Below are 71,307 nucleotides of genomic sequence, written 5' to 3'. Positions count from 1 at the left end.
GGGCGGGGACGGCGCCCGGCCCGGCGGGCGCGGGGGCCGAAGGGCGGCTGCCGCTCTCGTGCTGCTGTTGTTGTTGTCCTTATTGTCTTAATCAAATCGCCTTCGGGTCCCTGCAGGGGAGCCTCAGAAGGCATAGAGGAGACCTGGGAAAATAATACCGGTTGGCTTCCCTGAACTATGTGGAAATAGTACACGTAGATTTATTTATTTTTTTCCAGTCCTATTAGTGGTGTGGCGTTACAGCTCTGTTTCGATATATATCATGGTTTCTTTTCTCTCTCTTTTTTTTTTTTTTCCTGAGCAGTATAATCAGCATATTGTCAACCCTTAAATTACAGACTCTTTGGCGGCTCCTTTATGTATTAACGCAATTACCCCGTTCCTTCTGTTTGACTGTAATCTCTATTTTTTGTTCCTGTGGCCAGCTGAACATAGGAGAAGGACGTATCACGGTCACTTATTGTATATCCTGAATTTCGTCCCCTACTTTTAAGCAGTGCTGGGCTGCTTTCCAGGCGGCCCCGCTGCGGCGCAGAGGCCGGGCCCCGCGCGGATCCCGGCTGCGCGGCCCTGGTCCTTGTCGGGGAGAAAACCGCGTGACGAGGAGCGTGCCTCACGCTGTCCCTGTAACCTCTGATTCATAGCGGTTCGGCGTGTTTAGCCCCTGCCGCTTTTAAGGTACTTTCGACGTGCGAACATATTCCGGAGCACTTTGTCTTTTCTTGGGTATCTTTTTCTCCTTGCTTTGGGGATTGAGTTGCGTGTGAGGGATGAGGGGGAAAACAAACAAACTTCCTGTGCAGGAGGAAAAGATGAAGATTTTTCAATTTGAGGTAAAACATCTTCAGCCTAGGAAAATATAGAAGAATGACTATAATCATTTTGATCAGGATGCAAAGTCTCCTCTTACTGAGAAGCCTAGGAAAAGTCCAAGACTGATCAGATTTGTCCCAAAGAAAGTGGTCTCTAAATCTCTTTCAAAAAGCCTTGAAAAACAAACCGACTTACCAACGTCTGCCAGCATTACAGGTTTGCAACTATTGAAAGTCCCTAATGAGAAATATTTTTCCTTGGTTATATTTGGAAGCCTTTTGGGATCTTTTGTGTTATTATTTGGGTTTGTAATTTGAGCACATCAAGATAAGTCTTGTTCACATTTGTGCTTGTAGCTTTTCCCATGTAGATATCTGCAAACACATTTCTCTATTGCTTTCCCTTGCTTAACAATATTTATGTAAAATAAAATAAATTTATATGTATTTTGTACTATATGATGAATCTTTTTCCCTTTCTCTGTTCTGGTGGTTTTCTAAATGAGAAATCCTGAAAAAAATATATATATATTTTTAAGTGCTTAAAGCTTTTTTTTTTTTTTTTTTTAAATTCTGGCTTCCGTTTTCCTTATAGTTCTTCCTTAAAAACACAGAAAACTTTAATTTTAAAACTTTAATTGAAGGGATAGCCACTGAGAGCTTTTCTTTCAGCCTTCTTGCCAGGTAATTGTTAGAGAGACATCAACTCCTGCTTAAATGTTTTATAGGTAGATGACCAGGATTTTTTGAAACTTTGTGGCAATGGTGCTTCATAGTTCCTTTGTTGTCATTTTTTGGATAAAGCAGTGTACAAACATTTAAGCTATAAAAGATTTGATAAGAGTACAGAAATTGACTCAAAAGGAGGAATAACAGGAAAACAGGCAACTTCGACTGTGAAAATTAGTAGTTAAAAAGTTAATCTTCTTCTATAGCTGGTTTAGAGGTGGGGAGAAAGACAAAATCAGTTTTAAGTGATCTGAAGAAAAATAATTTCCTCTGAACTGATTAGGTGGGCCACTTTAATATCCGATTACATAAACCTACTTTTCTGATTATATACAGTTTTCTGGAAGAAAACAGGAAAATACTAAATGGTTCTCTGTGTGCACAGTTTGAGACCAAAGAGTAAGGTTTACTTTACCCTTCATTAAACAGATCCAGCTCCCTATTGCTTAGGGATAATTCTGGAAGGAATCTTCACTTTGAACTTATGYGTACTGGTAGACATCTATTTTCATTTTCCCCAGGTGTTCAGTGTAAAGAAAGATGAGATATTTCCCTTTTTAATTATAGTGGTGCTGTGTGCATGCTTATGAATTTAATACTTAAAATATCTAACGTTAGTGAGGAGGAGTTTTTTAAAAATAATTTTAATTACAAAACTTCAAATTAAATGCTGTGTTTTTTTGATAAGCTTGTTACTCTCTTTACAGAGCTCTCTGTTCTGCTGGCTGTGTGCCAAAATTCGGGCAAGGCTCACAGTTGATATAGAGGCTTTTTATAAATAGTTATGTTGGTCTGTTGTGTGCACTGTGCTTCCTGTTCAAGGAGTTCATCTGTTTCGCTGTTAACATCCTTCATGCAAGACATAATATTGGCAGCATGCAGGTCCTACAGGTGGATCTTTTGTGTGATGATTGTCTTGGGTTGGTTTCTTTGTTTTTAAATCTGTAGCCCTATCTTGCCCTTTTGGGGCAAAACATACATAATAAAAGCTGTTATTCAAATATCAGCAATTGAGTCCTATAACTGGCATAAGCAGCAAGTATAGATACTTTGCTCCTGCTAGGATGAGATTTAATATTGCACTTAATTTTATATAGCTGTGGGCTGCTGCTGAATCAGGCTGGTCTGCTTTCTTGTTCCTGGGAATGCGCTCCCACGGTATCGGGCAAGTGATTGTGCATTTGCAAGGTGTGTCAGCTCAGCCCCTTGATCTGACTTAAAACCATTCTGCCCCAGTAGTTTTCCAGCTTGTGCCTCTCTGGTTGCTTGAAGTGTTGTAAAGGAGAATTGCTGGTGGAGATGAAGTGAGGCCTACCATTTCAGAGCAGCCTGTATTTACATTGAATTAGGTGTTAGTTGGATATTTTCATGTTATGTTTTTATTTTTATTAGAACTGTGCTAGAGCATAGACCAAAAAATAATCCTGTATTTGTTGTCTAAGTGTGCCATTCTGCAAGCTGTTGAGTTCAGTGGGATTCAGTAGAACTATTTGCAGAAATGAAGCTTAAAAGTGCATGTGTTGAAATCTATAAATAGTACTGCTGTGTTYCTAATGAAAGGAAAGGTTTATTTTTTGAAGGCTTCAGAATTCTGATACTCTTTGCTTATTATAGATGGTTTGATACAGTAGTTTGACTGTCAGATCATCTAGAAGTGATGGAAATGGTTAAAAATTAAGTCACTGCTTAAGATTTTAAAGCAGATCAGTGAGGCATCTTCTCCTCTGGATGATATAAATGGGATCTTGCCAGGACACCGGTCCCTGCACATTCATTTCTGTGTCAGATTCTGACAAGTCTGGTGCTTCAGTTGGTAGGTGCCATCGGTATATAAAATAGGGTGTGGGTTTTTCCTTGTGGGTTTTTTTTTTCCCCTCTTTGTGTCGGTGGATCTTAGATGAATTCTTTGCTAACTGAAGTATGGAGGGATGTACGCATTAAGCACAAAGTGAAGTTCTGAAGTAAACTAAGCCTGAAACTCTTATTTGGGGGATATTTGATAGTATTTTGGCAGGACTTCTAAACCTCAGTTTGTACTTTGTAAAATAATTGGCTTCTCTTCTTTATGCTTTGAGCAATGCCTGGAATGTTTGGGTGCCATTTGGGTTCCCAAACCTTATATACAGCAGATGACATCATATGAGGTTAAGCTTTGCAAGTGTTTTCTTGCTGCTTGGTATCTTGCCTGGTTTTCATATGCGTCTTGGGTGTGTTCTTGGCTCATGTTCCCTAGCCCTTCTCTGAGTGGCAATTATACAAGAGCTTTTTTTAAAAAGGCAAAAATAAATGAATCACTAACATCTTTGTTTTTGAGACAAAGCCTGGAAAAGAGCAGCCAGAGTTCTTGACTGCTTTGTTCACTTGCTACACTTGTGTGGTACCCATCTTTTTCTGCTGCTATAGATTAACTTCTGTTTTCCTTGGCAAGGCACTTTTTTCTGAAGCTGCTTGTCTATGCTGATTCCCTTTGCAAGGGAATACCTTTGACATCATTTGCATGTGACTTTTCCAGATTTTATTAATCAATACAATTTTTCTGGGATAATACAAAATTAAGAATATGTAAAATAAGTCTTCAAGCAAAATTATATTAGCAAGACTTAATTTACCTCTTCCTTAAGTATAGCTACTTACCTTTTCATCTCAAATAGGTCTGTCATATTATTAAAAGATTAGCTCCTAACTCCACAGGTTCTGTGTACTTCTAACGCCGATTGATGTGGGTGAGAACTGAAGATGCTCCAACACAGAAGGTGTTACGGCCTCCAACAAGGCTTTCTATGGAAAAAATAACACAATGTAGTGCTATATAATTATCCACTGCCTTTCCCCCTGCCCCAAGCCCTCAGACTGATACAACTGTGACTGGATTCTGAGCAATTATTTAACTTATATTTGACTTTGAAATATCTTACTTCAGTGTCAGACCTGAGAAAGTCCTTGTGTTCTTTTAAGTTGTCTGTTTTTTTTCCCAACTATGCAAATTCTTATAATAGATGTTACCTCACCTAACGTGTCCGCACTCCATAATAGCATGTCCCCACTGCCACCAAGCTTCTGCCATTGACTTCAGATGTGGGGCGCTCATTAAATCTGAGCTATAACAGCTGAAATGCCCTTCCAACCCTTCTGAAGTTCAAGACTTTCCCCTAATTGGTGGCTCTCACTTCCTCTCATCCTAGAAAGTGAAACTGCAGCTTCTCGCTTTCCCTAGCAGCAGAGCTGCTGCAAAGACTCACTGCGTCAAAGGGGGCAGGTCTTACTTCTGGCCGTGTTGGGCAGGTTGGCTTCTGGCCCCAGCCCCGTCACACAGTACTATCTCTGGTACTTGCTGGTCCCTTCCAAGAACTGATTCAGATTACTACACCCATAGAAAAATGCCCTGGGAAAACTATTGAGTTCTAAACTGAAGCTTTTATTCTTGTATATGTGCTAATTTGATAGTGTCTTCAACTGGAAGTAGCTTGTCTTCACAACTGTAAGTGGCAATTGTTGAGGTCTTAAAAGTTGGTAGGCTAGGTTGGACAGGGGAAGCTACTGAAGCTTCTTTTGAGTTCAGTTCTTCAAATGATCAAATATATTAAGCAAATAATCCTTTTCTGAAAAGTTTCCTGAAAGCTTGTTTGTTATTGGTGAGACTTTTAGCATGAAGACCAAACTGTTAAGAAGCTAAAATGTAGGGCACTGAACATCTTTGAAACTCTGTCCCCTTACAGGTGCTTTCATGGGCTTTGAGCTTTCTTTGAAAATCTTGTCTAATTTTTCTAGGTCTTTGTCTTCTACAGAATAATATATTGCCTTTGGAAATAGTCTAGTATGTCAAGTTCGATATACAAGATAAGTGATCCCTGAAGAGATGATTGTGGCTCACTGACTTCATCAGTATGTTGTGAGCAATTAAATAGCACGGGGACTACAAAATTTATGAATGTAAGCATGTAAAATGTGTCTTGGTTATTAGGAAGCTAGCACAAATATATCCTACAGTACACTAAGATTTTACTGCTTGATTTTGATCTTGTGTCAACAGATATTTCAGTTGGTTTCCATGCGCTTTCCAGGAGAGGATGTCTAGTTAGAGGAAGATAATGCTATTGTTAGTAAATGCTAATTAAATGATTTATTCTTAGAAAGTTTCAAGTATCAGTTGGGTTATACATTGTGAAAATGGTTTAAAATGAGCTACTTGCTGATGAAGAAAGTAGATAAGAAAAATATCTCAAACTTGATCCTGTTATGTTTGCCTGAAACAGAATAATTTCTATTCATTTTATTATGGTATTGTAGGAATACAAGGTTTGGGAGCAGTAGGCACAAACAGAATGTCCATCTTAAAAAAAAAAAAAAAAAAAAAAAAAAAGTCAAGTGTTTGCATTAGAACCATGAGCTTTCTCCAGATGCTACTTCTTGCTGATAATTTAAAAGAGGAAAAAAAGTGGTTTTTTGTTTTTGGTCTAATAATGTAGTCATGCATTTCCCAGTTGATCCTTTTGGTCTGCTTTTAGGAAAAAGCATAGATGTTATTAAAAAAAAAAGGGGGGGGGGCAGGGACAGGACAGTTTGGTAGCTTTATTGAAGTTGTCCAGTGATTCTAACTGGAAGATCTTGTTTATATGTTTGTCCAGCTTTAATTGCTCAGACTGATTTTTTTAATGCCTTAGAGTCAGCCTTAAGGGAAAGGGAAGGTAGTCTGGGAACAGATGTACTTAGCTTTACATGTCCTCACATTGGCTTTGTGATCCCGGCTGTTCTTCTGGGGCAGTATAGTAAGTCAAAGGCTTAATACTGTACACTGGTTAATTAAGCAGCATACAGAATAGTACTGCTGCTCAGTGGATTGAGACCAAGATACAGTTCCACACTGTTATACGATTAATCAGTTTCTTAAGCAAAGTATCATATATTTTTGTTACCATTTTTTTCCCTGTCTTGCACAGAAGAATTAGATTATTATAGACCTTTATCAAACATGCTTACAAATTCCGGTCATAGGATTATTTAGCAGTTGGTAGTATATAAATTTAAATGTCAGTCATCTTTATCACGAGTGTCTTTGGAATTCCTTTGTTACTTCTTTGGAGAACAGTCATCGTGCTGACTAGTCTGAAGTCTGACTGCTTAGCTGCACGTTGAAGACTGCTTCAACTGTACAGCTGTAGTAATTTTCTTATTTTTTCAGGCCTTCACAATACTGTTAGCCACAGATGCAACACACCAGAGATTGATCTCCCTTGCTATCTAGAAACATTTGTTTAGCCTGCTGGCAAGCCTGAAGTATCATTCTGTGTGTAGYGATGGTTCTCGAGAGGGACCCTGTTGATACAGTGGCTCTATTTAAATGGCAGAAGTCTGTTTTGTGAAGATAAAAGCTCTGTTTTCTATTAATATCTGATTTTTTTTTTTTTGGCAGCCCTATGAATCATTAACAAACACAGGCAAATGAATGAAATTTAAATGCTTAGGCAGCAAGGTTTGAGTTGAGTTGGGAAATCCCAGAAGGTTATTCCTGAGATCATGTCTCATGATTCCTGAGGTTGCTTGTTAGCAGTAACTTGCTGTGTTTGGCTAACAAACCTAGATCACTTCCTCTGGTTGTGATGTAGGTTTGAACATTTATGTCCCACTTCTTGTATTGTAACTAAACTTAGAAATGTATTCACAGAAATGAAGATGAACAGGGATTATTGCTGGGGGCAACTGAGAGAGAACAGCAAAAGAGAGGGAAATCCTAAAAGCTCCAGGGAGTTAAAACACACACTGGTAATGGCCTGAAAAAGAATGAAACACAGGTTTGATCTGTGTATGCAAGCAGTTGAACTCTAGTAGAAAGAATAACAATATTTTTCTTAGCTTGTGATGTCTTTAATAATACATCCTTTTGTCCTGGTGTAGAAGCGTACAGAGAAATCTTTTTTGGTTTGAGCAATACTGCATATCCAAGATAGGTAGAACTTTTGAGGTGCAATTTTTCTGATAGAATCTTTGGATTAAGCTTTAATTTATTTAAATAAATAAGCAAGGGCTTGAGAAAGCTGTCAGGCTGGACAAGCGACTCTTAGCAGCCTGAAAATATTGCAAGAAAATGCAGTTAGAATAAACAGACTTGCAAGAAGGAGAGTAGAAACAAACACACAGATGCCTGGAAGAGACTGCAGAACCAGCTGAAAGGTTTCAGTGATGATGGGGAGAAGATGTGAAAACATGTATTTGGCCATATGACTTTTAGTGTTTGGGGGAAAAATGCTGCAACAGCAGCAAGAAATACAACCCATTTTCAAGACAGCAAGAAATGAGGTCACAAAGTGAACATGTTACGCTGTAGGAGGTTGCTGGTCTACATCTAGAAGAAATTCTACAGAGATGCTACCTGTAAGAACTGAATAGTGAGTGGTCTTACGGAAGAGAGGCCAAGAGAATAGCAGTGAAATAGTAAATTGGATGCTGCAGTAACTATTTTATTTAAAAAGGAAGAAACCTAGAGTTTCCCAAAGTACCTAGTTAAAGACCAGTTAAAACAGCCTATATGAAGAGTTTATCTTGAATTTTCATGCATGCCTTGTGGGTTGTTTTTTCCACAAAGTCATCTGATTCAGCAGGAGTGAAGATAATGCAAAGGGCAGTATACCTCAAATCTTTTCTGGTAGCCCACTGTTTCTTGTTTTGGGAAGGCTATTTGGCACATAAGCTATGAGTATAGAGATATGACCATTTCTAAGGGATTGTTCCCTAAAAAATTTGAAAAAACTATTTTCATTTATGAAATTTGGTTTATGTAAGTGTCTTGTAGTTACTATGAATAAACTTCTGCTACTTGAGTAGCCTTAATGGGCTTGAACAGTGCTGACGTGTTCCTCAGTTTCTTTCAAATAGTATTTTTTAGTTTCTAGATTTTTTTTTTTACCTATGGCTATTTTCTGTTGAATATTATCCAACGTTCTGCATTGAAGGTGATACATGGCTTCTTCCCAGTTATTTGTATCCTTCACAATGGATGTGTGATCTTTCCTAGAAGAGTGCCGRCTATCTAGTTGTTCCTAATCTTCTGTGCAGCAACTGTTCTTGGCTGTATGCTGTCTTGCTCTTGTGCAATATGTTTTTTCCATACTATGTTTTGGCAAGATCATTTTGATTGTTCCTGCCCTCCAGTGCCTTGGTATCTGTTTCAGTTTGGTGTCATATGAGAATTTTAATAAGCATGTTTTTTGCCATTTTCTAGTTCATGTAAGGAAAATACTGATCCTCTGGAAGGTCACTTAGTCTTATTTCTTTATGGTGAAACACTAATAACAAGCTTGGTTTTGAAGAAGCTTTGCCCCCGCCTTTGAATAGCTTCTATAGACCGTATTTCACCAGTTTGCTTGGAAAAATACTCTGTGGGACCATTAACAGCATTGCTGTGAAGTTGATTGTTTCCCTACGTCCATAGTGCCTATTCCCTGAAGAGGGAGAGGAGGTTGGTTTTCCAGACAAATCTGGGTGTTAGCTTTGTGTAGAGGTAGGAGTGTGTGTGTGTGTGTGTGTGTGGTTTTTATATACTTTGGTCTGTGAATAATAAGTTGAGTATGCTTATATTTGCTAGAAATAACATTTTATTGGTGGATCATCTTTCATATATCCTGATACAGCCTTACTGAAGAGCTTTAAATCCAAATATGATAGCACTTGCTAGATCTGTGTTTGCAAGGTGCAGAATTCCAGAAATTTTAAAATGAAGATGACTTCAGCTGGATGATCTGTTGAAAAATKAGGTTTAATGGTAACTGTGGGACATGCTACAGATTCTTACTCTTCTCTGCCTGTTTAGTATGTAGACTGTTTCTCCTGAAGCTTTTTTCTCAAAATGCAGAGCTAGACCTTCTGTTAGCTTCCTGAAGGTGAGTGATCAAAATAAGTAAGAGAAGAATAACTAAACTGCTTCAAAGGCACTAAAGCCTCTAAAACTTGGATGTCTACTTTACATCTGATAGATATGTCATGGTTTCGTAGGTTGCAGTAAGCAAAGGGACTCCATAGTCATTTGAAGGACAGACTTCAATGAGAAACAGAAGGCAACTGATACTATGTCTCTTGAGAAAGGAGATGTGAAGGCAAAACCCATAGAACTAAATTGGAAACCAGAGATAATAGAGACCCATACATTAGCAGCAGTTGGGATAGAGGCTAAAGGGACTTTTGGAGCTTTGTGCTGAATTTTCTTTAAGAACTTTTTGAATGGCATATTCTGTTCTAACTTGTATGTTTTTAACATTGTACTATTAGCCTTTTCTCAGCCTATCATAAAATACATGATYTGAAAATAGGAGAGGTAAAGATAGTGCACTGACCTTTCCAAGAAAGCAGCATAGCATTAGGGCAAACAGTCTTGGATATAGAGGCTCTGAAGAGAAGGAGTTTTGAGCATATGCGTACACTCTTATTTGTAGTTACAGCAAACCATTGTTACTATGTTCTGCTTAGTGTAAGACAAACACGACAAAACTTATGTGAACAAAATACGTTTTCCAAGAATACTGTGTTTTCTATGTGAAATGTATTTCCTTAATGAGCAGACAGTTCAGTATGTAGTTCATCTCGTGAGCTCTGGACATGTTCACTCCACGCCATTTAAATACTGCTGTGGGGATACCTGGTGTGTATCATTAGCATTGTCCTGGGCATTTCGTGTAAAGCTCATCACTGGTGTGGTACAGAACTCAGGCTCAAAGCCTGGATGTGAATAAAAGTGAAGTACTTCTGCAAATCAGGCCAGTGTTGCATTTCCAACAGAAGTGATTTAAGATGTTTCTGCTCCTCCTGCTGTGGCAATACTCATGCTGCTCTCTGCAGCTGAAACTCACAGGTTCACCCTGTTATAAAGTTAATGAGCCCTGATCACTTACAGTGGTTAGTTAAAATAAGTTGTTATATAATGTAGTTTCATGTTTTATCTAATCAGCGTATTTGGGTTTACCTTGTACCAGCACTGGCCCTACTCTGATCCTGCAGTGAGCTACTTTAGAAAACTTTTTCAAAACTCATTCTCTGAGGTTTGGTTTCTGTTGGATTAGTTCGTAAATAGGCTTGTTGTGGGTTTGAACAAGTGCCATCACTGGCACAAAGGCAGTGAAGTGTGGCTGGAGAGGAAGATAATGCCTCCTTAGAGCCACAGAGTGGCTCAGCTGTGATGTGAAAACTATGCCCATGTGTATGTTATCACTTTAAACCAATATAACCTGGTTTTGCTTCAGAAAGATCTAATCTTGTTCATTCCAAGCTGTTAGTTCCTGCCCCTCCTTTTGTGTCATCGTGTGTCTTGGCTGGGCTAAGCTGATCAGGTTAAACAAATATAAAAATAAATAAATAAATAAAAGCTGGGCATATTAGGATGGTTCTCACCCGAGATGTATGAAACAGACTCGTACCTAACCTGGAGAGATCGTGTATCTTTATGTGTACACACATTTCCACATAAGTATGTTCTTTTAGAAAGTCAGGTTAAATGAATTCATGCTAAGGAGGGGGAGAGGGCCAAATCGCTGAAGAATTCCAAACATATGACGCTATACGCTACCTGTTCTATGATGTTTTCTTCTTGAAGAAATTATTTATTTATTGTTTTGTAGGTTTTCACTGCTTCTTCTTAATCTGGAAGAACATTACTTTGAACATCACACAGCTAATCATATTATGAATAAAGGTTGCAGAGATGAAAGGTACAAAGCTCTTTCATACATTCATTTAGTGGAATCATTCTAGTCTTATCTGTTTTTAAAATATGTACAACTACTTTTTGTTCCTTTCAGAAAAATCAGAGGTTCTCTAAAGATCTGCTCAAAATCGATTATTTTTGAACCTGATGAAAAAATCCAACCCATTATCAAGGTAAACAGTGCAATCTTACAACTTTTTGGTAACTTCAGTTTGCTTTTAAAAAGCTTTTTAAAAGGAGTATGTGTTTTTATAACTTGCTACAGATATCCCTGAGAGACTGCATTAGTATAAAAGCCCCAGAACACAATGAAGGAAATAACCCTTTCACATGGTACGTGAATTTGATTTACTGTGTATTTGCATTTAACTCTTTGTAAAGCCCAAATCCCCATGTCTTCAGATATCTTATTTTCATTTTAGGGATACATCTGGAGGGATTTCTGTTGTATGTAATCAGGTAAGAACTGCATAAAACGGTTCCTTGATGTATAAATGAGAGAAGTTGTGTTCTGTAATGGTGTTGCTCTTGGAGTTTGGAGTGTTTTGTTCTCTCTCTCTTTTTTTTTTTTCCTTCTAACTGGAAACAAAATTAATTAGTGTCACAAACCTAGCATTACTGTGAAGCTATTGATGCTGCAAATGTCAAATTATTTATGACTTCATTAAAGGATTAATTTGAAAAGATGAACTTTTTGTACTGTGCAGTTTGCGAAGGAGCTTGGGGCAATTTTACAATTGCATGGAAAAGGGGAATAGACAGTTTACTTAAATTTGTTATTACTCATCTCTATTATTTGTTTTGGTCTTGCTACAGTTTTCTGTAGTTTTCTCCTACTTTCTGCAGCATGTATAACGGTATAACAGTGATAACGGTAAAACCATCTTGATCCTTTGAGTTCAGCTTTGTGAAAACATTGGACTCTGCTGTACATGCACCAGATAATTTTCAGTAACTGCCCTGAAACATGGGTTCAGGTTTCAGTTATGAATTGTGATTAACTTGAGTATGTTTGTACTTAATGTTAACCAACAGAATATACTTTAAGCTTTGTAAAATTGGAGCTGATAGGCATTTGAAGGCTATAAAAGCTTCAACAAAATGTTCATGTTTTCATTTCAGGAAAGAACAGAGATAAGGTGGGAAACTAAAAGATGCTAACATCTTTGTAAAATCCATTCCTTTAACAATAATGAAAACTGATGGCCTTGCTCAGTTGAGTATTGCTGCAGTCAAAAATGAATTCAAGCACTTAATTTTGTCTACTTTGGAAATGTTTGTGGATTTTGTTAAAGTAATCAGTATATTTAATTTCATCTTTGAAACTACTTCTGTGAAGAGTATAGTTTAGTTACAGTTCCTTGCATTGGCAATTTTTATTGTGTATTGAGGAATTTTTTTGTTTAAGGCATTTCTTATTATGTGCCCTGCAAACCTGAGGATGATCCAAAAAAAAAAAGAAAAGTTGAAGTGTTGCCTTTTATTTCATTGCCCTGGTTTTTGCCTCCACCGTACTTCATCAGTATGTGTTCTGAAAAATAGAATGAGTATAAAAACATCTTGGAGGAAAGGAGAATTAACTTGTGAAGTGGCAAGTGTTGGTTTAGCTATGTTTAGCTTGCCAGCCATTCTTACATCAGTGGGGAAAATTTCTGGAATATCTTGATGGGATGAGACATTAGTATTTTTTATATATATATATATTTTTTTTTTATAAAAGGGATAGGGACTTCTGAATGTGAAGTACACATTAGCTGTACTCTTGATAAATCACAATCTAATTACAAAGATTTTTTTTTTTCCTGTGTGGAATTTGTCTTGTAGGAAACTGCACTTAGTGAATAGTTGGAACATCTCAAACTTTTGCATTATCTGCAGGCTCAAAAACATTGTTAATGCATAGCTGGATAAAAAGTTTTGCTTTACATAATAGACTATGAAATAGAGCAAATAAAAATAGTTGTGTGTTAGATTAGCTTGTTTTCAATATATTTTTTCAAAGTAGAATGGGGGGAAATGCCTCCAAAAAAAGGAGTTGAATACTGTAGGCTAAAGCTTTTTGCTCTGCTTACATATGCTAGAGTATGCTTATATATACTCAAGTTTTTCCATGTAAATTTGGGTTTTGGAGGCTGTCAATGCAGAAGAATGTTTACTTATGTAGAAGTAAGACCTGAGTACAAAGCAGGGGTGTGTCTTAGTCTGGTGCCGATTTTCTTATGGCCTGATTCAGGTCTGTAAAAGTCCATGTCAGATCAAAGGAGTCGATTGCCATTATTATTTAATGTAGCACTTAGAGGCATCCTGAGTTAGTAAGCCTCTAAGCATACCACTCGGTTTCTTCTGATAACCTGTCATGTGGCAAAGGTCAGCTCTGTCAGCCCGTGTGATGTGGGAAGGACTGTAGGTGCTAGATGGCTGCCTTTTGGCTAAGAGACAGTATAGTGTTTGTTCTTATAAGGTTAGTATTTGTTCTTGATTGTGGATGTGACTTGAGACTGCTGCCATAATGCCTTTGGATGTGGAATTGTAGTACGCAAACTGTGGCGCTGGGCCTGGTGGAGCCACGTGTCAGGTGCAGCTAAGTCTGGGCCATGGAGTAGAAGAAAGCTGGTAGTGCAGTGTAGTATATTTTGAATAGTTCAGAACCACACTCAGGGCTGGGAGTTAGTGAGTCTGAGCCTTTCCTCTAGAGAGAGTAAAAACATGACTTATTTCTGACTTTTCAGTTCTTTCAGCTGGCAGGTAATAAGGGGATATCTACAAGCCAATGTGTTAAGGGTTAAGTCTTTCAGTAGGAGGATGTGAAGAGAAGCTTCTGAAGAAGGAGAGTAGTTTCATGTGTTTTCTGGGGAAGAGCCTTTCAAATCTGATAAAAGCACTAGAAAAACAAAGCTGTTCAAAAATGTGCTATTGAATGAGAGAGGAAGTGTGATGTTAGTGGCCGATTTGAAACTGGAAGCAAAATCTTTGATAGTGGAAAAAGAAAAAGAGTTCATTTGAAAAGGCTTATAAAGTAATTTACATTGTGAATTAACTTTATTTCAAGGCAGAACCTTAAAAGCATAAGCTGCAAAAGAAGAGACAGAGGAGCATTCTATTAAATGCAGTTAGACCTATTGTCTTTAATCTTGCAACTCTTTGAAGATCATATGATTAGAATGAAAGAAATAAACTGTTTAAATAGCTAAGCCTCTGAACTAAATTGGACACTTGTCCTTTTTTGCAGTTGGTAGTTAGCTGTTATAAAAGGTTATTGGTCTTTTTTGTAGTTCCACTAGGGTAGTCAATTAACGCAGGATATTACAACCCAGTTTTTTACTTGCTTAAATGGTATGGTTAGCTTTGCAGTCCTTATCGGTACTTCATATTTTAAGGTCTAAGTCTTTAACATTCTTTTATTCTTTCAGGTTTTTCTCATTAAAGAAAGAAACATTATTGGACCCTATAAAACAGTAAGAGTAAGTAGACATTTTTCACTATTCTTAGGGAACTAATAATTTGAAAAAAACTACGTTCTTGTTCCTGAAAGATCAAGATAATTAATTATCATTTGAGGAATACGACAATAAGGCATCAAGAAGTTAAATCATTCTGTGTATTAGATAAAACTAGTATCTGAATTCTTCCATAATTTGTTTATGATGTATTTGTTGGAGGACATACTGCTGACTCGACACTTGCTATTTACCTTGATGTGCAGCTCTGTAGGCTCAACAATCAGCCAGAACTGTCAGCTGGCCACCACTGTTTAGTGGAAACTGCATCCTGACTGAGGACTTTTCCTCAGTTCTCATTACATCTTAAAAAAAAAGATATTGCTAATTGATATTTCCCAGCTGAGTGCTCCACAGTTCAAAGAAACAGCAGAGAAGTCTTCTCACAGCAGAAACCAGAGCTTGCTTCTGTACGCTTGGTGTCTGCTCTGATTCTGAGCCTGAGGACTTCAAGGCCTAGAAGGAAGGGTTTTTCAGCTGGAATGGGATGGGGGTTAAGAAGCGAAACCAAAGTGAAAATGCAGAGTCATTAAAACACCTCAGAAAAATATAATCCAGATCAAGGAAAAGCAATGGAATTCTAAACTTGTGTACTTGCTTTTCAAAGAACATGAGCTCTTAAGCTATTAATAAACATCATTTTTGCCCAAGAATTCTTGCCCATGGCAAGAATTGCAACAGAATTGTATTGCTCAGTATGTTTGTACAAATAAAAGATCTCAAGAGTGATGGAATACATAAATTTTTAATACCATTATGAATAGCAAAGAGACTGGAGAAGATCTCTGATTTATTCTCTCAACTGTTTTGGGTTGTTTTTGATTAAATCTGACTCTGAACTGGGATCTTTGATTTTCATTTCCTTTATGCCATTAATTCTTCATTTGCTGAACCTGCTTTCTGCTCTAGTTGTTGTATTTTCTGTTTCATATCTGTGTGCAAGACTTATGTATTGCATAAATGGCCATCACACTGTCTGTGCAGTGGGGGGGGGGAGGGGGGAAGAGAGAGAGAAAGAGAAGGGCCATTTGGAAGGATTTTCATTTTACTCCTTTGTCCTAAGACAGAATTCATTCATTCATACTTAAAACATTCCTAACAGTAATTAGAAATTACAAATTTTTTGTTGCTGCTAAATGTCTTCAACTGGGATCATTACCAGTTCCAGATGCTTCACTGAGAACTTGAGTTTCGCTTTACATTTCAGGTGAACATGTCTTGTTAACATGTACATGAACATGTATAACACTGATAAGTTACAAAAATACTGAGCTATTGATTTTGCTTTGGCTAGAAAGCTAGATGAAGAACAGCTCACAAAAGCTTTTATATTGGCTGTAAGCAATCCTTATAAACTGCGCACTAGGAATTCTCAGATCCATGCTTCTCCTGTTGAAGGGCAAGGGTGCACTCAGTGAAGTGTTACAAAGCTTTCATCCAAATTAGTGCTACTGATATTTTTTATCTCTCTTTATCCCAGACCCACTTGTTTTCTGAAGCATGTTTTTCTCTTAGATTACTGTTAGTTCAGCTCAGATAGCTTACAGTTCTGTGAAAATAATCCATATTTCCATGTTTTCTTAAATTACAAGAGGATGTTTTGATAAATTAATTCTACTGTATCTGTAGATCAGTGTCTTGAAATAGTCTTATTGATCACTTTTTAAAAATCTAACCTGAGAAAGGAAAAAGTCCTACAGAAATATGTTGATATAGTTCTATGATATATTTGAGAGTTGTCAAGGGATCCTACCACCTTTGCTGAAGACAAGTTATATGTAATTTTGGTTGATTTGCACACATACTTTTAATATACTAAAATAAAAGTATGAAAAAAAATGTACTGTAAAACAGCACTTAAGAAAGCAGAAAATTTTGTGAAGGGGGAAAAAGGATTATGCCACATGTTCTGGGTGATGGAGATGATGTGTTAGTGAGTTAGAAATGACTGGTTAAAACAGGTTATGATTACATTTCTGGATCATTCCAGCTCAAAACAGTTGCTGTAGAGAATGATAATTTGTATAGCATAATCTTTCAAGATTTGATGGGTTAGAATTTTTTGTCTAAAAGGTAACTGCCTAAATGTATCATGTCACTTACTAGATGGAGCATGTACTAATTTTGTATTTTACAGACATTCAGCCTATGTTAATTTAAGCACTGCAAAGCTGTTACATTGCATTGTATTAAACAACTGACCAAATATTGTCCACAAAGAGCTTTACCTCAAGGAAGATACATTTGTGAAGAAGTTAAGATTTCACACCTATCTTCAGTATGTGTCAGGACTACTACAACCTCTGAAAAATGTACTTTGACCAGGTTTTATAGTGTTTTAATTTTAGTCTAATTGAGTTTTATTTTAGACCTATTTGTAGTAAGCATACTTTTTGTTTTAGGGTAGAACTGAATACTTATTCCAGCTGGATGTTGCTGGGAAACTGGGAGATGTTGTACAAACGCTACATCAGGTACGTGCTATTTGATATCGTTGCACGTTTTGTCACAGCTTCTTCTTTGATGTTTAAGGGAAGCTTTCTTTAATTAAGTATTTTGAGTAACTTCTCATTCTCAAGGTGAATTTTTGGAGTGTCTCTTTCTAAAATGCAGCAATTGAACATAAAACATCTAGTTCTGAGAGGGCTCTTAAGCTTCTTCCATCAGCTGTTTTCTATCACAGAATCACAGAATGGTTGAGTTTGGAAGGGACCTCTGGAGATCATCTAAGTTCAATTCCCCTGTTCAAACAGGGTCACCTAGTGCACGTTGCACAGGATTGTGTCCAGGCGGGTTTTGAATATCTCCAGAGAAGGAGACTCCACAACCTCTCTGGGCAACCTGTTCCAGTGCTCTGTCACCCTCACAGTGAAAAAGTTTTTCCTCRTGTTCAGATGGAAGTGTCTGTGTTTCAGTTTGTGCCCGTTGCCTCGCGTCCTGTCGCTGGGCACCACTGAAAAGAGTCTGGTCCCATCCTCTTGACACCCTCCCTTCAGATACTTGTACATGTTAATAAGATCTCCTCTCAGCCTTCTCTTCTCTAGGCTAAACAGGCCMAGCTCTCTCAGCCTTTCCTCATAAGAGAGATGCTCCAGTCCCCTAATCATCTTTGTAGCCCTTYGCTGGACTTGCTCCAGTAGTGCCACATCCCTCTTGTACTGGGGAGCCCAGAACTGGACACAGTGCTCCAGATGTGGCCTCACCAGAGCTGAGTGGAGGGGGAGGATCACCTTCCTTGACCTGCTGGCAACACTCTTCCTGATGCACCCCAGGATACCGTTGGCCTTCTTGGCCACAAGGGCACATTGCTGCCTCATGGTTAACTKSRTGTCCACCAGCACTCCCAGGTCCTTCTCAGTAGAGCTACTTTCCAGCAGGTCAGYCCCCAACCTGTACTGGTGCATGGGGTTATTCCTCCCCAGGTGCAGGACCCTGCACTTGCGTTTGTTGAACTTCAGGAGGTTCCTCTCCGCCCACCTCTCCAGCCTGTCCAGGTCTCTCTGAATGGCAGCACAGCCCTCTGGTGTATCAGCCGCTCCTCCCAGTTTTGTATCATCAGCAAACTTGCTGAGGGTGCACTCTGTCCCTTCATCCAGGTCATTGATGAATAAGCTGAACAAGACTGGAGCCAGTACTGACCCCTGGGGGACACCGCTAGCTACAGGCCTCCAGCTAGACTCTGCGCCGCTGATCACAACTCTCTGAGCTCTGCCATTCAGCCAGTTCTCAATCCACCTCACTGTCCACTCATCTAGCCCATGCTTCCTGAGCTTGCCTATGAGGATGTTATGGGAGACAGTGTTGAAAGCCTTGCTGAAGTCAAGGTAGACAACATCCGCTGCTCTCCCCTCATCTACCCAGCCAGTCATTCCATCAGAGAAGGCTATCAGATTGGTTAAGCATGATTTCCCCTTGGTGAAGCCATGCTGAGTACTCCTGATCACCTTCTTGTCCTCCACATGCTTAGAGATGGCATCCAGGTTGAGTTGTTCCATCATTTTTCCAGGGATGGAGGTGAGGCTGACTGGCCTGTAGTATCCCGGGTCCTCCTCCTTGCCCTTTTTGAAGACTGGGGTGACATTGGCTTTCTTCCAGTCCTCAGGCACTTCTCCTGTCTTCCATGACCTTTCAAAGATGATGGAGAGTGGCCTAGCAATAACATCCACCAGCTCCCTCAGCACTCGTGGGTGCATCCCATCGGGGCCCATGGATTTGTGGGTGTCAAGTTTGCCTAAATGATCTCTAACCTAATTCTCCTCGACCAAGGGAGAGAGTCTTCCTTTCTCCAGACTTTCTCTCTTGTCTCCAGCATCCGGGATTCCTGAGGGCTGGCCTGAGCAGTAAAGACTGAAGCAAAGAAGGCATTCAGTAACTCTGCCTTCTCTGCATCCTTCGTCACCAGGGCGCCCACCCCATTCAGCAAAGGGCCCACATTTTCCCTAGTCTTCCTTTTGCTACTGATGTATTTGAAAAAGCCCTTCTTGTTGTCCTTGACATCCCTTGCTGTATTTAATTCCAAATGGGCCTTAGCCTTCCTCGTCGCATCCCTGCATACTCTGACAGCGTTCCTATATTTCTCCCAAGTGGCCTGTCCCCCTTTCCACTTTCTGTATACTTCCTTCTTCTGGTTGAGTTTTGCCAGGAGCTCCTTGCTCATCCATGCAGGTCTCCTGCCCCCTTTGCTTGACTTCCTACTCATAGGGATGCACCRCTCTTGAGCCTGGAGGAAGTGATGTTTGAATATTAACCAGCTCTCTTGAACGCCCCTTCCTTCTAGGGCCCTAACCCATGGGATTCCTCCAAGTAGGTCCCTGAAGAGGCCAAAGTTTGCTCTTCTGAAGTCCAGGGTTGCAATCCTACTTAGTGCCCTGCTTCCTCCTTGCAGGATCCTGAACTCCACCACCTCATGGTCACTGTGGCCAAGGCTGCCCCTGACCTTCACATCTTCCACCAGTCCTTCTTTGTTTGTTAGTACGAGGTCCAGCAGCACACCTCTCCTCGTTGGATCCTCCACCACCTGTGTCAGAAAGATATCATCAGTGCTCTGCAGGAACCTCCTGGACTGTTTGAGCCTGGCTGTGTTGTCTTTCCAGCAGATATCAGGGTGGTTGAAGTCCCCCATGAGAACCAGGGCCTGGGATCGTGAGGCTACTTCCAGCTGTCTGTAGAAGGCCTCATYGACTTCCTCTTCCTGATCAGGTGGCCTGTAGTAAACACCCACAGCAGTGTCACCCATGTTAGCCTGCCCTTTAATCCTTACCCATAAGCTCTCGACTCRCTCTTCATCCACCCCTAGGCACAGCTCAATACATTCCAGTTGCTCTCTCACATAAAGAGCAACTCCTCCACCTTGCCTTCCTGGCCTGTCTTTCCTAAAAAGCATGTAGTCATCCACCAGTCATGCAAGCTATCCCACCATGTCTCTGTAATTGCAATGAGATCATGGCACTGTGACTGCACAAAGATCTCTAACTCTTCATGTTTATTCCCCAAGCTGCGTGCATTGGTGTACAGGCATTTCAGAGAGGTGATCAAGYATGCGGGTTTCCCAGGAGGGATACAAGAGGATCCTCCACAGTCATGTCCTGTGCACGCTTCCCCCGGCTGCATGCACCTGCTGGAGGCATCCCGATTTGAGCCATGTTTTGCCGACTGCCCTGTCTCTATAACTCTCCCCTTCCCCTATCTTTCCTAGTTTAAAGCCCTCCTTACCAGGCTGGCCAACCTGTTGGCAAAGACACGTGTGCCCCGCTTAGTGAGGTTTTCTATGTAGAGTGGTAGTATATAGATAAAATAATAACATGATAATGAACAAACAAAAAAGGCCAAGAAAGCGTGTGTTTTCTTTTAGTACTCTATCACCAAGAATGCTAAATCCTCCCTAGTTTCTATTGACTCTGAGCTGTGTGGGAGATGTCTGTGGTATTTCACTTAAAGTTTACTATTCTTTAGCTCTACAGGGCCTCTTGTCTAGATAAGCTGGGAGATCAAGCTGCCATGGTAAGTACCTGATGAATTCTATTGGAATATCACTGTTAGTAATGAAATGTTTGCATTTGGATCATGAACCATATTAACTATTTTCTCTTCTCTCCCCTCCCCCCCCCCCCCCAAGATAACCGCTATACTGCAGTCACGTTTGGCTAGAACTTCATTTGATAAAAACAGGTATCTTCCTAGTAGCTTTCTACTGGAAAATGAGTTTCAGCTTGAAGGGTTAGTCTATTGTTTCAGTGTTTAATAAGTGCATGTTTGGGACACCGTAAGCTCTCTAATTCAGAGAATTATGATCCATTTTAGAACAGAGAATGGGAAACTCTGTGTTGTGAAGATAAACCTAATACCTTTTTTGTCTCTCTCCAAGTTGTTAAGTTTATCCATGAATTTGTTGTAAATGAGGCATTAGTATATGCCAGAAAAGACTTTGTCAATGTATTTACTGCGCTGAGAATGGTGGAGAATGTAATAACTTTCCTTTCTGAAATGCCTGTTAAAGTACAGGTCTGAACAAACAGCTCTTTGTGCCTAAAATAGTCTCCCTTAGTAAGGTCCCAATCCAGATGTCCCAAGGTAATAAGTTAACCTAATACCTTTCTAAAGGATTTCAGAGAGTGACTTTCATTAAGTTAGATCCAGAGGTAAACTTACTCCCTTTCTTCACTTGTAGATTTCAGAGCATTTCTGAAACGCTGCATATGGAATGCAAGGCAGAAATGGTGACACCCTTGGTGACTAATCCAGGGCACGTATGCGTCACTGATGCAAACTTGTACTTTCAGCCTCTTAATGGATATCCTGTAAGTGTCCAGTGAACAGTCTCATGTAGATGTGTGCACTCTGCTCTCCTAGTGGACAGTTCTCTTTTTCTATATTATTCCTTTTAAATGCACATGGAACACAGCTCCTAAAAGACTCAACTTTCAATTAAGATCAAACCTTTTAGTTTTCTTCTAATTTAGGCGGCTCAACTGCGTTCAGTGTGTCACAATACACTGAGATGTTCTGTGTTTATTGCTTGAAGTTGACCTTTTGCTGAAAAAGCACAGAATGTCTTTTGCTAATTGTCTGTTAATCCAAAAAAAATGCAGAGTAGGTCACCTTTTTTAACGTTTCATTCAAGATAAATTCAAAATCTTACTCCGTGGTGCAGTTCCTACCTGTGAGAGCTTTACGTATGTTTAGTTCATGTCAGAAGATCTTAGCTATGTGCAGAAGAAGGCTTTCTAATTCTTGATTAAATTGACCATTCCTTCCTCTAGAGGAGAAATGAGTGTATATCATGGACTGATTACTGCTTTGAAGCTTTGTTCCAGAAGTGGCAACAAAAATCTCAGCAGACTGCTAATATGTTTAAAAACATGTCTGGACTAGTAAAATCTGATTCACTGCTGAACATGAAAAATTGCCATTCAATTTCTGGCCATAAGATGGCACTATTGGTGAATAGTTTGCCCAGCAGCCCCACGACTTCCTTATTTTAATATCCTATTTTTGACAACTTTTGCATGATTATTGTCATTGGCAGAAGACTGAAGTGGTAGTGCATTATTCGTGATTTTTTTTTTTTTTTGTAAACTGCTTTGTTATTTGGGAAAGAGCCAACTGTAAAATCATCTTTCCTCTTTTAAACTGCTTAAAATCACTTCTACTGCTAAAATGACAGGAGTGGATATTGCTATCATACTGGTGGTATCTCTAGTCTAGAAAAAGTCCGGATTGACTGGAAAGGATTAATATAGAAGAATGTATAGGCTAATATTTCCTTTTGGAATATCTTTATCTTTTCTCACAGAAACCTGTAGTACAGATAACACTGCAAAATGTGCGCCGCATCTATAAAAGAAGACATGGTTTAATGCCACTGGTAAGCTCAATTTATATGTTGCTTCATGCTGTATATGTGTTTTCTTAAACTGACCAGCTGAAATGGTGTGTATCTTTAGGTAAAAATTAGCTGGTTTTTAAGAACTATGGATTAAATACTGAACAGCACTCAAAGATCCAGTCTGGTTTTGAAGTGTTTCAGTTCCCTGTGTTGTCAAAAAGATGAAATGGGAAGCATGAACTGTGTCAAGGATGGAAAGTTTCTTTCATAAGCAGTCATTGTAGAGGAAGGGAGAAGGGAGTACCTCCAGGGGGCAATTCATCCCGCTTATCTCAAACACCTATTTTAGGATAGAATGAATTGTCCTCTCATGGTGCACTTTCTCTCGGAATTGATTCATGGATGGAGCCTGATCACTAGTTTAGACTGACACTAACATGGAGTGATGAGTCCTGCAGTAAGTGACTGAGGGATAAGGCCAGTGCTGCAGTGGAACCTTCAGCTGTGTTCTTTCAGTGATTATACTGAAATTTCAGTCTTGAACAAAAGTTTTGTCTCAAAACATACTTAAACTAAATGGACCTTTAACTGTTTGCTTCACTCCATTCATTTAGGACATAAAATGCATAACCTGTCCTTAAACAATTCAGATGGAGCCAATTTATGGACAGCTATAAAGCTATTTGCTCAGTTGGCTGTAAATTGAGTGCCTTTATGGTTGGGAACAGGGGAGATGAAAAGCAAAATGTTAGACTGTATGTGGGCAAAACTGTTGCCTGGTTTATTAGAGTCTTAAGTTCCAGATATTAGTAACTGGAACATTCTGTAAAAATATGAATATTATAGCTTGTCAGTAATTGCTTTCAATTTATTTCCCCCATCTTTAATTTCGAAGGGACTTGAAGTATTCTGCACAGAAAATGGTCTATGTTCTGACATCTACCTGAAATTCTACAACTATCAAGATCGAGATGAGCTCTATTTCCTTATTGCAACATATATAGGTTTGCAGCATTTTTTATTATTATTAATGTAATCCGCTTGTGAGGGGAAATATTCTAGGTTTTGCTGTCTTGATATGTGGAAAGAATTGGGAGGATAAACAGCTGAAGTTAGCACTATTATAGCAATGTTTGGTAAAAGTAAGCAAAGTTCAGAATGAACACTCCAAAGTTGCATATATTCTGTTTGTATTTGAAGACCTGAACATGAAAGCTGAGATAACACTATTAAAGTGAAACTGATTCTTTTGGTTATGCAACTTTATGTACTGTTCTAAAAAGAATAGTCTCTGTCTTCAAAGCAAGGGGTAAACAAGATCCACTAAGCCAAATCGTGTTTTGCTGAAAGAATGTAAAGACTGGCTTGGGTTTTGTTTTTTGTTGTTGGGGGTGGAGGATAGGGGGGATTTTTTTTTCCTTCTAGTTAATTCTAGCTTAACAGGTAAAAATCATATTGAGAAAATTCCTGTAATGAATGGCTTTCTGGCACACACAAATGTCTGAACTTTCCTCAGTCTTATCAATGTTTAAAAAGCAGCTTTCCAAACAGTTCAGTTCTCATTTCTATTGAATCTTGTATGCATCAGTTCCTGGGAATGATACATGTCTCTTGCAGACTATGAACAGAACCTTTCTAAAAGGCTAGTGTGTATGCTGAAAAAACAAATATTAGCTTTATCCCTCACTTTCTGTAATGCAACTACAACTGAAACATTGGAACTCGTGTTTACTGCCAATATTGAAAGTGTTTATGTAAACTTTATGATTTCTGGTTATTGTATCAGAAATCTAGGGGTTTTATGTAACAAACTTGCCTAAATATCAGTAGACATTTTCCTTGCTTCACCAGAGCTTGGAGTGTCCACTAAGGTCACAAAGAAACAGTCACTTACTCTGAGAATCCTTTTTAATTTTTCAGATTTTTCTTTTGAAAATGAAGTAGATTCTGAAATGATTTTCATTGTACTAAAATACATGCATGCTGTTACCCTATTTCAGACTTTGATTTCTGGATAACTTTTTTTCTGTACTCTTTCAAAGACAAAGTTTCCAGATGCACTGATTGAAGTAAAGCATCCAGTCYTGTGGAGATTTGAGTCCAGTTGTACTTCTCAGAGGTCACTCATTCCTGTCAAAAAATATGCCAAAGGGGATAAGTGGAAGCATTAAGATAGTCTTTTCTCATGGCATCCCATTCCAAAACAGCTCCTTATTCTGTCTTAAGGATTTCTTTTGTTAGTGATTAGAAATTAAAAAAAGGTAAACTCTTTCTCTAAAAGTGATTGTGGTAACCTCAGCAGCTGTTTCTAACAGCAGAAGATTCCCTCTTGGAAGGTGCTGACTTTTTTTTACTTATTTGTAGAATTTCAGGAAGTGAGATGAGGAGAGGGTTGGCGTATGTTTTTTCAGCTTGAACCCACCATATCCTAACCTTAAATCATCTTGTTCTATTTAGTAATTGCAGGGGCAGTCTGTAAGTAACTTGATGTTCCAGAAAAATTCTAGCTCTCTGGCATCTGAAAGAGTTGTAGCCCTCTAAGTGGTGGAGAAGGGTAATTTAAAGAGCTTGTACCCTTTAACTAGGATAAAAAGCAGCCCGTAACACACATGCAGTAAGTGTGCTGTATAATGCTTTGAGAAGCATAATACACAGAATGTAGTTTCACAGTGATTACTTGATGAGGAGGTTGACTGGAGGGGCTCCTGTCACCTTGACGTGGTTGCACTCCTTCAGTTTTGCTGTTTCAAGCATTTGGCAAGGTGCTCACTGGATCATTTCCTTAAATGGCTTAAAGAAAAACGTAAAACAAATGACTCATTTCTTATGATATACCTGCAACCCATACGACAGACTAAGAAGACGAAGAAACATCTCTAATTTCATCTTAAAATGGAGAAATAGCATGAAATCAATATGCTCACATCAGTTTATCCTCCACCAGTATATCTGCATATTGTAACTATTGATTATAGAATAGTGCAGTTTTGAATTTCTTGACTGCCTGCCTCGTGTTTCAGACAGAAGATCTTTGTGCATAGTTCTTCCTTTCTTGTGTGGTGGACAAGTTTTGTCTTCTAGTCTGTTTTAGTGGTTCTGAAATTGCATCTCATTTACATTTATGCATGGCTCTCTTTCACAAGCAGTTGTCAATGGGCATCCTTAGTTGTCCACTAGGAAAGTACATTTAACTGTTTTCTTGTCTCTTAGCAGAATTGCTTCTCGAACTTTGAAATCTTAAAGGTTGCCTTGCCTGATTGCCAAGCAAGGTTCATGGTTCATCGTCTGCAAATGTTTTTTTCATAACAGTTCAGGTTCTTTCCCATCCATTGCTTTCAAGTTCAGTTTCAACACTTTCTAGGTGATTTTGCTGTAGAATGCACTGTTTAAGTAGGTCTTCTAAAATGTATAGAGTGTAGCAGCCAGTAAGCATAAAGTTACTACTTAATTTTAACTTTTTCTTTTAAACAGCTGTGCTCTTAATTATTTTATAGTGCCTTGCATAGTGTTAGTTGCACTGTAATTTGGGGGGAGGACCCCAAAAGCTTTAATGTTTTGCTTTATTTTAGAAAACCATATTACAGAGCATACAGCTGAAAGTTATATGTTACAATGGCAGCGAGGGCATATTTCAAACTACCAGTATCTCCTTCATCTCAACAATCTGGCTGATAGGAGCTGCAACGATCTCTCACAGTATCCTGTATTTCCCTGGATCATAGCAGACTACTCCAGTTCAGTACTAGGTATGTGTGTGCAAAAGACGTGTTAATGCATCGTGTGCAGCCTGAAACACCGTGAGTTACAGGTGGGTTTGCTGCATGCACTACATCAACATGCACCTGGGGTTAGTGAACTGGATGTTATTTTGTGCGCGTAGCCTTACTCTGGAGTTTAGTGGACAGAATACATCACCCTTCTTTCCTTTTTTTTTTTTTTTTGTGTGTGTGTGTGTGAAAAGTAAAATACTTAAGAGTATTTAACATCTATTTAGACACCTTGAAAAATCAGCGGTATAGGGCATTCAAAGATTTTCTGTGGTTCAGGTAAATTCAAAAGATTCTAATAAATTGTAATAAATCCAAAAGAATAAGTAAACTAGCTTTTTATGGAACAAGCTAGATGCGTGTGTAGAATTCATGTGTTCTAGCCTGAGGTAGCTTTTACAATTTTTAATATTGCAAGTTGAAACAAAGAGGCTAAGTGCCAAGATTTGTGCCTAGATAGGCCTCTTGGTGAAGGGTCTCTGTGCAGTTTGTTCTTTCAGGGATGTGTCCCTCAACAAGGAGGAGAATGAGAGTAGGGGAATCTCACGGTGTTCATCAGCACCTGCTCAAGCACTCCAGTATGGTTGTTTGATGGGACTTAGCTGTAGCATGACAAAATAGTTAATGAGTAGAAGGAAGGCAATACCAATTGCTTGTGCCTCAGGTGGCAGGGTTCATACTGACTAGGAGYTGTTAGCTGCAATAGCTGTCAAGTCTACCTAACTGCTAACTCTGAAGCAAGAGGTTTGGCAGTAAATCTATGAGGAAGGAAGGACATGAGTAGCCATTTAGAGTAAGGCTTTTATTCTTTTACAGTGAGGAAGAGAATCCTGTCTAGTAGGAGCAATGCATAGAGTCCAACTTTTCTTTGGTGTGGGGGGTTTGTGTGGTGTGTGGGTTTTTTGATTGTTTTTTTTTGTTTGTTTTTTAGATCTGACAAAGCCTGAAACATTCCGTGACCTTAGTAAACCAATTGGTGCCCTGAATAAGGAAAGACTGGATAGATTATTGGTATGTATGGGTTGGATTTTGTATACTGCTTATTATGGGCTGTTATGTATATTGGCAATAAAAGGAGCTCTATTGAGCAACCTTTGCGAATTATGCAGATATCTAAAACAAACTCTAAACCTTGTCAGAAACAAGCTTACCTATAAAATTATCACACTTACTTTCACCCTGATTTCATCAATACTGATTTTGTCAGCACTAACTTAAAATCATATTTGAATCTGCTTCATCTCTCTCACTGCTGTTTTATTTTTATAGTCTTAAAATTTTTTGTTATTTTTAAAATCAAATCCCGAAAGCATTTAACTATTGTAACTGCATTTGTATGGCCAGCCTTGAGATATGGTGAAGATATTTGGAAGTATAAAACTTTAAGACCAGTGGATTCAAATGCATAAAGTAAAATAGGTATATGAATTAAATAAGATAAATTAGTAGAAATCTTAAGTCTTTCCACTTAAGAAAAATGCTGAATTTGAGGGAAGACATTTCAAAAGGAGGGAATATGGCAATCAGAGCACCCACTTGAAATTTTCCCATGCAGATAATGGTGCACAAACTTTTTCCAGTTCTCAAAATAGGCAGGCTTTCTTTTCATAACTGGTCTAATACATGGTTGCAGAGTTAGATCTTCAGCTTCTTTGGCTTTTAATTCTTTGTATAAATTTGCTGTCTCCTACTGGTAAGCTAATTATTCCAAAATCACTTACAGAACAAAAATATATTCCATGTTTGGAAACCATCATTAGTTCTTAATGAAGCATTGGAAAAGAAAATATTGCCAGACTAATTGCATTTTATTGGCAAAAAATGATGAAATACTTTAAAACCATAAAGGTTCTTAAGGTTGTGGACATGACCGATAGATATTACCTTTTTAATAACAGCAAATGAAGATTTCTTTCTAAGATATGTTTCCTCAATCTGCTAGCTGCCTCATATTTACTTCAGTAATACTCGTTTTATTTTAAATGTGCTAACTTTTTTGATAATGTATAGGAGCTTAAGACAGGCAGGAATCTCCAGGTTGAGTTCAGTCATAGACAATTGAAAGGGTTATATATGTTTTTATACAAACTTGGGAAAGACCAAAAGGGATTCTTTCTTCCCACTACTCTGATGTTAATCATTGCAGTCGTGTGTGTGTGTGTGTTGGGGGAGAAACCCTGAAACTTTAACTGTGTCCCCCATCTTTCCTACTCCCCCAAGCCTAAGTTCTTGTGTTTATAGAACTGATAATTCTGGAAGATATAACAACAATTTTGCTTTATTGGCTTACTGTTCTGATTAAAGCTGCGTGGTTATTAGTATCTCTAATGTGTTTTATCTAACAAAAAAAGGGATTTAGTCCTCATCTGTGTCTTTCTTAAAAGACTGTATGTGTGTTTAATATTGAAGGAAAGCAGGAGCTCTTACTTTAATTTTTGTTTTTGTTGTTTTAGACACGTTATCGGGAAATGCCTGACCCTAAATTCATGTATGGGAGCCACTATTCATCTCCGGGTTATGTTTTGTTTTATCTTGTTAGAGTTGGTAAGATACTTGTTGCATGCTGTCTGAGCAGACAGCTATCTCCAGGAGTGGAGAAGGTTTGATGCAAGCTGATGACTTTTTTCTTTCTCCCTAGCACCAGAGTACATGCTCTGTCTGCAGAATGGAAAATTTGATCATGCTGACAGAATGTTCAACAGGTTTGTTTACATTTTGCCTATAACTAGATTGTTCTTTCCCCTATTGAAGTTTTTGTTTTGAAATATGCATCAAGGGGGTGCAAAGTCTTAAAGTATTTTTTAACTAATGTGTGACTGGTATGTGTTATCCAGTCTTGCAGAAACCTGGAAAAACTGTTTGGATGGTGCAACAGATTTCAAAGAGGTAAATGGCCGGAACACGGTTCAAGTTATTCTTGGTGTCCATGCCGAGCTTTCTCTTCTCAAATGTCTCCTGTGGGTGTTTTATTTTTCTTTTTCTTCCTCTGTTGGCTGAATTTTATGAAGTTTATATGGTTTTGCATTTCTTCCTTCTCTGTATTTGCATGATTTCCTTTCTGTCTTTGCTTTCCATCTTTTTGTTTAACAGGAATGTCACTGTGAATGTGTTATTGGAATAAATGGGAATTACCAGAATGGATTAAGGGGAAGAACGTGCAACTTTATATATCAAGTTCATCTCCTGGAATCTCTTTAGGATTTGCCTCATTATAACAATACATCTAGAGAGGTTAAGATACAGGATTTCTATCTTGGTTTTTGAGCTTTATAGAAACAGTAAATTTTAGGTACTTCTGGAATGCTTTGAGAAGGATTAACTGTTAAATAGCGGGTGCTATTAAATTATGTTTCCTTTTGATAAAGGAGTTTGTGTGTGTGCGTGTGTTTAATACTATAATCAAGTTCTTAATGGTGGAATTAGGAGTAGTTAACTACGATGCTCTTAAACAACTGACTTAACCTGTGAGGCTTTTGTCATCGGTCTACTTATTTTTTCTAGAGTTTTGGCTTGAGTCTTACTTGATTCTTAAAAATGAGAAAGTAGCTCAGAAAGTAGCAGAGTTCTGAAGATGAGCTTAGGTATTGTGGATTCATCTATCATATCTTACATTTTTAGAAATATTTATGCCACTCAACTATAGACACTGAATTTAGCTCTCTGAATTGTCTTGTTGGTAATCAAGAGGCCTAGTACTAGTTGGAAGGGTAACGGGAGGAAGTTTCCGATACCCCTCTCTGCTRACAGAGGGGAAAGCCTGGAGAAGTTAGATTAAGCCATAAGGTTGACTAGTGTGAGCATCCACCACTTTCACTTTTTACTGACTGTATGGTACTTAAAACAATCAAAGCCAACCTAATCTCAAAACTTTTCTTTTCTTTTTTCTTCTTTAAGCTGATTCCAGAATTTTATGAAAATGATTCTAGTTTTCTAATAAACAGTTTGAAGTTGGACTTGGGAAAAAGACAGGGTGGAAAGACTGTTGAAGATGTAGAACTCCCCCCTTGGGCATCAGGTGAGAACATTCATTCATACAAATAGCTTGACTGTCCTCACTGTTCCATTCCTAGGATGATTCTTCTTTTCCCCCTAATGCTCATTCTGTTTTCCTTTGAAGGAATTTTTACTCCTAAACATTGTGATCATTGATAGTTGCATTTAATTTTCATAACAAATCAAAGGCTTGTGGGTGTGGTGTGACATTTTTATTTGTTAGTTTTGAGTAGCAACAGAGATGCATACCAGTACTGAAAGGGGATATCTTCCCCTCTAATCTTTCTCTTGCCAGGTCCTGATGACTTTCTTCAGAAGAGCCAAGAGGCTTTAGAAAGTCAGTATGTATCAGAACATCTCCATGAATGGATCGACATAATATTTGGCTACAAGCAGAAAGGAAGCGAAGCAATTGCAGCTCACAATGGTAAATACACACTTTAAAGTATGGCTTCTTTTGCTATTTCTGTAATTAGGCRGGTATGGGTAACTAATAGCGTAACCTAATGCCTGCTTTGTTTCAAGCATTCATGACTATGCTTTGAATGCCTGATTCTTAAAGGAGATACTCTCTTCATCACTGGAAATAGTGACTAATCTAGTAAAGTGTGTTACCTTTATGGTGATTTACATCTGTGTAGATGTACTTAAAATGGTAAGGAAAAAGAAGATTGCTCAGCATTGTCATTGTTTGTTCACACAGCTCGGTGTGAATATAACATGAAATAAGAGTTTCCCTATTACAAATGACAGTCTGGAGGAGTCTCCATGTACACATGCATTTCACACTTCTACACTGTAATTGCAGTGTAAGAATTTTGATTTTTTTTTTTTTTCTCCTGAGAGAATGGGCAAGGAAAATAATAGGCTACCACTTGTTAAGATTGGGAATGAGGGAAAAAGTATGCAGGTGACTGGGTCTGTCCTGTGCCAAAGCATCTGCAGTAGTGTGTATAAATTTTACCCTACATATGGAAAGTTTTATTGTTTGCAGTCTTGTTCTGAGTGTGTATGTAGCTGTTGCAAWTGCTTACAAAAGAGGATGCTACCCTGTGATTGCTATCTCGGTGTGTTTTATTTCTCTAGACCTAATAAAAATACCAATGTTGAATTCATTCAGTAGTCTGACATTTAGTTTGAATATCTTACTATCTTATGAGGAAACATCCCCTTTCTAAAGGAAGTTTAGAAGATCAGATTTAAGAGGTGAAGAAATTTTCTTTATTCCAGAAGGTCCCAATCCTTTTAAAGGCTGCAAGCTCAGACAATGTGAGATAGTGATTGGAAAACAAAGCTTATACTTAGCAAGATGGAATAAGCTTTTTTTTTTTAAAAAAAAAAAAAGAGAGAGAGAGAAAATCTACTTACAACAGCTGGGAGGGAGGGAACGAGTAACTCTTTATTTTGGTAGTTAGTACTTTTAATTTCGAAGGTGTGACAGCATGATGCTTTCTTTAATGCTCCCCCACATATTGTCTTTTAAGTTAGGATTAGCTATATTTTAGGTTTGCAAGAACTGGTTACAATATGATTGGATACCATGTCAGTCACAATGTGGCAGAGACTTGTGATAAGGCAAGTTGGCACTGAATTACAGTATCTATGTTTTGTTTCGCAAAGTGAGAGTACTTTTTAAGCACATTTGGCTTCTTGTACTGAAATGTGGATTTTTGTTAGTATAATGACCTGCAAACACTTCTGAGTAGATGAGAGGAACAGAAAGGATCTTAGCATGAATGTAGTTATGTCAAAAGGCAAAATAGATGTTCTTGTGACAACGCCTCAAAGTAATTCCCTGTGTTTGTGGCCATTATCCTCCTAGCAAAACAGCTATGAATGCAGCAGCTTTTTAATTAGATAAAATGAACAAGTGATTGGGTAGAACTTTATGAACACTTTTGCTACCTGTTGTTAGCTATCCAGAGAATAAGACACTGAGATTTGACACTCATGCAGTATCAGTGTCTCTTTTGACAAAACCTGACAGAGATCTGATTATGCAACCGTGCTTTTCTTGGTATATAATGAGGCTTAAATAAGCCATCCATCCTTTATGGAAGTACTGACTTATTCTGAAACTTTCACTGGGTCTTTTAGAAATCATAAACTTCCCTTAAAGTAGGAAGCCCAAGATTAAAACACAAGGTCTCAAATTATCTTGCCTGCTGAAAGGACTTAGCTGCATAAGCATAACCTAGTTGAGTAATAATACAACATGTTTACAGTAGGTATGTAAGCCAAAGAAAATAAGCCTTGTGTATCTACATTGTACAAATGAATTTATTTTTTTCCAGTGTTTCACCCATTAACTTACGAAGGAGGAGTGGATTTAAACAGGTAATTAAAAACAAATCAGAATATTTTGGTTAAAGCAGTCAGCTAAATTTATCAGTATCTCTCCAGGTTCCCTGCTGTCTCCGAGTGCTCTATATATGAATTGTGTAGATGTTACATTTTATATTCCACAGTATGCTATCAACCAGTATCAGGTTGTCAGTTTTAACATTTTGAAAGACTGTTGCTTGAMCACTTCTTCAGTCTTATTTGTGTGAAATTGTTTCATTATTATGTTTTAATTGAAGAGCATACTGTCACTGTACATAAAATTATGGAGCTGTCATATGAACACCTGTCTCATCTGTGACAAATCAGTTCATTTTCAATAGCACTATAGTGCTGTAGTAACTGCACATGCAGGCCCATGCTTTCAGGAAAATAATTATTGCCTTAATTAAATGTCTTTTTTTTTTTTTCCTCTCTTTTTCTCTCACTCTTCTCCCCTTTAAGTATTATGGACCCCAATGAAAAAGTAGCTCTGCTGACACAAATCTTGGAGTTTGGACAGACGCCAAAACAGCTGTTTACAATTCCTCATCCCCGAAGGATAATACCTAAGCTTAAAAGCTTGTCTCGAGCATCTAGTCACAGTGTTTCCATAGCTGAATCTCCAGGTAAATGTATAGCATGTAAACTGATAATACAACTGATACGTTGTTTTGAGAAGTTCTGTGTCTTTTTTCCATGGGATCTCATTATGTAACTCTTGGCCACTTTCCCTGTAAGCCAGTTCAAGATAAATACATGAACCAACTGTTAAAGAAAAACTGGCAAGGCTAGTTTTAAATTTGAAAATATAGGCATTGTCCTGAGCTCTGCTTCTGCATTTTGCCTTATAAGGCTGCTCCAGCAGTCTTCACTGGCATTGTTCAACCTCTGTTTTTGAAATTGTGGGAGGGCATCTTCCCTAGGCATTTCCCGCCACCTCAGAGTCAAACTGAGATGATAGTATCTTGAATGACTTTCTCTGCAGCTACTCCAAATGGTGGGTTTTTTTAAAAAGGAAAAAAAAAAAGGTTTAAAATTTTCAGGTTTTGAACAGGATTGTCTTTGGGCCTGTCAATTGGCCTGGTCTAAATGAACCCTAAGAAATTAATTTAAGCATGAATGCTTTTTTCTCTTCAGTGGCTTCTGAATGAAAATCTAAGAAGTCACTTTGCTTTCAATACGTAGTATAGGGACAGAGTTGAACTGCCTCCAAAACAAGAAGCGGATGTTTGATGCCAACACAGGCTTCTGTTGGAAATGTAACATAGTTCCTGTGTTGACTGTTTTTTTCTGAAATGAAGATGCTATGGTCCTTATCATATGAATAGTAACTTACTATAAACTGGACTGAAGCTTCAGCCCAGGTATCATGTGGAAAGATGATTCCCCCCTATGCCCAGTAGATTGTCCTCGATTCACTTACCTTTTGATGGCATTTGATTTTCAAGTAGAGAAGTGAAGGCAGGCACTATTTAGCATGGCAGCCTGTAGCATCCAAATGGCATGTTTAGCTTTGAAAGTTGTATGTGGTGTTAATAATGTTAATACATTAGTATGCTGTAGTAGTAGTACACTGCCCACTTAAGTCATTAATTCACAGATCAGCAATTCCTGTTGGGTTTTATGTTTTTATAGCAGTTGACATATAATTGGCTCAGTTAATTTCATTGCCTCCTTATCCCTTAAATTTTAAAATGCTGTAGTGAAACAAAGTTGTGACAGTCATAATGAGATAAAATAAACTAATAAAAGCATGTGCTATTTTGTAACAGTAGGTGGCTTTCCTGTTACTTGTCTATTCAGAAAGCTTTTGACATCTCTATGGAATACCAAGGCATCTCTATGGAAAAGTGTTTTTCCATTTTGGAAATGTATTCTGTGAAGTCTTCAGTTTAAAAACCCTGTTTTTCAGAGAAAAATCATGGGTTTGACTGTGTAAACCTATGTATTCTGGAAGAGATTTGGAAAAAAGACAATAATAAGATGACTAAATACAGTAACCAAGAACCTGAAAGGAGTCTTTTCTAATTCCTGAAGTTCTACATGACTATTTCTGTACTTTTATATTTGTATTTGCAATTTCAACTATCTAATTATTTGAAATTGATCTTTTTATTTTCTATTTCTGATGAAACTTTATTGTGGCATTTTATTGTAGTTTCTCCAAATGAAGAATCATTTGAAGACTTAACAGAAGAAAGCATAATGCTTGCTTGGAACAATATTGCCAAACTAAAATTACATGAACAATGTAAAATTCATAAAGAGTAAGTACTACTTTTTCTTTTGTGGTGTATTATTCACAGTCAAAATTGTTCCACTTAATTTGGGGGCAGGGGGATGTGTAGGGTTGGGAGGAAATCTTTGTGTCAATCTGAATAATGGTAAATACTTTTCTTTGTGAGACTACTTGGTTGATTTGGCTACACAAGACGAGTTTTTGAGGGATTAGCAGTCCAGAAGAGCTATTTATCAGCTTGGTTTTAGTCCTTATACAGGCCTAGAGTTATGTTCATTAACATTTTAGTACCTAAAGCAGATATTGATTGCCATTCTCTAAAACTGTTATAGCGGCAGCTAAACAAAGATACAGAGATACAGATACAGACACATTTTTAAACTTCAGGAATCACCTAAATTTTTTCCCCTCCCCCCATTCTATTTGATTTGAAAACTTAAGACACTTAAAGTTCAAGTTCTGCATACCTAGGCCTGTTCCTGTATGAGCAGTTTGTCAGTCTCCAGCTATAGGTTATCTGGGAATCCACATACTCAACTACTGTTCTGATGGATTCCTAGGGTGTCCTGAACCAGCAGGGGCGTTTCCAGGGGAACTTTAAAAATAGGTAGTAATGGTCAACAGCAGCCTCTTCTTAAAGAGTAGATTTTCCTTTGGACCTGTCCCTTGTCCTGGTGGCTGGAGTAGATGTAGGATTTCTTGCTACTTTGAGTGCAACTGCTGCCTTAGTGACTGTAAGCTAATCTAGAAAGGAGACATTCTCTTCCTCTTGTCCAGAAAACAAGGCAATATTTGTGGTGAGAAAGGGCCCCTGTTTCCAGGCTGGTAGGGTTAGGGAAATCCTGATCACATGGGGAGACTTGGATTTCATCTTCTGGGGTGTTTTTTGGTTTGTTTGTTTGTTTTTGTTTTTGTCCAAGGCAGAATAAAACAGAAGTAGTTCTGGATAACAACATATCAGCTGTACGTAGTGCTTTATACTTCCTAATGACTAACCCCCTGCTCTAAACTAGTTGATGGGTACATTTTTAGAGTATAAAGACTCTGACAGCGCCCAGCTCGGGGAGAAGAACTGTGCAAATTCTGATTCCTGACTTCTGTGGTATTCAGTATCTGCTTGGAGGCAGGTTTCTGACTCTTACTGTAGTTTATCCCAAACTGGGAAGATTGGACATGAATCTATTTATTCTTTGGCATAGGTATGTCCTTTCTGATGAGGATGAAATACTGGCAGAACGATACGGGGAGCTTGTATTGGTGTTTCACGTACTGTACCAAGATGTATTTTCTGTCTCCAGGCGTATAACAAGCTGCTATAGTGCTTTTAATCTCCTTGAATATCTAACTCTCACAGAGCTCAAATAACAAATTTCAGCTATCACAAGTAGTCAATTTACATTATCATGGTTAAATTTCAAACCCTATGAAATCACCTATAAGCTTACTTGTATTATACAGGGCAATAACTGGAATAGCAGTCACTTGCAATGGGTCTTCTGTTTTCACTACATCCCAAGGTGAGTATTATTGCAGAGGTATTTACTGGATCCTGCAGTGCAAATGCTTCAGTAATAGGTTATAATGCCTAATAATGTTTTGTGAACAAAATACCGTGATACTTTCAAAAGTAGTTTAGATTGAATCCCTGAGTATCTTCACTGAGAGCAAAATGAAGGCAGCCTTAAATGGGATTTTTGAAGAATCATTCAGGTCTGTGAAAGAGGTGGCCCTAGTCTTCTACCAAATGCAAGACTCGTCTTTGCTTCCTACTCAGTTCTTTAACTGTTTGAGAGAGAGAATTTTCAGTATTCACATATAAAGGCTCCTTCTGTCTGACTCTTGGACTTGCAGCTTTGCAAGTCACCTATTCTATGTGTTTTACTTAGTTAATTCCTGTGTCCTGTGAGTAAACTTAGTTTTTTAGTGTGCGGATTTATTTATTTATTTTAGATCACTCTGAATCAAGGATTTCAATACTGTCTGCATCTAGAGTTGGGAGGGTGGTAATTTCTCCCTTGTGATACTAGAGCTCTCATTTTGAATTTAGTGGGCCTGGGAGTCCATGTGTAGCTGATGCAAGGCAGGCTAGTTCCAGGTCTGACTTGCAAGCTTTATAAGAGTTTCACAAGGATTATGAGAAACCCTTACCTGCTTTTTATAGTTAAATATTTTGAATATTCAAACTGGAGCAAAGTTACTAGCTTCTATAATGTAAAACAGTCGTTTTATCTTTTGTCAATTTTGTCCATTATTCTTAGATTCAACTTTGAAGATGTTTTCCAGAGAATCAAAAACACTCCAAAGAAGTGTGTCCTTTTCAAACATGGTGAGTCACTGTCAAAATAAAAATGAGATCATTAGGAATATTCTGAAAGCTACCCACATAAATGGGTCTTAGCATGCATTGATATCTTTTTTTCTTCCCTTGCCTATTCAGTTGTTTTCTGTGTGAATAATTTACCAGAGTGAATTGAGACTGTCATGCCACTAGTGAGATAGAGCACATCCTGGGAACACAGAGGGGGATCATTAAGTGGCTGCATTTTTACTTCTTTGCTAGCTCTATTCTGAATTGCGCTGCTATCTAGGGAGTGCCTTGTAGTAGTCAAAAATAGTCTGGCACGTGCGGAGGGGGTCTTCCTAAACAATCTTGAACAGTCATTAGGCCCAGAATTACAAAGTTTAAATTCCCCTCTGGTGCTCATGCCCAGCACTGCCCTACTGGTCCCAAGTTTTTGAAGGCTGCAAGTAGATCAGTAGGGARAGACCAAGCACAGGGCCTGGAATTTATACTGTGTGAGTTGGGCCATCCTCTTTTGATGAACAGCGATCTCAGCAACTTTGGAATAACATTTTTCTTCTGCTTCTAAACCAGAACTTGGAAAGGTATTCTATATTTTATTTTCTGTGCTCAAGTGCTGTGGCCTAACCTGGCTATTAAAGATCCACTTGCAACTGTCCTGTTGTGACACTTTTATTGAGGTGATATCCTAGGGTGCATCAGTCTCCCTCTCTACCCTCATACCCAGAAAAGGGAAATGCCAGATGTTGCCCAGCTAGAAGCCATAGTCTGCCATAGCACATTCCCAAATAAGTTGCAGGAGCAAGACCTGAGCATGCCATGGCACACATGCTAGCAGGTGAATCTAGATACAGCAATCCTAATGCTTTAGCCAAGGCAAACTTAGGAATTTCACTTCCTGACACTGTAAAAAAGATCAACTTCTCTGAACCCGGCCAAAAGTCAGTTTCTTATGAGTGAGCCTTGTGTACTTTTGTTTCTTCTAGTTTTAGTGTTGATCTGTTCCAGCAATACTGGAAACACTAGTCTCTTTACTCTCCAACTGCTTACTATTTTTTAAAACAGACCTATAACATGAACAGTAACGATACAAGTAGAAGCATTGGGCTGACTTTTTCCTTGATGCTTCCAGTGATGGTGATGTAACAATGCAGTTGTATGTAAAGAATCTTTCTTGTTAGGAATGATAGAAATTAGATAATTACATTTGTTTAAAAGAGCTGAGCTGTTATGGAGCACAAACATCAGAGGAAACCTTTATTTTTAGTTAGTTAGCTGTTTGCATCTAGAATTGACAGTAGCTGGCAAGATAGAGAAGTGACCCAGTTTCTCCTGAGTGAGGAATAACACACCATATCCTTATCTACCAKCATTTTGAAACAGGAGATCCATCATAGTTCTGCATGCATTTCTGAACATTAGTGCTAACTTTGTACTACTAAGGATTCCGTATTTTTGCTTTACAGCATGTTCAGTATCCAACCTATCAGGTTTTTCTTAAGTAATGTTCATATGACACCAGGATTTTGTTAGTGTAAAAGATTAAATGCTTCTTGTTCTCCAAAAGCATGTTAATATACTTTTAGTTGATTTGTGGTTAGAAACTGAACACTGTTTTTTTTTCCTTTTTTCTTACAGGCTTTGTCATCTTGTTTAATCTTACCAGGAGATACCACTGTCATATGTTCTTCATGGGACAATCATATGTGTGTATTTACATCCTGCTGACTTTACTGAATTACATTGAGTGGCTTGGTAATTATGTTAAGGTTCTAGATAATGGCACAGAAGTTCACCGTTTATAAGCAGTGACTATATTTCTATGTTTTAATAGATTCCTGTTTAGAAATCGTAGAAGCAGAGTTATTTTAATTTAGTTTACAGCAAACTGTTCAAGTTTTCTGAAGAAGTAACGCTTTTATAATGCTCTTCCTGTTAGATATTTTTATTCAATTGCATTTGGGAGACAGCAAGACATCTTAATGGGACATGATGATGCAGTCAGTAAGGTCTGTTGGCGTGATGAGCGTTTATATTCTGCATCTTGGGATTCCACTGTGAAGGTTTGTACATCAGCTACTTCAGTAGCTAGCACTTTAATATTCAGCCAGACAAATGTTTTGGAGTGACTGTACCTGCTCTGTATTAGAAGCAAATAAGCCAGTATTACAATAAATTTAATCTTCATTAGCTTTATGTCAACTCTGTTCCAAAGCTGAAGTGCTACTTTAAAGAAATTTTATTCACTCTAACTTACTCCAAATGTGCTCTCTTTGGGCCAACTGTTTAAGTGTTCAAGTTTAATAGTTTTGTAGCTTATGCTCTTCAGTTAGGCAGACCAGGAACTTCTTAACCAAAAGAGATGGAAAGGCAACCTGCAATTTAGAGGTAGGAAAGAAGGTCCTGAAACCTTTTGTGTATGGCTTTTGGTAAGTATGCATTCAGTGCAGTGGTATGTCCTTGTTCAGGTAGGCTTCTGTAATCCATCAGCATAGTCATGGTTAATATGTTGCTCTGCTTAGGCTAAACGAGCTCAGATATCACTCACTGTTGCTATGTTGTGCTGTGTAGACTTACACACGTTTACATAAGCAGCCTTTCTTGTAATGTGGGAATTCAGTAATGGAGGAACTTGTCCAAAGAATTATCCAGATGCTTCCTGAGCAAACTTAAATGTTTGTATTGTAGGTGTGGCACTGTGTTCCTGGAGAAACCCTGAGCAATAAAAAATACCGCTTTGAACTGCTTGCAGAGTTAGAACATGATGTTAGTGTAAGTATGCAGATACAGATATAAAATCTGAGAATCCGAAGATTAGTCTTTGATTGTTCATTAAAATTAAAGTCAAGATATGAGAATGCTGGAGCTAGAAGAGGAAAGAACAGGCTGAAGGTACAGTGAAAACTAACTCCAGTATTCTCTGCTTCCTTGGTTTAAATGTCCACTCTTGGACTGAAGCAGCAGTATTAAACAGAGGGAGGTTTTTAATTTGTCTTGCTCAGCTTGTACAAAGTTCCTGTTTTTGTGTGTGTGTGTGTGTGTGTGGTTTGTTTGTTTGTTTTTTTTTCTCCTTCCCTCCAGAAAACACAGTAATGTGTTGAAGCATTTCCATTTCTCTGGCTTCTTATTAAAGTGTCTTAGCCAAAGGCAAGCAGATGAAAAAGAATTGGAGTGTTTTACTATGCTATGAAAAACATCACCGAGTTCAACTGTAAATATATAAACACATTCTGTGCAGCTAATCACACTTAAATCTAAACTTGTAACTGCACATTTGTACTTGTAGCCTTTAATGTTACTCTTGCAGAGTATTTAGAATTACTATATTTTAAACCTTTTAAATTTTTAGTTTAACAGAAAAATATTGAAAACAGTTGATAGCATTTAAGAATTGTACCAGAGAATCAGAAACAAATGATACCTAGAAAATTTGTTTTTTTTTTCTTTTTTACCTTTAAAGGTAAAATTCTTCTTTACTCTTAAAGTCTTATATTTTAGATAGAAAGAGTTTGGGGATTAAAAGTAGTCTGAAAAATCAGTTTACATTTCCAGTTCTGCAAATAAATACTATTTTAAAATATCAAGAGAATTTTTTCTTTCCTTTTTTTTTTTTTTAGGTAGGGTTTTAAGAGTTGTGCTTTATTAAGGATGATGCAGAATTAAATGCAAAAGCCTTTTGTAAATAAAATGGAATCTTATGGATGATGGGCTTGCTTTGTGCATGTTTAAAACCTATCTCACAATGGCTCACATGAAAGAAGAGTAGGAGAATAATGAGATGTTTAACTTCCTAGGTAAATACAATCGACCTAAACGCTGCAAATACTATGCTAGCATCTGGAACCAAAGAAGGTACCATTAGTATTTGGGATGTTACTACAGCGACAGTGTTGCACCAGTTGCCATGTCATTCTGGGACTGTGTTCAATGCTGCTTTTAGTCCTGGTATGTAGGATTTCTGTATCTAATACAAATTGTAGGGAGTTGTGAAGGGAATCTTATTGCCACTTTTAATTAGTATACTCCTGGTATTGGAATTATTAATATAATGAGAATGGTCAGATATGTTGGTCTGACACAGCTCTTCACTAACTTGTTAGTGGTACACAAGGCTGTACTACACTCTAGACCTATGTTTATCATTGCTTTCTTGAAGACTTATTTATAGATACTTTACAGTAAATTAAATAGGTCAGGCAATATCACATCCAACATGCTGTGTTGCAGATTACTTTGATAACTACAGCTGCATGTCTAAACATGTTTGTTTTTTGTTTTTTGGTTTTTTTTGTACAGATAGCAGACATCTACTCAGTGCAGGAGAGGACAGCTGTWTTAAAGTAATAGATGTACAGACTGGAATGCTTATTTCTTCTGTAACTGCTGATGAGCCACAGAGGTAATGTTGAGAAAATACAGACTGTGAAGTTGCATTGCCCAGTTTAGTCAGTTCTGGAAATGGCTTGATGGTTGGCCACAGCAGTTTCATGAAATCTCTTTTTAAAGAATGGAAAGGGCAGTAATACTAAAGACTTCCAAGAAGTATGTCACTTAAATCAATAGATCAAAGTGCAAAGTCTGACATACTAGAATGTTCTGCGCTATGGTCAAGGTTTCCAAATGTGGACACAAACAAGTATCTAAGTAAACAACTTGTTTTTTTCAGACCAACTTTAACTTCCACAAAAAATGGTGAGAGCTGTAGCTAACAAGCTCTGAGCTACGAAAATTTCTAATGGGGAGACAGTTTTTACTTGAATCATCTCTGGTGGTAATCTTTATTTAGCAATGCTTCCTTTTTGTTTGGATAAACTAAGAAAAGCTTGGCTGTTATAATGAAACTGCAGTCAGTTAATACTTCTGGTATCTTTGCTAACCGAAATACATGCAGTCCTATATAGTTCAGCAGGTAAACTGCTGGAATGAGTACTCCAGCATCCAGGATACTCCAGTATCCAGTTACTGGAGTAAAAATACAGCAGCCATACATGGAATCCTGTTATATTGCACATCTTGTTGATTCCATCAGTATGTTTTGCAAAAGCATCCCAGGAAGTTATCTCTTCCCATGTCAAATGACTGTTTCAGAAGCATGAAGTGACAAATGGAAAGTGGTAGTTCATGAAAGTCTTTCATGACTTTCGTAGACGAGTACAGCTGAATGGATCCTCTTGTGTAACGGGGATGTATTTCATCCCCCTGGCAGAGGAAGAAGCTGTGTCTAGTGCAGTCAGTAGCAACTTTGGGCCATGACCCTTTAAAATAGTTTGGGAATAACCTTTCCAGAGGGACTGTGTTAAAAGTAGTAGCTTCCTTCAGTTTTAAATGTCCCTTTTTAATTCTTTTTGGCTTGCTCAGTTCAGAAGTGTCCAGCTCTCATTATACAAAAGATTGAAGTGAACTGACTGGAGTTACTTTGCAGGTGCTTCAAATGGGATGGAAATACCATCTTATCAGGAAGTTGGTCTGGTGAATTACTGATTTGGGACCTTCTTGGAGGAAAAGTTATTGAAAGAATCAAAGGACATACAGGTATGCCTGAACTATTCTTGTTCTCAAATTAAATGCAAGATTCCTGTTATCTAATTGTGTTGGCTTTGACAAGTTTGAGAATCATTTGATCAGTAAGTGGTTCCTGATATTAGTGTTATCTATCTGGAACACTGAAACTAGAAGTAGGTCCACTGGATTTTCCTAGGAAATTTAATAACGGTGGAGGAATCTTGCCTTTTACAAGACTGCTGACCAAAGGCAGATGAGCTGGGATGGATCAAGGGTGGAAGAATAACAAGGCAGTCGAATTTGTGTAGCATCCCCAAAATCAATGTTTTGTTTTAACTCACAGTCCTAATAAAGTGCAGTACAGACCACTTCATATATTTTGATGTCAAGTCTGTCCAGACTGTGAGTCTAACAACAAACTAAGTACAGTTCACCAGTGAAATTCTTATGGGTAAGGATTAAAAGTTGTCTTACATGCATATGCCTGGTCTTCAGTGCATTAGCAACCAAAAAGTCTGCACGAGCTATGCTATCTCAAGGCTCTTAAGGCTGCTTTCATGAACAGCTATTTCAAACTTTTCTACTATAAGCTTGTACTCTTGAACTTGACCTACACAGAGATCATTCTGTAGCTAAAATGGGCTTTTAGCCATATGCTAGAAGTAAGATGCTAATACAGTTTTAATGGGAAAAAGTCCAAATGGCAGAGTCTAAATTTAAACTTTCTGGAGCAATCTTCTCCCCTCATCCCAAGGAATCCTTTTGCCACTGTGCATCATCTGCACTTACGCTGCAATTTACATTCTGCCTCTGGTTCCCAAAGAAACTGAGGCAACGTGGCATGAGAGTATTGCTGTGGATAAGAACAGCAATTACCTAGCAGCCTACTATATGGTGTATGTATGGTATACATGCATAGTATATATGATGTCAATGTAATCTAAACTAATGATTGGATGATCCTAAATGGTTTTAAAAGATCTATTTTATCATCCTGCTAAGTATTCCACTTGTATTTGAATTTGAATCTATTTTTCCTCCCAGGTGCAATAATGTCCATGTGGATGAATGAGCAATGCAACAGTGTTATTACAGGAGGGGAAGACAGACAAATCATGTTCTGGAAACTGCAATACTAAGTGCCTTTCCCTCCAGACATGTAAATGAACTCTTATTTTAAATCAAACCTTTTAAAGAAACTTAACTGTTTGCAATGATGACTGCTGAAGTTCAACTAGATAGGAAGCTTTGTTCAGCTACTACTTTCTAGTTTATGGTGACTTCACTGAGAGCTCTTAACTTCCATACTGTATGCATTTGTTTTTCATTGACTATTGTACTTGAAAGTGTTTGTCTTAAATGACATCTGAGATGAAATTAAAGACCTATTTTTCTGTAATTAAAGAGCTCTTAACTTGCAGTCATTGTTTGATTTACGTGGGATGCATCATAGCATGTTGTTTGAATTGGTTTCAAAAAATAAGCATTTGCATTCTTACTTAAAAAAGTCTTTAAGGAAGTTTGCAACTCAGTGTCATGTCTCACTACATAATGTATGTCCATATGTAGTAAACCTTTCTGCCTAGAGAAGATGTGTACAACAGCAAATTTTACTTGAACACCTATTAAGGCAGCTATTGATCAGACCAGAGGTTGGTCTGGTCCCCTAACTAGTCTCCAAGTGTGGCTATCTGCAAAGGCATAGAGAAGAATAAGAGCATATTCTATGTTGCTTTTACCTATTAAAAAACCCCCAAAAAACTAATGTATTAACTTGAAAGGAAGCCAAACATAAATAACAGATAAGTTGTTATACATACATGTAATATAGTGATATAAATTTTTCCTTAGTGGTGTGCCTGAAGTTAGTCTTTTGTCTGATGCTTTTTCTGCCTTTCATCACTTCTGTCACTAACCATCTTCCCCTTCATGTTTTGTGTGTCCACAGTTCTCACCTTTCAACTCAAATCATCTTCTGGATGGAATTTAAATAGCATTTCATAAACCATATAGCTAAGCTCCTGAGTTTATCCAATCCCTTGTCTTAATCCAGTGACAAAGCACTGTTGCAGTAGACTTGTTTTCCGTATAGGACTTCAGAACATGCTCCCTGGCAAAAAGCTTTTCTGAGGATGAAAACTTCAAATGTTTTTGTAATGGCTTCTTCATTACAGCAACAAGGCCCTGCAGTTGTGATGTTCCCCCAAGTGTGACCACAGGATCAATATTCATTTCTCTGATAGTATTCTTTATTGCTGCTGTTAGATGCTCTGTGAATGTGTCCAGGACAAGCATTCTTCCAAAAGAAGATATTCAGTCCCTCCTGTAAGGCTGTAGACATACTGCCTTAGTTTTGACACCTAACAACTATTTTAGTAGGCAKCTGTTTCTTTAGCATTGTTTTACAGGCATTTGATATATAGTGGCTTTTTTATTATTCCCTGAAATTTTTATTATGATGGATTTTGAATCAATTTTTTTCAATAATGTATTGTATGTATGTTGTTAAAGTAAACTGGGGTTTCATCTATGTTACCCATTTGGCTCAGCAGATAACTAACTGATTTTTATGCAAGTATGTGGTAAAGGGCAAATGTTGGCAAAATGAAATTTTGTCATAGGTATAAATGATTAAGCTAGATCTCATATATGCTGTTACTGGTCTTAAAATCTTGCAGTAGAACATCTTGACCTGTTTCTTTACCTTTCATTTTAATCAGTTCTTAAATATTCCTGGACTCCTATATCTTTGAGCACACACAATTCTAGTTTCTTGAAGATGTCTTATTTTGGGCTAAGGGACTTCTGCACTGAGTTAGAAGCTCTTTATGTGTTGTTTTAATTGTGCCTATCTTTGCATGTTTACCTCTACCAGACTACGTTCTCCCTGGCCCACAACTGTTAGGTTTTCTGCATATAGTACCACCATGAATTCACAATCCCCACTGTAACTTGTTTTACCTTCTGGTAAATTGTATTTACAATTTGGTATTTGTATTTATTGTATTTACCAGTTGGTAAACTGGTGAATTGTAAGGTTTTAGGTGGCCAAAGATCATGTCAGGTTGTAATAAGGAGTTCTAAAGCCTGGTAGGTATAGGCCTGGCCCATGCTGCATAGTTTATTCCTAAGTAGAAGCTGGAGAGAGCAGCATTTCATAGCTAAAGAAACTCATGTGCCAAGGGACTTGATGAGCACCACTACAGGCCATGGGTCATATCTTCAGTAAGGCTGAAGTCATAGCCACTCTAAATGAAGTCACCARCTACTGCCAGTAAGTGCTTCTTGCCTCAAGGGTTCCAGGGATGAGTCATTTAGCATCTCCCATAATAAATTTGATCACCACCACAAACTGAAGTACCAGAGTAAGGTGATGTAATAACTAGGTGTAAACCATAACAGAAACTCACTTGAGAAACAAGGAGCAACAAGAGAGCGTCCTGCCCTCAAGCCAACCCAAATCCTTGTCACTGGAATAGCAAACAATACTGAACTTACAGTTCACCCAGGAAGAAAATTGAGTGTTCTGTGGCTCCTGCCCCAGCCCKAGTAACTATTTTTTCACTTCCTAAAAAAACAGAACAAAAAGAAAAACCCACACCCCTAATTAGGAAGCTATTTAGTTCATACTTGCACCCACTCTGCAAAACTTTTTATTATATGAGTTCTTAAATCACCCTTTGAAGTGCTACTTCAGTTCAAGTTCCCCACACCAATTCTGGATCCAAGTTAGTTCAGAAAGAACATCTGAACTTGTTTCACACATGAACACCCCTTACCCCACTAGTAATACTTATAACAATAAACCAGAACTATGTGCTTTGACTTTAGGCTAACTGACACTATAAAAAAAATTACAGCTCAGTAATCTTAGATGGCACAGCTGAAACCTAGACCAAAGCATTAAAAAAGGAAATCACTCACCCAAACTGCCATTTAACTTCAGATCACTTAACTTCTTAAGGTCTCAGTTGTGTAGGCCCTACCTAGCAAACAATTATATAATAAAGTTGCAACTACACAATTAGCGTATCTTATTGAACAGATAAACAAATTTCAAGAATATAGTAGCTTTTTTTAAATTGTAGATTTAGATCTTAACACTATAAGGGGCAAGGTTATTTAGAAAGTGATCTTAAACTGTATTTCCTAGCTTGTTGCTGTTGTTGGTGAAAACCTACCAAAAAAAAMCCCAACAAAACAAAACAAACCCCACACAACTTTCTTTGCTCATCTGTATAAGCACACACATATGATCTAGGGTTCAGTCATTTATTTGGTTATTTCTGAATTCTTAAGAACATGGTTAAGGCAAGAGATTAAGCATATTAATTACAATTTGTATAACAAGAATAAGAAGATTTGAGTATATCCGTACACTACTTTTATTTAATATGCTTACTTACTGAATGTCATTAGCTATATTCAGCTTAGCTGGCATTCTTGGATAAAAAGAATCTACTAGAACAAAAAAATAAAGTAGTACTAGCCATATTTCTAATATGCTATTTCAAATCTACTCTTGCAAACAAAGCAATAAAAATACTCATTTTGTCTGAAACATACAAAGCAGAGCATTGTTCTAGGTTGTAGGTAACTATGTAACTTTGCAAGTGATATCTGGTTCCTTTAGTTGCAATGGCTTACAGTAGTAGTAAACTAAGAGATCTATTAAAAGAAGTCATAACGCAATTGGAATTTCACATTTGTCAAGCATATAAGGCTACAAGTTTTACAGTTTGTGAATAAACAAGATAACATGTTGAACTGTAACATTCCCAGCCATAACAGATGCAAATGCTTGATGCAGCATATCTTCTCTGGGCTTCCAGAAAGGCTCATGTGCAGAAGAAAAAAATCACTGAGTATAATAGCCCAAGTTTAGTGGAATTGTCATTATATATATATACACACACACACACACCCCGAAGTTCAGACTTCAGGAACTGAGTGATCCATCAAACTTTTCATAATGCTAGTTGCCATCCTAAATAAAAGGAAAAGACATTCAGTTTCGTATGACAAACATGAGATCTGTTTAAAGCTTCTAGTCACTGTATCTTTATCATTGCTAGCTCTAATACAATTTAACAATTAGCCTTTTACTCCACCATTTTTGGCAGTAAGTACATTGGTATAGAAAAGCTGCATCAAATTGCACATACAAGACAGAATATTCAGCATCTTTATTAGCAACTGAGTTGTAATACCAACATCTTTCAGGGTGTGTACATTTGTGCAAGCAATAAATTATCACCAGTATGGGGGAGGGGGCAGAAATGGTGGCAGTCTAGACCTGATTTTTTTATTTATTTATTTTTAATTAAAAGAACATACCATGGAGAGAGGGGCAGGGGTCTGATTATACCTGAAGCATTCAAAAAGCTGCAGCATTAGTTTCTAGTAACTTGAAAACCATAACTTTGCAAGGGATTTAGCTACAGAAAGCTAGCTAGTGCTGTCAAATTTATATTAAAAAAAAAAAAAAAAACCGCCATACCACCCCCCCCCCCGCACCGCACCTCACCTCCCCCCCCTGCGCCACTGTTCTTGGTAGGATGCGGTGATGTCAGAGTTAACTGCATTAGAAATAACATTTAGTTATAAGGTAACAACTTGTGCTATCCACACACTTCAAAAGTTCTGGGAAACTCAAGTTTAGTCTTATATTATACTTAGAACTGGTTAGGTTCTTCAAGAGAAGAAAAAGCAGACAAGTGTTGCTGACATATGAACAGTTTAAAAACAAAACCAGATACAGTCTGAGTAAACCCATGAAGTTAAATAAGTCTTCAGACTTTTCCCTTATCCAGCCTTTATGTTAAGTTTGCACTCATGACAAGATGTAATTATACTTTATTTAATCTGAAAAAAAAAAATCGTCAACTTAATAATCAACACCATGACTGCTTTGTTTACCACTTACCTCTTTATTATATACTCATAAATACTGGAAGGCATGATGGTAATGGTCACTACATTCCCAGCTGTTGCCAAAATGTCTGCTATCTGGGGGTCCTGTTATTAAACAAGAAGTCAAATGAGCAACATCACCCAAGATGATTAATAAAGCAGCAGTTAGAGCATTTTCTAGACAGGTTTATACAACTTCAGGAGACCCACAACTCCTTGTTCAGAATATTTAACCTTCAGCGCAAGTCACTGAACTTGCAGCACTGATAACCAAACATTTATGAAGTTGTATCTTACACATCCTGATTGAAGGAGGAATACATACATAGACAGAATTCCTACTAGAATTCGACACGGGCACAGAGGGAAGCTTATGCTTTAGGCTTATGCCATTGAAGTTAGACTAGAGATAAACACTGAGGGTCAACCTAATGAACATGAAGAAAAAGAGAATGAATTGTTCTACCTATAGATATAAAACTGCTAAAGAAAATTCAAAACATTTGTCTCTCCAGTCAAGTACATGATGTCTCATGATCTCCATTTTCTTAATTAATTTTATGAGTATTCAGCATTACATTCTAATCCTTTTGTGTACATACACACACTGCTTATTTTACCTTCAATCCAATTACATTCTGGCCATTAATTTCACAGATGATGTGCTCTGTAAGAAGTCCATTTCTTGCAGCAGAACTGTCTTTCACTATTGAGGTTATTTTTCCATTCTTGAATATGAAACCAACATGCCCTGTACTGTCTTTATGCATAGTAATAATTCGTTCAAAAGGCCTGTGAGAAAGACAGACACTTAAAACACAAGAACATATTCCCAGTCTACTAAACCACAAAAAGAACCAAAACACTATTTCAGTATCTTTGACCTGCAAAAAGGAATTATAACACTCATACATCTACTACTTTTCATAGTAGTTGGGTTTAACTTCATTTTTTGAAAGGGCAAGTATTCTCTATTTTAATCTTCTCTTTCCAGGCTGAAGTCACATTACATGGGTATGTAAACTTGTTTACAATCTTATTCTACCTGCATTCCACCCTCTGTGTAGATATTAAAGTGAAAAAAAAAAAGTAGTGCACTGAAATGCAAGTTTTGTCTACAAGTGCTAGAAGTAGCTAAACTACTGCAGGCAGTTTTAACAGCTGTAGAGAGACCACAGGACTCTGGAGATCAAGGCTTCCCCATCAACATTACCACTGCCTTATAAACACAAAACCTCAAGGTTGTGTCTTAACAAGCTGCTAAATCCAGCAAGGGGTTGGGGGGAAGAAGAGGTGGCAGGTAGAAGAGGCGGCAGGTAGAAGAGGCTATCTACTGGCCACAGTACTTTGATTTAATACATGACAGAAGTAGTATGCTAGTAGTCTTACTCCATCAGTTTCAAGCTTGGTTCTTAAACAAGAAACAACATTGAAAAAAAGAAAATAAACTTCTGAAGACACGTACTTAGTCAAATCACATTATCTGTCTTTTCATAGCCTACAGGCTTTATGTTGAATGTCAGATTATCATTACATAAAACTAACTACATGCTCATATCCAGCAACAGAAATTTCTATCAATTCCTCAAGCTTACTTTCAGCAAAGCTGGCATAAATTCATGCATAAGTGGAGTTCACAAGAAAACTACCATGCCTAAATACAAATGCAAAGGAAGATTTAAACTCTGTACAAAAATATTCAGAATATTAGTACATCTTTATTGCTTTTCCCATCATTATGAGCAAGAGTCAAGTTGTGTCAGAAGGAGCACAGAATTCTTGAGTTCAGAACTTAAATTTGGCTTGTGCTAGCATTCATTAGTTTCCCTCAAAGATGTTAGGCCTCAACACATCCAGGCAAGATATTTGCACTTGAAGTTTATGCGTTAATAATTACTTCTACAGTAACCCATGAAAGGGAACTTAGTATTAAAGTTCCTCAGAAGTGTTATGCAGGCAGACAGTTTTTGTAATGCCTGCAGTGCTTCTCAAGTGAGCAGACCCCCAAACCCCACAGAATTACTCTTAGATGAGTAACAACCACTTTCTGTATCTGTGGTTAGTTTTACCTGTCCCGAATGATCATTGAAATTCTCTCTCCAGAAGCCTGTTTCAGAACTTTATGAGCTTTATCAGAACTCCATCCTGCACAGTTTTCACCATTGATCTGCAGAACTTGGTCCCCAAATCGCAGACCAGCTAGAGATGCTGGAGAGTTTGCCTGTACTAACTGGACAAATATACCCTACAAAGGAAGAAAGGGCGAATACAAAAATAAAAATAATCTTCCTTAAAGATGAGAGTCAATAACAGAACATACAGCCCTTCAGAGTTTCCCCATTATGTATGTAATACAATTAACAAGTCCTTTTGTCCATTTGGTTGGTATCTCTAAGATGCACTTAGAAACTTTAGTCTCCATTTCTAGATGTCTCTAAAAGACTATGAAAGATAATTAATGCTGAAATAAAGTTAGAAAGAAGGATTTAATACTGTGCTTGTGTTTATTTGAAGGGGTAAGTACTATTCTGTTTTAACAAGAAGTCTGAACAACTGGATCAAGGAAGTACTGATAAGTTCGATAACATCTGCTCGCACATTTAACTAAGAATTCCTTTCTAAGGCATCACAAAGTCTATATACATTTGGAAAAAATACATCAGCAATGCTAGGAACTCTATGGCAGGCTCTTCCAATCTTTCTCAACCCCATTAGCTTTCAACTGCATATTGCTAATGACTTGCTAGCACCTCCGTTAATAACAAGGTGCTAAACATTATTTCTAGTCAAAGTACCCCCAAAAAAMCACAAGTAAAACACGTCAGGCTAAAAGAGGTAAATATTCCTCTCCCTACTATGTGTAGGGAGAGAACTGCAATGTCTAGGAAATCCCTAGCATTTCCTATGTTAGAAGGACTACAGAAGCACTTTAAGAATGTATTGAAACTTGTATTCAAGTTTTATTTTTTGCCATTCAGATTAAGTGATCTCGCAAGAAAAGAGTAGCATTCTTCCACATCGAGAATCAAAAGATATCAAAATAGAGAAGCTCCAGAGCAGTTTAAAAGTCTTCTTGCAGCTGCAACCATAGTAAAGGAAACCAGAAAAAGCCTACTCTGAAATTACTCTTTATGCTTTGTAAAGATGACACTTTCACTCTCCTTTTCTCACCAGTAATATATTGGAACAACACAAGGGGAAGTACTTATAAACTACAGGTACTTCCCTGCATACAGCTGAACTGCAAGTATCACCCAATGCTTTCATGAAGCTAGAGGTAAAAGTCCTGAACTGCTAACAAGCATTGTAGCAACTGTGCAAGGATAATTCCATACTTCAAAGTGGAAAACACATTACACAGTTCTCAGGTGCTACAAAAATACTGAAAGTAGAAATTGCTGCTGTAAATTTAGATCCAAGTCTAAACAGCTTAAGCCCTCTACATTTCTGATCTACTGGGAGATTTTTGAAAGCTGATGATGGATAAGTAAACTTACACAGTCACAAAATTGTCTGGTGTATACTAATTTCACTACTAATTGATTTCAGTACTAGTATTTCTACAAGCAAAAGCAACCTTCTATACTCACATTGTCAACAGACTTAAGGCGAAGTCCAATTTTGCCATCTTGATCCTTACACAAAATTGCTTCCCGGATGCCTTGCTTAATTTCTGCTCTGTGAATTCCAATATCATTTCCAGTCACTGGAGCTACCATGTAATTAGTAGAAGGTCGTGTTACCAGTTGCTGATTAAAACAAAACAGCCAGACAATTTAGTTTCAGCTTTCATACCAAGCAATATTGAAAAGCACAAATTAAATCGTAACACCAGTTTTACTGCCCTCCCCCAAAATTGGAAAAATACAGCACTCAGTTTTTAAAGAGCAGAGCAAATAGACACTATTACTTAGAGCAATTCGTTCATCAATTAAATATGGCACTTAGTACTCTACTATCTAGAACTGTAGGTATACATTTAGTCTTTATAATTTTGTTTACTAAAACACCCTTGACTGGTACCTACACCCTGTAACTGAGCAGTTGTTGCCACTGGCAAGTTTCTCTGCACCTCTTCTTCATTGAGGCTCAGTCCCATGTACTGAGAAAGTTCTGGATACAGTCTTGGATATAAGCCTACAGGAGAGAAGGGGGGGAAAAACTGTCAATATAATCATTTTTTTAATAGAACAAATTTGCTCTATTGCTTTCACATTCTATTTTGACAAGTCTTGTGATAGTGTAACATATGTAATTGAAAATTTTGCTGAAAGATCCACTTGAACCAGGACTGTTATTCTACCTCAGTTTACAAAAAGTAGCTAGACAAGTAGTTCTTTTTCTCTTAATTAAAAAAGCCTCTCAAAACTTACAGAGAACTTCCAAGTTACATCCTTAATGGCATAAACAACATTAGACACATGGTGATGTGATCTGAAAGCAAGAGCATGCTCCAGTCTATGAAGACATGTCCTTCCTCCAAAGCTTTTGGGCAATTGGTGGGGAACTACTGGAGAATATAGGAAACATTAAGGACAGTGTATGAAGGCAACAGCATGAACAGAAGTGTGTGTGTGGGGGGGAACCTACATGCTATGCTCTTCTGCCAAGTAAAGGACAGCATTGTCAAGAAGCATCCATGCCAAACACATTCTAAATTCCAGACATGGTAATTTCCTATAAAACGCAGGAAGTTAAGGTCTACAGTGAGGTCTGCTTTAATAATCTTTGTAAGAAAGTAGTTATCATTTTCTCATAGCTTCAAAATGAAGTCTTTTTAGACACACTTCTATATCAAGAGAATATAAACAAGGCCCTTAAAGTGTAGTAGGAGGTTGCTCTCTCCCTGAGAGAATGGATCGCAGGAAATGGAAGGAAAGGAAGCTAAATTGTCAGACCTTGATTCAAGCCACTTTGGAAATAAGCTTGATATGAGCTCTAATATTCCATAAATAAGCAAAAGGCGCCATTTAACAAGTGGCAGTTAGAAGAACCGAGTCCACTAGCCATTTTGACTGAAGCAATGGGGACTAAAAAAACTGTTTGGAGGAAAGTAAGGTGGTATAAAGGAAAGCCTTGAAAGAAAGAGGGCTCCCCGATTCACAAAAAAAAGAGCTTCCTAGGGATCATTAAARGGTAGTATGTATGAAAACAGCAAGAATCCATATTTGACCAGAAACAGAAAATGACTATTCAGGGAAGGAACACAAAGGTGAACACCTTGGCAAGGTAAGGGCTAATATAACAGAAAACCCTTTTTTGCTCCATAAGAGATTCAGGGGTCAAGTTTGCTTTCTATTTCACATGAGTTGTCTGATCTCATTGCAAGATTGAGGTATTAACTTAAAAGTTTTACTGATAAATAAGCTTTTAATAAGCGTTTCTTCTATGCCTGTCTTTTGCTTGCATTTTTCCAGAGCCCTAGGATTACATACACCTAAAGCTGTACAAGACTTCTGCAGCTACTACATTATTCTAYTTTGTTCTTCAAAGATGACAATGCAGGATGCATCTTTGCTGGCTCTACTACATTCTCATTCAGAACAATGAGTCTTCCTGTTAGCAGAAAATGCCCGAAAGCTCTTGGTGTTGTATATTCTGACTGATTCTCCTGCAGGATTGACATGTCCTACAGATTGACCGACAGGCCTCCCTTCCTTTGGGATATTTTGAGCGATTAATCAGTTTTCAGCCACACAGCTCCTGAGCTATTCACATACAAGTTGATGTCAAAACTATGTCATATGGCCAGCAATACGGTAGGCACAAAAATCACAGGACAAATCAAACTCCAGACAGCAGAAAGAATACTACCAAGAAGCTGAAGCAAACTTAAAGTCTAATCAGATAAGGTTAGGCTACATGTGCATCTATTCTGGAAAGAATCAAGGAAAGGTTGATCCTTCATGAACTATACAACCTCCTACCTTAAAGTCAGACCTCTTAGACACATCAGTGCCAAGGGGAGAACTGGAGACGGTTACATCCACAAAGCTTTAATGTGATCCACCAGCATTCCCGACAGCTGTTCCAGCACTGTTACTGGTCATGTTGGTGAGAGATTTTAGGCCTTTTAGACCAAGTATAACTTACTAGCCCAGAATTCTGACCTCGAAAATATCTCTACACCTCAAAGAGCCACCTGGACACTTTCATAAGGTTAGTTTGTCTATGCACATATGCATAGGGGAAAAGGAAGAAAATGAAATAAAATAAGAGTCAGGTAGCTTTAGATCTGATGGATTTTACACTGGGCTCACTGATCTCAAAAAGTCTGCAGAAATTTTTTTTGCTGCTACTGTGACAATATTAAGTTTCACTCTCCTTGGTACTTCTCCCTTGATCTAGATTTGTATTTTGTTTGTTCCTAAGATAGCTCGTATGTTTGAGCGTGGAGAGGAATGACATTCAAACTCATGCTGTCTTCTAAAGCTTAAACACACAGGTGATGAATAAGAAGATCTAAGTGTTGGAGGTAAGAGTTAAGGAGAACTCAAATAATACAGACAGTAGATCTTGTTATGCTAGGCTCACTTGGAAAAGATTTCCACAAGTCAGGAGACAGGTGACTGTTTGCCACAATTCACTTCAGGAAGTAAACACCGTTTTGTGAATTCTATGGCTCCTCCATTAAAAGGTATTCCACCCCCTCCCGAAAAAAGGACCATCTCACCCCTGGTAAACAGCATATAAAGCTACATGTTTATAAATATTTTTGATTGTTCTGAAACTTCAGTATTTTATAACTGCTTTCCAAAACATTTAGGATACTATACAGTACATAAGCTTACCTCCATCATAAGGAATGGGAGCAGAGGCCTCAGACAAAATCGCTGGATTAGCTGGGTTTGAAGAAAAGGCGGTCTGAGCCTAAGAGCAAAGAAACTCATATGCATCATCTTGTACAAGAAAAAGAATCTTTATTATGAAGCCAGGAGACAAAGTATCTTTTTTTAAATGTTAATCATCATTTATCTTGGAGCTCTGAAGTCAACCTTTTTCTCTGAAATAACTTCAATGCTACTGCAGCACATTGTATTGAACTACTTCAGTAGATCAACTTCTACCTTCCTCAGAAAAGAAACTACAGTAATGCAGAAAGGCTGTACTGTCAATCTGAGTTCTGGTTTTGTTATTAGTTAGAGAGCTTACGATCTCCTTAAAAGATTCATAAAGTTTTGTCAATGAAGTTTAATGCAAGTTAGTTACATTTTAAAGTATGGCCTTTCGCAGAGTGTTTTGTAATCATTTTTTCCAGCTCGATCACAGCAGTTGTAGAGCATGGCAATTTGCAGGGACTATTCATGAGTTAGTGTCCCTTATTGCTTGTAAATCATTACAACCATAAAATTTAGATGCTACTAGTTTAATACGTTCTGAAAGAATTGAATGTTCTAAATTTCTTTTCTAGAGAAGTTCAAATGCCTGACATTACAGCAAGCACACTAAGTTTAGAAGTTTCTATATTGCTTATTAACTTCCAATGTAAGAGACATCATTAAAGTAGGCCTATTTCCTTCCTTTTCCCAATATGTGAGCTATCCCCTTTTGAGCCCTGTATACTCATAATCAGTGAAAAAAATGTATCTCAGAGGCTTATTAACTGTGATGGAAATAGCTAGTCCAGTATCTTTACCATGGTTGAAAGGTTAGGAGTGGGGGGAGGGAAAACCACTAAAGACATAGTGAAACATTATGCTGAACAGGATACATGAATCACCTAATTCAACACGATGGCCAAATTACCCAGTGTTTTTAAGGAAATAATGCTTAAAAATAGTAGACTTAGTAGTTCTATCAAGGAAGTTGTTTTTAGAAAGAATTTTAGAGCAAAAGTGACTATTTACCAATATCAAATGCATTTAGAAGGAAAGCCTCCGATTCAAATGGTGGACAACAGAAATAGCTTAGAATATTTAATATGACGAGTCCTTCTACTTTAACCAGCAGTCCTTTTAATCTCACTCATTTGTTGTGATTAGAGACTTAGTCTCTCAGTACTCTGCTCCCTTCCCCCCCATAAGTTCTCTCAGCTGTATTTAACAAGATAGCATCTTTACATTGCACTTATACAAAAGGCAAATAATTTAGTCTTTGCTACCAAGAACAGTGCAACTGGAACAGTTCACTCTTGAAATAATGACATTTTGTAACAATGTTTTACTTCCCCTGTCACAGCTATACCTTGTACACAGCCTAGTTCCTCCTAATAAAGTGAGACACTGTCACATAACTGTTCAAGGGCAAGTCTTTTGCTTTGATGATAGCAATAAGAATATCCAGCTCTTTTCACTGGGGATCTGTAACCAAATGCTCTTGACTCCTCCTTTCTGTCCCACCCACTGCATGAATTTCCTTACAGACTGTCTGGCTTGATGTCCCACTTAAGCAGTAGAACTTCCTGAAATCCTACTACAAATTTTGATTGGACAGTCTTTAAGTATGACAGCAAGTATACATCCAGCATGAAGTATTTTCTGGAAAAGTGATCTTTGAGATTAGTGTCACTGAGGATATAAACTAAGTTAACCGAATAATTTGTCCGGCTCCCTATGGAAACCTCTCAGGGCTTACTCTTAGTTGTCTGTGAAAAACCGTAACAGAGCTGACAAAGGCGTAGCCACATGAACATGAACCGCTGCCCAAGTTAATAAGCCCTGCTGAGACTATTGGCAAGACAAGTATAGAAGATGAGTCCCTGCTCTATGAAATGACACAACATAAATCTACAGTTTAATGTTTTACAGGACTCAGCATCAATACCCTCTTTGCATTTCATCACATATTCATTGAGTAGTAACAGGAGTTAAGTAGTAGGAAGATTGCATTTAATATTTTTCATTGGAACATGAACACTAACAGTTGGTCTTTAAAAAACTGAAAGACCATATTCTTGGCTCCAGACTGCTTTTTTAGTTCGGTGTTACCTGACCATAGCAAGAGGACTTTGGAAAGATAAGAAAAACGAAGGAGAGCGATYACCAGCACAGAGCCTACCACTTCAAGACTCCCACCCCACATACATAATAGGTGAGACTAAGGCACTCTACTGTGGGACAGCAGAGAAGTTAACAGGCTTTTCTGTGCAGTTTGCTCACTTGCTTCCCAATGAGATGGAAAGGGACACCTTAAAACAGAGTATAACTCACTTCTGTTGTTTAAGCAGGGAAGTAATCCAGCTTACCCAATTTCCACTTTTTCTCTTAAATGTAATAGGATTCTCCGTAGCTTCTTCAGCCTTTCTTTAAGGTCAAGTTTCTCGTAGAATTTTTATTCATTAAAATGTCTTTCATTACTTGGTTTGACAAACATTGTTTTTATTTTCATCTTGTCTAATAATAAAAGCTACCAATGCTCTTACGCACAAAGGGGTTTACACAAATGTGATAATCTAAAGTATCATGAGAGCTAGTCACTATCCTAAAGCAGCAAAGGACAAGTGTGCAATTCCCTATGGTGTTAAGAGAGGCAGTAGTGGTTTCTGAGCCCAAGCGATCATGAAAGCTTTCTGCCACAGGTTTGAACACCAGGAATAGCAAGCTTACTAGTTCAGCCAGTACCTATTCATTACTTCAGAGTTGCCCTGTAGTACGAGAAGGGACTATTCATGTTTGTCTAGTTAAGATCATATAAAAAATGAGGTACACATATCAACACATTAAAGAACTACCCAAGTTAGCAAAACAAAATGAATATATTCAACAGCGGTGAAATAAGCATTAATCACATTATACCAAACCATAGTTTTGTTTCCTCCTTTCAGAGTATAATGGCAAAACAAGAATTCATACCTACATTAGAAGTCCCTCTTCCCCTAGATTAAAAGTCATTAGCTCTATTATTGTCATTAAAACTAACCTCATGAAAGTCTACCACATTTTACCATACCTGAATAACTTTGTCCACCTTCAGATCTTCCAGGGAAGGGTAAAGAGACATTTTGATGCAGTCTCACTGGGATAAAAGGATGAAGAGAAAAGCAAACAAACAAAATGGTCAGATTCATCAGAAACATTTACTCAGCATTGCAACTTAAAACAACAAAAAAAGAGCAAGCTGTGAAATCCTCGGCTGATCTGTGGCCTGTAAGTCTTAGCATTACAAATACCCAGCACTTGTATTTAAACTCCATTAAGACTAGCCATTTAATCTGTTATCCACAATGGTTTTTCTATAATAGGCTTTATTTACTACACTCAGTGTCATCAAGGCTTAGATCTCAACTATGAGGAAGGCCTATACAGGGAAACTGTGTTCCAAAAGAAGTATTGCAAATAGACTTTAGGACACTAGGATGCAATGATGATGAGCTATAACAGGAAAAAAAAAATCATGCCCCCCCCCATTGTAAGTAGGGGGGTATTTTATATACAACTGTGGAAGCTTTCACACTGTCATTCAGACTATCTAAAAATTTCCATGGGTTCTGAAGTTTCATTAAGAAGCCACTAAAGACAACTGGCTTCCAGTATCCATTTGGACCATATAAGTTTTAGCAAGAGACCATAAACCAGCCAGACTCAGCCAGCGGAGAGTTTCAAAATGCAGGGAGACTTCAGCCTGTCTCTCATGTGATGTTGGGAAAGTCCTGTGGCAACATAACAGGAAGGGGCAGGACACACACACACAACCACACTCCACACAACTTCACATGATCCTCTAAGGCACCATATTGACACTCAGTTCTGCTAGAGCCAGCTAACGGAGGCTTTGGGAACCATTATTTTCATTAACTCCCTCACTCACATTATTGCTGAGGCCAACAGAAGAGCAATTCATTGCACAAGAGCAATAAAATGTTTCATCTCAAACTGTGTAAGCATTTAAGTTGGAGGGGGACAAATGGAAGAAGACAAAATAAGACACAGTTTTTGCAAGTTATATGAGGTACTGAGAATGAAGTTAATGGCAGCCCTATTAAAAGCTTCCAGTTTTGGGATTGTCATACAATGAATAGTTTATAAATCCTTATTTGTATAACAATTTAGAAATAACTCCAGGCTGAAAGTGATTGCTACATAATATCTACATTTAGAGAAGCTCATGAATTTAAGTTGATGAAAAAACCCTGATGCCTAATGTTATACTGCAGTAACAGAGGAGACTTTTCTTATCACACTAAGGCCATCGACAATGTTTCTAATTGTTCAGCAAACTGCCTGACAGCTCCAGTATCACGGCAGATCACAATCAGATGATCAAAAAAGAGTACCAGAAATCTGATGAGAGATACCAATTTGATAAACTGTGCACATGTGGCCCATTACATTGTAAAAGCTAGTTGTGACTGATGCTTTTGTCAAACTGTTGCAACTAAACCAAATATAAAAGAGCTTCCAGGTCTCAACTATAAACTAAACATGCAATTAAAAAAAAGTTTAAAATTCTGTTTCAAGCCAGCATTGACCTGAAACAGTCAGTTTTGGATGAGTGGAAACATAACAATAGCAAACGCAAGTCCAAATCCAATGAAACCCTCACTCAGGTAAGCAGTCCTCCGGACTTGGCGTTCTGCTGCTGATACCTCTAAAACCATCTACAGCATCAGGCACACAATCTACTTCTAAGCTACATCTCTGCTGGTAAATTTAACTACAGGTTCAAGCACTGACAGAGTCATTCAAAATTAGTACRCTCCCCAAGCACTATGAAGGCATGTTCCCCACAGACAGCAAAGACACCCTGTTTTAGGGTGATGAGGGAAAGGGAAAAAGGGTTCTGCTAACAGTGGGCTATGACTTTATACGCTAGGTAGAAAACAGCACAAGGTCTGTTGGATTTCTGGTCCCAATGACCAATTTCCACACTCTAGTTAGTTTACACCTCCACCAGCTTTAGTTTTTCTTCCACAGACCACTCCCACTCTGCACTGTGATTCCTGGTCATGTTTGTCACAGAGCCCATCTCAAACTTCTAGTTTACCAAGAGGAGTGCGGTACTTCCTGTAGGAGAGCACTAGCAAAGCTAAACACGCATTTGTTCTCTGATCACTTAAGGAAATATTCCAAGAGCTTATCCTGCCATTTTACTGTCATATAGGCCACCGGGTCTTCTCCGCTGGAAGTTCACAAAACCCAAGCATTTGTCAACACTACTGAGGAGCCGCTCTTAGCTTCCTGTCTATAAACTCCACGGTTACTATTTTTGGGTTTCCAACTAAATAGCTAGAATAATTGTCACCACTGTAACTACATTTAGTGAGCATGTATCTTTGTTGCTTTTATGTCAAAAAGGAGTATTTTCAGTTTCTGCACCAGCAGTTTTAACACTTATCTGACCTTTAATTAGCTAAAGGAAGTTAAGTATTTAAGACTCCAAAAAACAGTGTATTTAGTTTAAACTATGACCATTTGATAGTCATTTTCACTGTAAGAGACCACCAGTAAACTCAGGAACAATCTGCCCATGACTTGTACCTAATGTTATCCACAGTATAAACAAGAGTTTAAACAGACTCTGAAACAGCCTTAAACAGGAGCTAGCTAGAGGGTTACCACAAAAGAGGAGCCACTAGCTTCCTTTCCTCTCTTAAAGATCTATGGTGATTTGCCTTGATCTACAGAATCATTTGCCTTGATCATTTATATACTCCTAAATACACGCAGTAACCTATAAAAGTTTTTAGAAAAGCAAAAGTGAAAGAGTTTTAAAAAAAACAAAAGGAAAGAGTGGAGCAGGAAAAACGCAGTCATAATCCAGCTAGCAACCTCATAGACCTCTTCCGTAAAGAATTCCCCACTTTTCTGAGTATCTTTGGCTTGGAAATGCTGCTACGCAGCAGTCAGCACTTCTGACTAAGTAGATCTTATTTACCAAAGGAGAGTAACCAATCACCAGCCCGAGGGACCCAAGGAAACGCAGCACTCGTGATATCCTTAGGCTATCAGCAGGAAGTTTTGGAAGTAGAAGTAATCTCTAACATAACAAAGTGGCATAGCTGGAACAAGATGGGCTTTCGGACATATTTTTCAGGTCTGGAATGACAAAGCTAAATGTAGTTTAAGAACTGAACTCCAAGCCTGACCAGCATGTAGCAACTGCTACCTCTGAAAGAAGCAGCAGCCAGGACTTGGGGAGGTGGGGGAGGAGGGGGGGAAGAAAAAGAAAAGAAAAGAAGCATTTTATGATTGTGGCATATGGATAAATTAGAGCAGGCCATAAAACCAGTACCTCTATTAAGCATTGGCTTTGATTTTCARAACAGCTAGAAACCTATGAACTAAAAATTTATCTTTAAGGGAGACGCAGGACAAAGCCTCCCAAAGGTCAGGCAGAGACATCAGGAACAGAGCAACTGTCCAGAGACACGTTCTCCACTAATAACTGAGGCTTTATTTCTTCTGATACGTGTCTAATTAGCTTCTGAGCAGCTGCTCTCATTTTGCATTTAGCTCCGAAATCTGCTGCCTCTATTTCAGACCCGAAGGGCTCCCCGGCCCCAAAATCCATCCCACCCCTAAACCAGCATTAGATCAGCCTAAAAGAAGGTGTTACAAGCGCCTACAAGTCTTCTCACGAACGCACAGGCACCAGACGAGAGGCAGCGGTCTCACAAGGAGCCTGAAGGAGCCGGCAGAAGCCCCAAGTCGGCCTCGCTCGTAACAAAGGGCCGCAGCCACCCTCGCAGCCCAGCTCGCACGTCGCCCCGCAGCCGCAGCGTTTCCGAGGCGGCGGCCGCGGGCCCCCCCCCCCGAGCCGGTGCCCGGCGCAGAGCGCCCCCGCCGCAGCACGACATGGCGGCCCGGCGGCGCCCCGCGCCCCGGCGCCCCGCAAGGGAGAGAGGGACGCGCCGCTTCCACGGGCGGAAAACCGAAACCGCTTCTCCCTCGGGGCGGCCGCGCTCCCCCCTCTCCCCCCAGCCCTCCACGGCGTCGCCGTGGTGCCGGCGGCTCCGCTTCGCCTCGCGCGGGAGCCGTTAGCGCCGCCGCGCGCACCCGGCGCGAGCCCCCCCCCCCCGCCTCGCGGCGCCGCCCCGGGCCCCGCACACAAAGGGCGGCGGGTGTGTGTGGGGGGGGAGCCGAAGGGGGGCGCAGGCCGGCAGCTCCCCGCCTCTTACCTCAACACAGGCGGCGGCCGCCGTTCGCGGAAGAGCCTCAGCACACAGACAGGCAGTGGCAGCGGCAACGGCTCCCGCAAGTCCCGGCGGCGCCGCTATGAGAAGAGCGCGGGCGGTGGAACAACTGGGGCGGTGCCGCGCATGCTCCGGCCGCGGGAGCTCGTGACACGGCGGCGGGGCGGGGAGCCGGGGGCCGAGCCGAGCCGGGCTGGGCCGGGCCGGCCGCCGCTGTGGGCCCGGAGACACCGGGGCTGGCGGGTGCCTTTCCTATTCCTTTTCCACTTTTTTTTTTTTTAATAAAATGTATTCTGTGCTCTTTATATCAGTTACTGATTGCTTGGGGTTCTTCTTTTCCCCCTCTTTGTATATTTATAAATTACAGCGGCACAGAGGCTCCTGCGTGCTCATCGCCTGAGGTACAGTTTAGCGCCATCCACGGGACCTCCCTGACCTGGTGTTCATTTGAAATAAAGCACGTCTCAGGGAAACACCCCGAGAGAAATCATGATTTAAAGTACACTAGTTACAGACAAATTCTACTACAAACTAGGAAAGTGGCTCTCGTACTTAATTACTGTAATTATTACTCCTTTGCCTTATTTATAGCATTAACTTCTCCAGCATCAATTTTCAGTCTTTTAAATCCTTCTTTGCAAGACTGCCTGTTGTCGAAGTTTGTTCCTCATGTAGGTAACTATTCTGGTTGACAAACACCAGCGCCAGAGCAAGGGAAGGGAGGGTGTTGCTGGACACAGGAGGAAAGAGGAGGAAGAGGAAGGAAAGGGAAGGTCCCTCCCTTTTAACAGCAGCAAGCTGTTACACCATTTCCACTGCCTATGAAATTACAACTGTATTTAAACAGACTTTATTATAATATATATTTTTCAGCCCTCCTAAGCTTTTTGGATCTCTCCGGTTGTTAGCATCTTCAGTGAGCATCACAGGGGTGCATCGCATTCTGGTAGCAGTCGCAGCAGTCTTAAATTTGGAGATATAGACTCTCTCCAGCTGCTCAGAAGGTTTCTGTTTTTATATCCAGTCATCAGCCAGATCTGTCTTAACCGTTGACTCCTGAGTCATGCAACTACAGATCACTAAATATATATTTTAAGTGCAATTTTGGGCTTACCATATGAGTTCATAAAAATTCTGTTAGGTACTTTTTGGGCAGGGAGGAGGGAGAGAGAAAGGGAGGGAATCTTACGCTGACTTAATATTAACAGACAATTATTGCTTTTGTAGTGCTAAATTTTCTGTGTAGTCAAAAGTGATTTTTAACATAAGTGAAAGACTTAAAAGTGTGTATGTAGCTTTTCATCCTGTGATGAGCTCAGTATGGGTGAAGCCCTGTGCCCACCCTGGGTAGTGGTGGTCATCAAGACCATGGTAGTGTCCATATAGCACGGAAATAGCAGATGTGCGATCARCTGAAGCACTTAACACAACTGTGCATTGTCTAGGTGGCACAACTCTGCTGAGCTTGGTGCTGACAACTGAAGGGCAATATCTTCTTTTATTTTGACTTCAAATGTCCCTCTCATTCCAGAGACACTGCTCTTATCTCCAGAAAGCTAGGCTGTTATTTGCTGTTTTCTGCATTACTTTATCCCTTGTCACAATCTTTTGAGACATTCTGCTATCAAGGTAGCAGCATTTGTCTGTAGACGCCAGACCTGCATTGTCAATTCACGTCTTGATTTTACCCAAGAGGCTATAATAGAACATGCTTTTTTTTATTTATAATGATGTCCTAGCCAAAACACACTGAGCTTCATACAGTCTATTATTTGTTGGGCATAGTTTGTGTGCACTATTAACAACACGTAATCTAAAAATAAGCAAAGACCAAGCAGGCCAGTAGCTCTGGCACCATATCCAGCTGGGGGATTGAAAATCCCTGTATGGTAATGGAAGTGAATCTCATTATCTTCATCTTTGAATGTATCATGAAACACAACTTATTAAAGATTTTAAACGAGAACAGTATGAAGATGCAGGTTAAGACCAGGTTTTGAATAGAGAAAGATTAACCTTGTTATACTGAAAAACATTCTTAAAATTATTGTTCAGTTAAATATAGGAATGAAACATAACAAAACAGAAAGATAATTATTAGGAAAAGGCTCTGTCTAATTTGTGCAGCAAATGCACTGTTTGACATGTTTCAGAGTCTTGATTCTTTGAACACAGAGACCAAAAGGTCTTCCAACCATGATCCCACTATATCCAAAAAGTCTGAGTTTCCTTCTCAGAGAAGCTGAGACAAGGAAGGAGATGGCATGTTCCTCAGTCTCTCTGTGAGGTGAATTCAAAATCTGGGACAGGGGAAATACTTTTGTGCTCCAGAATTCAGACACTGGCAGCAGAAGGGCATGGTTGTACCTTTCTATGAACTCTATGGTGATTGGGGAGCTCTGAAGAATCAGAGCTAAAACACCCAAACAAGCGGCTCTCCATTAGTTCCTGAAGTATTTGCAGAAGGGATTCCAAGATTACCTATTGTTTGAGAGAAGTGGAACAAATGGCAGAGTTATCAGATTTTGCTTGCTGAAATTAGAACACCCATGGGCAATAGCATGGTAATTTTCTGTTACAATATACTATTATTTCTTTTTACTAGTTGTATGCCAACTTTCAAAGAATAATAGAAACTACCAGATCAATATCAGTGTCAGCAGCTGCAAAAATCTTAATAAAATAATACGTGGTAATCACCCAAAAATTCACATTTCTCCTTTGAAGCTGGAAGTAAATTGTGCTTGTGTTCCTTAGGAAGCTCTCCACCCCTGCAACAATGAGACATTAAAAATGGTCACTCAAAACACGTACAAACTGTGCAAGAGAGCACCCTGGCAGTACTGGAAGTAGAATAACTGTATTAAAGAGGTTCTTTGCCTCTAGTTAGAGTGTGCTAGGGTGAGTTAACTGGTCCTGCTCTAACCTGGGTGCAAAGAAAATCCTGACGTACTGTTTGTGTTTCTAGAACAAACCAGCTCCAAGCCAGTTTAGAGTAGCTCTCTGGTGCTGCATCGCACTGAGCACTGATACACTTCTAGATTTTGTAAAGAAGAATTTTGAGAGTTTGCATACAGAAAAAAGAATTCCAGCATGAAGAAAACTATTATACAGAATAAATTACATTAGAAGAGCTTCACCCAAGTCAAGCATTTAACGTTAGAAACTGACAGAATTAAAATTGCCTGGGTCACTTGGTTTCTGACTCCCTGTTTGTATGTCAAAGATCCAGTCTTTTAATGACAATATAACATATTATTTCCACTCTCCCCTCATCAACCCATGGAATGGACAGTGCTCAGTGAATGTACAATTTTTCAGTGTCCAATCTGCAGTTCCGTGCCTGATTTCCTGCCTGCTATTCAAACTCTGCTGTAAGGATGGAAATATTAATGTTGTCACAGTCTTTTTTGAGTAACACTCTAGTGTCTGATTGCTGTGCAAACAATTACTAATTATTTTTTCTACTATAATTCCCAAGATACAGTCAGAGAAATGAGACATTTAACTTGAATATGCTCATAATGCATTATTTCAAGCTCTCAGTTCTACAAACTCTTTGTGAGAATTATTGAACAATATTTGTTAAATCAGCACCTAAGTGACTTCAGTCACAGTCATGTGTGTTGAGCACTTCTACAAATTAAAGTCCAGGGCCTTTATGGGGCAACTGAAAAATGAGAAAAACACAGTGGTCACTTGAGAAGAGTCTGACTAAAGGACTTTATCATCACACAGGAACCCTGTGGCAGAGGTGGGAACAACATCGGATTCTGCAGACTGGCTTTCCAGGGCTTAAGAAATATGGCATTCCTCTCTCTTCTTGTGATCCCTCTCCTCATTCATTAGATATCTTTCAACTTTTATAGCAGATGAAGCAACAATCCTGCAGACAACAGACTCCTTCATGCACAACCCTGAATCAAGCCTTAGGGAGAGGAGACAGGAAAGGAAACTCAGGAAATGGGTGGAATTGAGCTCCGTGCTTAAACACAGAAGGGGTGACTGTGCTTTTTCTGTACCTAATTCACAAATGGGACTTCATTGGAAAGGACTTAAACAAACTAAACAGCTCTGTTCTACCTCTGACTTACATGTTTATATGTTTTTAAATCTATATCCTATGTTTTAATGTTGTAACAACTGGAAACAAAAGCTAGGCATAGTAGAAGTGAGGCATATATTTAACAGTGACAGTAATTTAACTATTAGATCCTGCTTCCCCACAAATTTAGTGGTTTTCCTTTCTCTTGATGTCTCTAAACCAGCATTTTGTATATTCACGTTAGATATGTTCTAGTTCAGGCAGAAGTTAAGGTCCATGATTCAGGCACCACTGGTGAAATTCTGTGGTCTAGACGAAGCCTGACTAGAGGACTAAAGATAGATCCTGCTGTCCTCAAAGTCTTCAGATCAAATAATCTGACTGAACATACCCCTGCATTCTGCCTTTACTGGATCACAATGATAAACTGGACTCAGTTGAAAATGAAAGCACAGCAGGAATTTGAATGTTATAACCCAAGAGGTTTCATTGAAATCATTAGGCAAATCTTGCTGTGGCCGTAGCTACCCCCAGGGAGGACACTCCTGCCCCAACTCTCCTTCACACTTTGCTAATGCAGGGTTCAGTGCTGGTAGCAAGAGTGGCATGAGGAAACATGGGCTCTGATGCCTCATTGGGAGTCTGGCATATTGTCTTAAAACACTAAAAAGGAAAAATTTGAACAGACACCAGCCTCTGAACTGGGGTAGCTGAGATAGATTCAGATGTTCTCCCTTTGCTGCTTTTGCTATGGGAACTGTAATCTCTGACAGAAGGGGAAAAGAAAAGCTAAGCATGACAGTGACTCCAACTGTTACAGCAGTATTCACCAGAATGCATCTGTCAGAACTGGCATTCTTGGGTCCTGCAGAGTTAACATGACAGTTTTCATGAAGGCTGCCTTGGGAACTTAAATTGCCTTAAGTGATCAGAACCTCACTTTATTTATGACTCATCTGAAGGCATGCTCTACTGGTGGTACAGCACCCTTGCGTGCCTGAAGAACTGTTTCCACCCTAACTCAGAACTCAGTAACTCAACACTTTTTTCTGCAGCACAGGAGGTTTTTTTGGAAGTCTGCCACCACACTTCTGATGACACCAAACCTGTTTAACTTATGAGAACAGACTTTTGAACCATATGACTACTGAAGCACTTATGTTTGTCAGCTTGTTAAGAAAAGCAACTATTTGTTCCCATTCGTAAACTTTCCAGCTGTTTCAATACTTCTGTCTTTTACCTGGAGTTTTGTCTTTATCTTCCTCACTTCCTGTTCTCCCTTACGTCTACCTGTCATCCCTTATCCATTAGTTCTTTCTTTTTCCTATAGTACCATGTTCCTTTCATGTATTTCTTTTTCACTTCTCTCTTTCTCCTTGTGGTTTAAGTCTTTTCATCTGCAAAGCAAAGCCATGACAAAAGGTAGTTTTGTGATCTTTGCTTATTTAACTTAAAAAATAATGTAAACACATATAGAAGGAAATGRGTAATATGCAATACTCCAGCAATTCTGGTACTAAAAAGTCATAATTACTTGTTAAATATCAGCACAGATAGATAGTTTTCAAAATTATCCATCTGCATTCAGTTGCAATTCAATTTTCTCAGACCAAAAGGCTGATTCACATGTAAATCTAGTGGACTGTGCTTTAGACAGCTAATTTAAGTAGTTCCATCTTCATCTGTCTTCAGTCTAGTCTGGGCGGTTGGTCAACCTTACACTTTCAAGGTGCTTTCAGGTGTCTATTACAACATGCCTTATTTTTCCTTTCTTCTGCACAGTGAAGACATTGTGTACTGCCACAGTTCCCTTTAACCAAAAAGAAAGCTTTGGCTGCATAGATGTATGATTATGAAAAAGAATATATCACGGAAGAGGATTCAAGCCATGATTGGTGGATTTCTGCTGCAATACAGAATGGAACTAACTCTTCAGTTCTTCTTTCATATCCTCCAATAAATGCTTTGAAACAAATAATAGCCATAAAGATGGGGAAAATATAATATTCAAGCAATTCGAGTACTAGGACACATGTATTTTCTCTTGGAAGAGCAGAATGTGGATCAACAGCATAGCTGTGTGCCTACAGTATGGACAGCCTCACCCTTTGTTTAGTTCTTTGCATTTTGCACAGTCCAGTAAAGCTCAGTTGTACTTTAAAAGACACATTTATGTACCTCCACTCTAGGATTTCCCATACCTAGGTTACATGTCAGCAGCCATCCACAAAGGGCATTCTCAGAGAATGATCCTGTGTTTGTATATAGATCTGACGGAAAAGTGATAGAGGCTTCTGAAACAGCAGAACTGTCCAAGGAAATATGTGACAATAACTTCTCTCTGCCCACCAGGCAGCCCCCGTTGTTTCCATGCTGAGGATCCTTTCCAGCTGGTGTTGCTAATCCAGCCTCTCCATTTCCCCCAGACTTCTCCCCCCAAATTCTTCAATCCTTTAGCCTCTAAAGTGGCCACAGTAACCACTGAAACCACCATGAAGGGGAAGAGGAACCCACTGACAACTTCAAATTACCTCTGAGTCCCCATCGACCCCTTCTCTCCCCTCAGATCTGCAGCAGACCACAGCCTGAAGAAAGAGTCCCCCTTTTGACCACAGGTCATAAGTTGACTCCCATCTCCCAGCATCCAAACAGCATCCTGCCGTGGATGGAAGGAGGAAGGTGGAGGACCTCTTCATTTCCTTGCATATGGAGCTCATGGAGAATGCTGCTGTGCAGGCTGATCACTTCAGGAGCAAAATGAGTGCGTAGCCAATGTGCTCAGCAGCCTGATGGGAGGGCTTGCTGAACTGGCATGAACCCAAGCTGTAGGGCTAGAGGGATACCAACACCTGCATAAAAAGCATGGAGATATCTGTAAACAACAGACGGGTTTTGAAGATGCCATCCTCACAGCATAAATACTGGTGTCACTGGTTATTTTTTAATGTTCACATACATGCCTGCCCAGTCCTTCATAAACTGGCCAGCTGTTCTCTGCCTGCTCCTATAATGTTGCCGAAGCCCTGCAACTATCTTCCAGTCTGTTGAAGCTAAAAAGAAACTAACTTGATCTACCTGGCTTTTCCCTTGACAGGGAAAAACAGTAAAACAACCTCTCTCTCTTACTGTCCTTCTTCTGTCTCCGTTTAAGCTGTTTGCTAAACCAACAGTGAGGGTAACTGTGAATGTGTTTGGTGCTTTCTTGTTGGTGGTTGAACCTTTTTGCTGATTTAGAGCCTTTGTTTTGACTTGCTTGGTTGAGCTAATCATGGCTTAAGACTCAGTAGAGTTAAAGACTTGTTATCTTTTCCCTGGCAATAGTGGATTTAGATGTTCTGCAAGGCACAGACAATAGTACCTTACTCCGATATGTAAGCAGAAAGGGGCAAGGTCTTAAGAATGTGTGAAAAGCATTTTAGTTTGGGTCGGGAGTGCAAAGCAAATCTCCCAAATGTACCCTCTTACAATATTTTGGTTTGCATTTAGTGAAACAGATTTAGAGTTCACAAACTGCATTGTTTGATTTTGGATGAATATAAACCTTTGCAGGCTATGAGCACATCTGGTCTGTTCCACTAAGGGGTATTCAGTCCATTTGGCCAGACCACTGTGAAGTAAAACAAAACCAGAAACAAAATATAGATAGAGCAAGCATCAGGTCTTCAGCACCAACTGTTTCACTCTACGGATCTACTCCTATTTTTTTACACCACTTGCTACTGCTGACATAAACTTGGATGGCTAGGGACCTTCCAGCAACTCAGCCTCCATGACTTCTAGACAGAAATGTTAAGTGAGTTGTGAGTATGATGGAGTAGGGGACATGAATTAAGAGCTACCCTTTTTGTTTAGAGCAGGATGGCTTAACTCAGGGAGATGAATTCGTGCAATGAGTTGCAGAAGAGCAACTAGTAAACTAAAATGATATGTGGGAGGCAGGAGGACTGTGCACAAGAAAGAAAGAAAGAAAGAGAAAGAGAGAAAGGGAGAGAGGGAGAAAAGGACAGAGAGGGAGATGCAGTGAAAGAAAAAGAAAGAAAAAAAGAAAGAAAAAGAAAGAAAGAAAGAAAAGAAAGGAAGGAAGGAAGAGAGAGAGAGAGGAAAAAAAGCAAAGGCAAACAAAGCAAAGCAGAAGGTTCTTCTGCATTCCCTGCTCCATCTGCTGGGGCAGCCCAGAATAGCTTGTCACATTCTTCTAGCAGATTGTATTGTAATTTTCTACTGGCTTCTTATGTAACTATCTTTCTCTAAATAGTTATTTAGTAATAGTAAGCAGTATCATTTTTGTAACCAGAGCTGAGCTTTGCTTGATTTCTCCCTGTTCAGTGTTCAAATGTCTGAGTTAGGCTTTTAAGTATAATAGGATAATTTAGAAACTGTTGTTTTGTTATCARATAATACTACTCAACCACGAGTTTAAAAGAAAAAATGCTTGCTTTGAGAACATGCAGTTTGCTGCACTGAATGAGTAGTAGTAACTCTTGATTTTTTATTCTGCACCCAGTATCCATTTTGTTTCCCTGCTTGGGTCCTCAACTCAGTTCTCTTTTGTCRCCACTCTCATTTTTGCACTTCTTTTCAGGTGGTTGTCTATGGCAC

The 71,307-nt window shown here is 38.7% G+C and overlaps 2 protein-coding genes across 5 annotated transcripts; one reads left to right on the top strand and one right to left on the bottom strand.

Moving 5' to 3' along the window:
• The first annotated feature begins 11,143 nt into the window (after nt 1-11,143).
• Nucleotides 11,144-47,610, top strand: NSMAF (neutral sphingomyelinase activation associated factor). 3 transcript variants are annotated; one of them, XM_026092303.1, is made up of 31 exons: nt 11,144-11,233; nt 11,324-11,402; nt 11,495-11,562; nt 11,652-11,688; nt 14,640-14,690; nt 17,129-17,200; nt 20,679-20,726; nt 20,842-20,894; nt 21,394-21,523; nt 22,519-22,590; nt 23,447-23,555; nt 26,121-26,297; nt 27,250-27,329; nt 28,772-28,862; nt 28,957-29,020; nt 29,153-29,204; nt 30,213-30,333; nt 30,607-30,738; nt 32,606-32,648; nt 33,099-33,262; nt 34,795-34,903; nt 36,334-36,392; nt 37,134-37,201; nt 38,816-38,883; nt 39,117-39,240; nt 39,866-39,949; nt 40,972-41,122; nt 41,474-41,576; nt 42,600-42,709; nt 43,724-43,838; nt 44,628-47,610. In XM_026092303.1, exons 1-30 carry the CDS (start codon nt 11,208-11,210, stop codon nt 43,816-43,818), a joined length of 2,640 nt encoding a protein of 879 aa, XP_025948088.1. In that variant the 5' UTR covers nt 11,144-11,207; the 3' UTR covers nt 43,819-43,838; nt 44,628-47,610. The 3 variants fall into 3 exon arrangements, 2 of the variants coding, with proteins under 2 accessions (XP_025948088.1, XP_025948087.1); XM_026092302.1 differs by lacking the exon at nt 44,628-47,610 and having other exon boundaries at nt 43,724-44,099; XR_003257962.1 differs by lacking the exons at nt 40,972-41,122; nt 43,724-43,838; nt 44,628-47,610 and having other exon boundaries at nt 42,600-42,687.
• SDCBP (syndecan binding protein) lies at nt 46,938-62,786 on the bottom strand. Of its 2 annotated transcripts, XM_026092305.1 has the most exons (10): nt 62,649-62,786; nt 58,481-58,546; nt 55,384-55,462; nt 52,620-52,729; nt 52,183-52,341; nt 50,662-50,837; nt 49,213-49,384; nt 48,606-48,697; nt 48,207-48,258; nt 46,938-47,666 (listed from the first exon to the last, which is right to left on the bottom strand). In XM_026092305.1, exons 2-9 carry the CDS (start codon nt 58,529-58,531, stop codon nt 48,255-48,257), a joined length of 843 nt encoding a protein of 280 aa, XP_025948090.1. In that variant the 5' UTR covers nt 58,532-58,546; nt 62,649-62,786; the 3' UTR covers nt 46,938-47,666; nt 48,207-48,254. The 2 variants fall into 2 exon arrangements, with proteins under 2 accessions (XP_025948090.1, XP_025948089.1); XM_026092304.1 differs by lacking the exon at nt 48,207-48,258 and having other exon boundaries at nt 62,649-62,785.
• Nucleotides 62,787-71,307: the final 8,521 nt, after the last annotated feature.

Source organism: Apteryx rowi, unplaced genomic scaffold, assembly GCF_003343035.1.
Source record: "Apteryx rowi isolate R43461 unplaced genomic scaffold, aptRow1 scaffold_96, whole genome shotgun sequence".
Classification (NCBI taxonomy): Eukaryota; Metazoa; Chordata; class Aves; order Apterygiformes; family Apterygidae; genus Apteryx; species Apteryx rowi.
This window is presented reverse-complemented; position numbering and strand designations above follow the sequence as displayed.

Bases quoted from the DNA above. Each gene is read 5' to 3' on its own strand.
- SDCBP (XM_026092304.1), bottom strand. From the start codon at position 58,531: ATGTCTCTTTACCCTTCCCTGGAAGATCTGAAGGTGGACAAAGTTATT. The intron at 55,463-58,480 runs GTATGGTAAAAT...CTTTGCTCTTAG, and splicing joins AGGTGGACAAAGTTATTCAG to GCTCAGACCGCCTTTTCTTC. The intron at 50,838-52,182 runs GTGAGTATAGAA...CTTCCTTTGTAG, and splicing joins GCCTTAAGTCTGTTGACAAT to GGTATATTTGTCCAGTTAGT.